Here is a 56,546-nt window from a genome sequence, read left to right as displayed (position 1 = left end):
TTGAGTGACTAGATGTAGCCTAACTAGCCATTCCTGAACTTGACTTTGGCTGAATGATGACGAAGCTGTGCTCTTCAGAGAAGTCAATTTTCTCTCTCCCTTGTAAAGTTTATTGCTCTGGTCCATTTCTCTGCCCTCATTCTTATGTTTCTTTCTCTCCCTCCATGCAGTCTCTTTAATTAAGATAAACTGGCTAATTAGAGACAATTAAGTTGTTTTATTGTTGTCTTTCTTTCTTTTCTTTTTTTTTCTCCTAATCTGCTGCTCTACACTCCAGTCCAGGAGGTGGCAGTAATGCACCTATACACTGGTTTGCCAACCACCAACGAAAACCAAAGAAGAAGATCTCCCTTCCTTTCATAAAAAATGGTCCAGCTGCCCGATTTATACTTTCTTTCCATTTTGCTGCCCTTCAAAATTTCATATTTTGGACACCTCAAAATCTTGTGTTTTTCTGTTACTTCTGGAAAAAATATATACTCCTAAATGTATCAACAGACTAAAATAAGACCATTTTGAGAGTTTCTGGGTTTTTAAAAAAAAATATTATGACTTTTCACTTTTTGCTATAGTATGACTTTTTTATTATTTCAAATTTTGGTAATCTCAAAATATGGTGTGTTTTTTTGTTATTTCTTGAAAAGCCACCCTACTACATGTATGAACAGACTATAATAAGACCATTTTGAGAGTATCAGGAAAAAATTGCGAAAATTGTTGTCATCTCGAAGGTCCAGTTGTTTTTAGATATTTTAATGCAAAAAAGGTTACATATTACACCTTGAACTGATTTTCATCATAATGAATTGTGGGACTTCTTGCAGTCTAATAAACACATTAAACACATTTCCAAAGACAATTTTTTGTTACTTTATCTGGTTCACTGTCCATGTTCCTATGTTTTCATTTCTTTATTCGCTACCTTTTAAAGCGCTGCCTTGTTAAGGCTTTGCTTTATAGCACTACTTGTGGTCAAAAACTATACAGAGTATGTTTAAGTTATGTGTGTTATATGTATGTACTTTGTGTGCTAGAAGAAAAGACTGGTGATTTTTCTTATAGTGCCTAAAGAGCAAACATTTGCCTCTTTTTTTAATTGCCAAAAGTTGCTTCAGTAAGCCGGAACACCCTGAATACCAGCTCAGCCTTTATTGTGGCTGAATAAAAATAACTACTGTACAGATTCACACACAGGATTGTTTTTAACAAAAATGTAAAGTGTATAAAACCCCTTTGTGACTAAGCTCTTCCAAAGACTGTGTTGATGTTTATGTACTCCACAGGAAGATGATAGGGCCTGGTGGTTGAGCAAACAAGAAAATTGGACTGCTGGACGGGTCACATGGCTCAAATCAACCTTCTGAAGGGGGGAAGGAAATGGAAGCAAATCCTTTTGTTTATCAGAGGGGAATGAGATAATTAAATGAACAAAGACAGGTCTTTTCAATTTAGCAATCTTGACTTTCGCATTAGATCAGATTATTTTCTTTTTTTAAATGCCCTAATTAAATACTCTGAGTTCTTTTCTGTCAGAATCGATGGGGTGTTTCCTTTATGATTAGCAGTCTTACTCATTCCAACTCTGCTTTCACATTACATTAGAGTAATTATAATGATCTCGACACATGAAAAACAATTGCAACTCTGTCTTCCAAGATGTATGTGTAGTGCCGTGTGTAAATGTTTGGCTTCATCTGTGGAACCTGATAACTCTCTGACCCACCCACTGTGCAAATAACACTATATTCTACCTCAAAGTACCCTTAAACCAACTTTGCATCAATTATTAACAGAGATAAAAAAAAATTTAAAAAAGTTATTTTTAATGACTTTGCATTCCTGTGCTGCTGCTGTAACTTATTAGAACACCTCTCTATGTTTTTCCCTTCAAGACATGAAATCAGGTACAGAAAGATGTGAGTTAATTGCTCTGATGTCATGCATCACCACTCTCTCCTGTAACATAGGATCCATGACATGTGACTGGAGACTTAAGCCCATCTGGCCTCTACATAACCTCATGATCACTGCACACTTGAATACTGTCCAAGCAGCGAAATGCCCAAAATAAATGTTTCCAAACGGTGAATTGATTTACCAATAATCAGCCATATCCCAACATAAATGCAAAGCAATAGCAGGTATGTGTTACTACTGTCCGTGAGGTCAAGGTTGAGCACAGAAAGCACATAGCTGGACTCTTTGAAGTCCAGTGGAGGAAGGCGGAGAGGAGGCTTGTCTCCCTGCCTTTCTTCCTCCTGGTTAACTCGACATGTGATTAGCTCTGCTGTCTGCTGCTTAGTTTGCCCTGCAGACTGCCTGCTCTGCCTCCAGAGGAAATACTGCCTGCAGCTACTCTGTCAACACCAAGGTAAGTCATATTTACATACCTTCACATCCTCATGGTGTTGAAAGAATAAAAATATGTTAATGCCCATGAATGTGTTTTTTAAATCTTCTTTACAGATGTAAATATTTGGATATTTGTGCTACTTAAACTGTCAGCATGTGTTTGCTGGCTTATTATATTGGACTAAACTACTGTGTCCGAACGTGTTCCAACTTGTAATCAAAAGCCTAATTCATGTATTTTGTTGTTTTTGAAGCAAATGCTAAATAGCCTATGTCAACGGACTGCCACATTTCAAACTTCATGTTAAATTGTTTGGCTTGGGGGGGAAAATATTTCCTTTATCTGTACCTGGTAAAACTATTCCATGATTGTGTGCCTTTACATCTGTTATCAAGCCAACTCCTACTTCTGCAAACACAAGGAGTCATTCAAATATGCACCTGTTGAGTTGTGTGCATCAACAGGTCATTTGATACAGACAACACACTATCACATAATTATACAATTGTGATTTTGACAGCAAAGGAATAAAGACTAAAATGGAATATTCCAATTAAATAGCACTAATTTAAAGTATTTTTTAATAATTTTCCCGTAATACAACAGAGTGAGATACCAAGCTGCTCACACCCGCTAAGCAAATACATTAAGAGCTTTGGTACACTGCTTGGCTATTCAAGTGGAAGAATTCAACTGTGGGAAAGTTTTGAGCATCATTTTATATAGCTCTGTGAGTACAATGTTCTACTCAGAGTCTACCATTTAGATGTGACTTGTTTCTCTGTTAAACTTGCTTGCTTTTTTTTACCATTAGTGCCCCAATCTCATAAGCAGAAAATTAGATTAGGCTGCCCAGTCGATTGAGGTCTTTTTACATGGTCTGTGGTAAACAAAACAATTATGTGATGTTCCTTAGCATTCCTTTACTGATCATATAAGAGTGTTTAAGTGTAATTTGGTGGTATTGATCGCATGTGAGGAAAGGTGTGTGAACACATGTGCATTTCTCTATCCAACACATCCTAATGCCTAAATGAAAAAAATAGATTGTCTGACACTGGGGCAGTGAGAAGCCTTGTTGGCCCTCACCAAGGTACAATCTACATATGCATACTTTTGGGGGGCCCAAAAAGGTCCATACAGTATATGTTCCCAAGCCACTTTCAATCATACAACAGCTGTACCACATGAGCACATTATATTTGACAGTAGGCACGTTTCCATTAGGTACTTTCCCCTCTAGTGAGCCACTGTGGGTGTGGCTTGGTAGAGAGGATCCGCCCAAGATCTGCACAACTTCACCGGTTAGCAGCTCAGGTAGCAGGTAACTAGTCGACACTGTGTCCAATCAGCATCACTAGAGGGGTCTAAATAGTTGCTAAATATAGCGACAAATCTGCTAAGTTGGCAACACTGCTTGCCGTGTCGGTCTACTGTGTTATGCCCCAGTCTAGGGGGCCTAGAGCACAACATGAAAAGGCCCCATCTTCCCCATCTCCCAAGTAGCCACAAACGAAGATAAGTTTGAAGAATGGGAAAATATTTATTTACAAAGAGAACTTAGGTAAATACAAATATTCTTCAACTTAAGGGTGGACTAAAGCCAAAATAACAAACAAAACAATCCTGTCTTAAAAATAAGAAATTTACCTGAAAAACCAAAAGATACAAAACCTTACCTCCCTACCTACTTAAACAAGAGAAAACGAGAAACAAAACCTGGCAACCCACCCTTACTGCTCAAAACGAGGGAATTAAGTCCAAAACCACAAGTTAACTCAAAAGGTGTGAACCAGTTGGAAGAAGAAGAGGATGAGGAAAAAGCCTGCTGCCACCGACGACCGCCATCTTGGCTCCATTTAAACCAGGTGGTTACGGCTGCAGCCAATCCCAGCCCAGGCATGGAACCTCTCCACCAATCGCACCGTGGCTACGGCACACTCCAATCTGCATATAAAAAAGGAAACCAAAACACAGGGCACACATACAAATGCATTTTATATGAATGCATATTTAATATTGCAAATGTCTTGTTTGAGAGAATTTCCAAAAGTGGGGGGCAACAAAACTGAAAGATAGGCCCTGTAGTAATCATGCAGGTAGACACGGTGTGGAGTGTTATCAAGAAAGGTGTTTTGGTTTCACACAGAACATGAAAGCCGTCTCTTGGGTGATAGTGTTTGTTAGCGTGACATGATCAGGTACTAATGTGGTTGGTTTCACATGGTCCACCAACAGCAGGCTCTTGTTTGTTTGGCCCATCCATCTGCCCAGACATCTCTATGTGAGCTTTGTTGCTCTTTATACCTGTCTCTGATCTCCTCCTTTGAGACCATCATAACTACTCCGGCCACTAGAGGTCATTGCTTAACAACAAATGTATATATGGGTCGTAATTAGCTGCTTGCTTACAATTTGTCTCATCTTCTGGAACGAAGACATTAGGTCATTTGGTCAGGCTCCATTTAACAGAGACGGCAATGTGATGGTTGAACTGTGCCAAAGCTGCCCAGATCACAGGACAGATGCATGTGGCAGAGAGGTCATAAGCAATCTAGGCCAATGCTCTAAATCAACGATGCGTGATCAATAAAATTATTCTGGTCTGTTTTGTTTGGAGAAAACAGCATCTTTAAAGACAGGCAGCTTTCTTGAAAAAGTAAGCATTGGTTCACGACTGACAGCTTTACTTGAAGGTAGTTAAACGTAAAGGAAAAAATAATGTCCTATAAAAATTTTAAAAAGATGTTCATTTAAATGCTTTGTGAGGGACCAAGAAGAAAAATGGGGAATGACACAGGTGGCTTCTTGCAAAAATATTATTTTTAATCTTCCTAAAAACAAAAGTAGTTACAAAATCATCAAATAAATAGTCTGGGCCCAAAACCAACAAAACTGAACTAAACTAAGGCAGGGGTTTAACAGAAATTTCTTATTTATTTATTTATTATTGCACAATGAAAAAAATAAAATAAAAAAAATAAAAACAAAATTCTAATTTACAAACAAAGAGCTACAAACAAACTACAATAACACATGCCAGCCTAAAGCAACGTAATCAAACTAAGAAATAAAAATAATAACTATAAAAAGGTGTGTGTAAATGTGTAAAAATAATGAAAAGAAATGTGTAAATATAATGATAAAGGGAACTTAAAGTGAAAGAAACACTGTGTGACTGCAGGTGTGGCCATCACATGCATAATATTAAATATAGGGAAAATTTTAATGTTTTTTTATTATAGTTTAGGTCTAGACCTATGCTATTTATATACTGGAAAAGTGTCTAAAAGCTCAATGGGTAAAAGCAGAACCTGAAGCTTTAAACAAGCCCTCTGGACTTCTGTATGGTTGCGATTTCACAGCTATACTAGATATGTATAGGTAGAAAGCGATGCAGGAAGCACAGATGTGGAATACTGACCTATCACAGCAGATTTGGCTTGGAGGGAGGAGGTCTTAAAGAGTCAGGCACTAAAATTGAGTGTTCGAGAGCAGTTATTCTCAACCTTGGGGTCCCGACCCCAATTGGGCTCGCGAGATGATTTCTGGGGGTCGCCAAATCATTTTGGAAGTCAGATCTGTGTTAAAATGTTCATGTGTTTTATTCCTTTGGTCATTTAATATCTTTCTTTTGGTCATTTTGTGTCTTTTTTTGGTCATTTTGTGTCTTTTCTGATCATTTTGTGGTCAATTTGTGTCTTTTTTGGTCATTTTGTGTCGTTTTTAGACATTTTGTGTCTTTTTTTGGTCATTTTGTTTCTTTTTTGGGTCATTTTGTGCTTCATTATTTGTCCATAATAGTGTTAATAGAGTTTGTATGATCTGAACTGTGCATGTGAGATTCTGTTTAGTGAGCGGGGGTCGCGGATAACATGCATGTTAAATTGGGGGTCGCGACGCAAGAAGGTTGAGAACTACTGTTCTAGAGGGTGATGTTTAGATATACAGTTGGAAGAAAAATAATAGTTCTTAACGTGAAGATTGTCTGAGAGATACCCAAAATACATGGATCAACCTGTTGCTAATGATGCTAACTTGGCTTTTGTCCCATATCGCATAATCACATTGAATTGATGTGATACAAGAGAGCAATCCTTTATTTATACAGGATAGTGGGAAAAAAGCAACTTTTTTTCTCCCAGATTCACCAATCTCTTTTTTTACACATACTGGCTGTATGTAATATCCTCCAATATTCTCTAGGGTTGAAATTTGGAATTTGCAAGTATTTCAATGAGTGCCCTATTAAGGGTTAGTTATTAAGTGGTGAATCTGGAAGAAAAAAGTTGCTTTTTTTCCACTTTTTTCTCTTAAATCTGTGACTTTTTTCGCGCAGATTTACCACATTAAATCTCTTATATCTGCAACTTTTTTTCTTGTAGATTTGCCACATTAATCTAGTAAATTTGCAACTTTTTTCTTGAAATATTACCTGAAGTTACCAAATATAGTTCTTTGCCTGATAAAGGGTTAATGCTGACTAATTGCTTCAATTTGTGTCATTTACTAAAACAACTTACTGTATTTTTTATTGCCCTGGCACAGGACAGCCTGCCAGCTCTCAGGCATCAACTTCACAATCATGCCTGGCACCACAACAGGCAAGAAGCTGGATCTGTCCAAGCTCACGGACGAGGAGGCCCAGCATGTTTGGGAAGTCGTCCAGCGAGATTTTGACCTGAGGAAGAAGGAGGAGGACAGACTGGGGTATGTAAAAATGATCAGCTGTGTCTGTTTTACTTCTATTTTATACACATCTGTCTCTCAAAGAACCCAGAGAAGACACTCTTTTCATGCGTATGGCTTCAGGATTAGCCTCACTGGTTTTCTTTTTCTTTTTGACCATAATCAAGTCAAACTGAATACATGAAGTACATGTGCAAAGAAAAATTCTAATGAATCACATATTGCATGGAATTGTCTATAAATTTAAGTCCAGATTTAGGATAGTCCTCCGTTAATTAGTTTTGGGTTGTTGTTTTTTACGTAATTTTCCATTAAAGACAAATCATTTAACAATATCATACACTCCGTGTTGTTCCGAAAAACACATTATTATCATATATTCTCACACTGCTTGTCTAAATTATATCATAGACTGTATAATAATAGTGAATGTGGTTTGTGGACTGTTTTGAAGCGTCAAGTTCGGCATTTGGACGGCAATCTTATCCGCAATTTTGTTCACAATTTTAAGGCTGTTAGTATATTGCTTTTTCAGGAGCACGGTGGATCAGGAGGCAAATTATGCTATGTCATCTACTAATGCAAGTTAGCTAGCTTGATTAGCAGTGGATACATTGTTATTGAAATGAACAATCCTCTCCTTAGAAGAGTCCTTAAAGTGTCTTCTAGTCTAATTCAATGAGACAATTTAAAGCAAAATGTTACAGATAATAAACTGAAAACTCACTGTAGAAGGGTCAAAGTTCTAAGAGAAAAACAGACTTCTTTTTGCAACAGGTGGTGTCGCCCCCTGCTGGCCATTACAAAGAATGCACACATAAGGCGCTTCCACAGAGACTTTCAACCAGACAGGGCAGTGTGCTTTTTACTTAATAAAGTGAGACTGTTGAAGAGCAGCCATAGGGGTTACCTATGGCTCCGACTAGTCATAGCAGATCGATAAATGGATGGCTGCATGGATGTATTTTAGAACTGGATACGACACCACTGCTCAGCCTTGCAGCCTGTTTTTTTTATTGGCCCAAAAAGCCTTTTTCCCCACAGACCACTTTAAAGTAAGTAAGTAAAAACTGTTTGACTGTTGACAGGATGACTTGACCTAAATTATGAGAGTCATTAATCATTCCAGCAATTACCTATTACACTACAAAAAAGCCGACTTCTATTTTTTGGCCTAAAACAGTGATTTAAGTTGGTAAAACTTGTCAATATAAATTATTGACATTTAGGGCAATAATGTAAGTTAGCACAACAAAGGAAGCCAGTTGTCTGCTCAAAAACAAGTTTGTGAGTTGTTGTTACTTATATCTTTAAGTTGGGGTTCAAAACAAGGAACAATAGTTCTGCTAACTCTTATTTCTTTGTTGTGAAATTTGGTCATTAGCGAAAGCTAGCGGCTAACTGATGCTAGCGGCGCTGCTTGTTACAGCTACAAGAGTAGCCATTAGCGTATCAATGCTAACTCAAAATTGTGGTCACAACATTAGCTGACATTCATAGCGGCATTACAATCGTGCCAGAGAAATTCAGAGTTGAGCAAACTCAAAAACAAAACTTAAAATATTTAGTTAACCTAAAATTTTATAGAAGTTTGTTGCCTTGAAATTTTGAGTTCACCCAATTTTTCTTTTTTTGCAGTGTACAATGTTTTATGCTTAAGTGTTCATTTATCTGATAAGGTTGTTTTTAATCTGTTATCTGATATTATAAAAAGGGGGTATGAAGGTGGCTTCATTGACAGTTGGGAATGACTCGCAACATGGATGACTCGAACTGGGTGTGTTTTAGGACCCCAAAACAGCGGCTCCACCATCTGATCAATGGTGCTCAAACTCTGGGAGGTACAGTGGGAGGAAGTAGAGATGTATCATACATCTTTATATAAAGTTCATTGAAGAGACAAAGCCCTGAGTGTATTGAATTGAGCAGTGGTATGTTAAATTGCTAACAGGTCAACTTTTCAATTTTAAAAGAGAGATTTTGTGATTTCTCCTTTCAAAAAGTATAGGTGAGTATATATGACACTATAGAAGAAAGCCCAGTTGAATGGAAACCCTGTGCAGAATGTGTTTCACATGGTGGATCCCTACGCAGTACATCATCATATTAACATGTCAGACTAAAAAAAACTGGCACCCACATTTCACGGTGAGCCTGTAATCACATGTCCTGTCTTCAAAGCCTGTAATGCTAGATAATTGGTTATCTGCTGGATTTTTTTTTATTGGGAGAAGATGGGCTGATCTTGTTTGATTTAAATGTAGTATAACTGAGAGGAAATTACATACTCTAGTTTATTCTTGAATGCTGGGCTAACTTCGTTGAGCTGTACGACTCCAACAGATGATTCAGTCATTTGCTTCTGACTCACTGAGCTGCTGCTCACATGTCTCCTTGGCAATAGTGACTGATGGATGGTTTAGATATCAGGCTGCGGGAGGAAGAGCTTGAGAGGGAATTTCCTCCCATGCCTGGATGTGGGATGACCTCTGCACAGCAGCAGAAGGAGTCCTGCAGGACTGTAAGGATTGACCGCAAAATGAAGAATAAGTTCAGTGACGCAATGTTAAGGCAAGATTCACATCTGCAAAGTGTTTCTCTAATCTGTCCTCTTTTGTACGCCTCTATACAAATCAAATAATTCACTGAAGCTTAAGATCAAGACCTGATAAACCAATTACAAGAACAGTTAACAAGTTATATTTCACTCCTCACGCACACGACTCCTCTTCCTCCTCCTCCTCTTCCTCCTCCTCTTCCTCCTCCTCTTCCTCCGCCTCCTCTATGTGAGAGTTTGAATCTGCAACCATCCGGTGGATCAAAAAGTTACAAAGCAGCACTGAACAGGTGTACATTAATTTGAAAACACTGGATGCAATAGTTCCTCTTCTCGATTCACTTCCTCTCAAACACACACACACACACACACACACACTCACACACACACACATACCCAATCTATGGGGCAACTACATGAAATAGCTATCACTTTCTAATTATGTCAAAATCAGAAGAATCAGAATAGTTTTTATTGTCATTGCACAGAAGTACAGCAAAATAAAAATAAAAATCGTTTTAGCGCAACAGATAACAATCATTTAAACATGATTATAAAATATATTAAAAAAACATTAAAAAAGAAAAAGAAAAAGCCACAGGTTTGGGATATTTACAGGCACGAAAGCGGGATATTCCACATAAAATAAATATATTGCACTGTTGTCCCACAGTATTGAAATGTTTTTTTTATTTCTTGGAGGCATTCAGGGCAATGCCAGCTCTCGGGTAGAAACTGTTCCTGATTCTGTTTGTTGCAAACAGAATGGATGTTTATATGTTATGGCCATCCACAGTGATATGACTCTTATGCACAGAGTCTACAGTCTACAATCATGGCTTTTATTTTTTGTATTCCCTATAGACACCGCATACACAAAATACAAAATGATATAACAAAGGTTTCAAATCTACATGTTGACATGGGCCTGCTCCTTTCACTTCATGCCTCGACCCATAGTCCACCCAGACAGGTGTTTTCACTTAAGGACTGTGTGTGAGGGTGTCTGCTTTGGTTTAACATCTCCATAGTGCTTATGGTTTGTCAAGATAACATAATTTCCAAACATGTCCACCCAACTTCCACCTGACTGGAAATCTAATCCACCAAAGTCATTGAAAACACCTGTTGGTGTGCAAATCATTCAATAAAACAGGTCAAACTAAAGTATATCTGCATTAATATTTTATTGTGAGTCAAACATGGATAATTTGTAATACTCGAAAGACAGTTTTCTATCTTAGACAAATTGATTTCCTCTCTGCATTATGATCTCCAGAAACATAATGCTTGAGGTCATACTTCTCAGAGTTTCATATCTCATCTGTTCCAGACTTTAGTCCCTTTTAAAATTCATTCAGAAGATTTCCTGTAGCTCTTTTTTTCCATAGTCTGTTAAAGTACTTTTGTGTGTCTGCATGTGCAATGATCAAGGGGACCTTCCAAGAACTTTCTTATCTCCAGCCTGCATTTGCCAAATAAGAAACATAGGATTAAAATGGTCAAACTTTGGTGATAAAGACCAGCTTTTTTGACAATGTGCATTTTCCTACATGCTGTTTATTCTTAAAGATTCACCACTCCACAGGCAGGCCGAGGAGTCCTACACAGGCCAACACTGTCCTTCTTTAATTTCAACCACTTAGGCTGCGGTCCCTGCCAAGGTTCTTCTTCAGCTATTTGTTTTCCGTTTAAACGAGCCGTTGTTTGCTGCTCGGGCAACAGTTGTTTTCAACCAGAGCCTCTGCAATCTATAAATAGGTGCAGATCTTCATGTGGTTCACATATAAAACTGTCACGCCTAAATCTTGTAAAAACCACATATGTTGGATTATAGAATGAAACAGCTTATTTTGACAGTGATATCGACTTTGTTTTGCTTTACCAAGTCCACCAAAAAAAACAGATGTTGCATAATAGAACTGTTGTATTTTTACTATTAGGTTTGTTAATAAAAATGAATAAAAATCTACCAATACTTCAACATTTGGGTTATCAAATTACTTACTTTTTAATTCTTGTTTGAATTGTTACCAAGGTTTCATGAATCCTCAAATGATTTGATGTGAATAACAGAGTAGTAATAGCAGCTGCTGCAGAAGTGTCAAACAGATCTATGATGTATTCAAGGTTATTATAGTTAATGAAATCTTACAAAATAATGAAAACTAGAATTGAAAAAACATTTTCATTAACTGAAATTAAAAAAAAAAGTTTTTTAAAACAAAAAAAGATAACTAACTGAAACTGTATTATGCGGTATTTTGACAACTTCCCAACACGATATCAATATCTATAGATTCTTTAGATCTTCTAGTTTCATGTGATACCAGTAAAAATGTATTCCTAAAAGTTGTCCCGCTACGGCCTCCGAGAAAAAAGGGACATGCAGGAAGTCGGAGCAAAAATTATCAATACTTGGCAGCCATGAATCGATATGTCGCGCAAAATATCCCAATACTGTGCTGAATCGATTTTTCTCCCAACCTCTACTGTTTGATTTCGCTCCACTGGTGTAGTGACCTTCTGTCACACTTTGGCAAACCCTGGTGAGCTGATGGACTGTCAAAATAATCCATGAAGTCTGTTTCTTTACTCTGTGTGCCTGTCTTTAGGGCTGCACATGAGAGTGAAGTCGTGTTTCTGCAGACTTTGGAGAGAGCCAACTAACTTTTATTTTTCCAATCAGAGCTGCATGTCCAGGACTGGGCTCACTAGGTTCCACAGTAGCTGAATCTGTCACTACTGTTGCAGCTGAAAAACCATCTGATAACATTTTTAAAGTCTACTAGAGCTGCACGTTGAATTATTTTATTCCAATTCAAGTTAAAATTGGGCTGAAGTGAAAGTTCGCTCGGCCGGAGGAAGTCTGAGATCATTGGTTCAGGAGAATCGTACGATTGCCCAAAAGGCCTTAGCTTCCTGTCCAGAGATGATGTTTTTAATTTTGAAATGGAAACCTAAATTAAGTTAAGCTGCAGCAAATTTATAACTGAGTCATATCTGCTAGTCAGGGCTAAATATGGATAGTCACTGTCACTGTCATGCAAGACTAGATTTTAGAGAGCGTAAAAGAAAAACGAATGAGAAAATATCTATCCAGTCTAACATGCATTTCCTCATTAAATTACATTGCAGTTTTATTTTAATAGGCTGTGAAAATTGTCTTAGGAGTTCAAAATGGATACAAATGTAGCTGCTGGATCTTTATCTGCAAAGCATAATGTTTTAGCTCTAATCCTTAGTAAGTGTGTGTGTGTGTGTGTGTGTGTGTGTGTGTGTGTGTCCCTCTTTTTATCTCATCCTCACTTTCACTAGCCCTATGGAGTATACTAGGAGAGCGGCAAAGAAGAGAACATGAGATTATAATGTTAGGATAAAAGACAGAGAGACAGCTTAGAAGGTCTGAAACAGGAAGTTAATTTAAACTAGAGAGGATTTGATTTGTGTGGAGCGACATGGCGAGATCACCATGTATGGGAACACTCAGCTGTCTGAGTCTAAGTGAACGTCTGGCCGCCGCACCCGGATTCCTGAGCTCTGCCAGTTAATCATAAACTCTGCAGTACCTGAAATACTGAAGAAAAGTGAGGATGTTTGGGACATAGTTAGGCTTGTGACATGGTCAAACAGCTTAGAAAACAGAAATAATCCCATATATTATTTATAATGTAGCGTTTTTTACCACCTCCACAAGAAAAAAGGAAAAAGAAGGCAAGAAAGGGAAAACAATCTCATTGAAGACAGACCGTAACATTGCAGTAACTTCTGATCTCTTTGAAATTTTGTTGTGCTGTTGCCATAGACTGTATAAATAATGGACGTAGTCACCGTGACGTCACCCGTAGGTTTGTGGCCCGTTTGAGGCATCGAGTTCAGCAATACACTAGTCACCATCTTGCGTCGCCATCTTGTTTCTGATACAGGAAGCAGACCATATTTGGACTGTGGAGGAGGAGAGGGATCTGATCACTGACTACAGCCTCTCTACACCTCAACCTGAGTGAGAGAAGCCACTGCTAATTCATGTTAGCATTAACTGGAGCATTAACTGGGATGTTCATTTTGGCTAGCAAAAAACAAAGCTAAATGTTTGTAACTTACCTCAGAAAAATGAACATCAGCAACAGCAGCTTAAGGCACTTCCTGGTTTGCCTCACTGCCCAGACTTGGAGGTTGCCGCCTGGCTGTTGCACAGTTTCTATATCACTTTAGTAGGTAAACATTAAAGGTGGCCTGTGGACTTTTTTTTTTAACCAAAACCATATGTACATTAAATGTGTGCATTTATTTATTCTCCAGGTCTAATAAATGTGTTGAATTCATCCCCTTCCTCTTAAAACATTTTTTCTGTAATGTTTGAATCCAACATTGATTTTATCTCTGCTAACCAGCTATCCATGTGTACATGTGCATGCATGTGTGTCCCTGTGTGTGCATGAGACACACAAAATAAGATCCACTCATAAAATACTGATCTCTAGTGCTTTAGTAGAGATGAACATCTCCACAGGAAACTTTTTACAATGGTACATAAAAGCATCTAACTATTGCCAAGAATAAATCATCTACAGCACATTATAGCACTCACATTGATGCGTGCATTAAAAGCAGTATTTTGGCATACATTTTACAGATCTTTTTATTAGGAATATGAAAATAAAAAATTCAGAAGTATAGTATAATAACTAGTTCCCATTTGTTGTGAGGTGAATTTCCCCAGGAGCCTCAAAGAGGAACAACAACCAGCAAAGCAACAACAATGACATAAAAGCTAAATACACAGTCTTTTTATTTATATATTTCAATTTTAGTCGTGGGGTGTCATGTCTTTTCGTGAACTAGTGCAGTGCCCATAGGAAGTATGTATTCAAATAGTGGGAGATTAAGTAGATTTTTCAATTATGGCCAAATGAGGTTGTGAGTGAAAGTGGGATGTACAATGAGGTGTAATACTCTTGTGTAGTGATAATATACAAAGTGTATATTGGGTAATACATGGATGTACATTGAGATATAAAGAGACACAGAAATAGTTATTTTAAGAAAAAGAAACTTAATCATTCAGCATGGTCAGACATATATACAAACACGGATATAGGAGGGAATAAGTTTACATGCAGCACAAACAGATGGATGTGATTAATATGAGTAAGGGTTATTATTTGGTGTGTTGTGGAATGTGTAGATTGATTGACAACTATTGTGTTTCATATATTGTGGCTATGCAGACCACTACAACGTCTGCAACTCCATAAAACACTTACTTTTCATAAGGTACCACACCATCCAGCACATACACATTGAACATTGAGATTTGCTGGAAACTATTCAAATTTTATTGGAAAACCAAACCTTGTAGCACACTTTAAAACTCCTAAAGATAGGTAGGCGAAATAGACTTACAGATGAGATGAGTCAGGGTATAAATCCAGAGTGAATTGTGTTACTGACCAGGTGTAGGCCTATCACACAATGGGGTGGAGCTCCCCTAAAAGGCGTCAGATCAGAAACAATGCCGCAACACATCCTATGTAAATAATGATATTTTGAAAAATGAACTCAAAAATCTTCAATATCGAGGATGCACACCTTCGTGCCATGCACAAGCCACAGAGGAAATCTGAGGTCAGTCTGACAGTCAGCGAGATATGCCCTAGACACACACACACAGACGCTCCTTGCTTTTATAGATAAATGTGTGAGTGTGTGTGTGTGTGTGTGTGTGTGTGTGTGTTGTTCTTACAGGCGCATATCTATGAGTTACCAAGCATAAACATGACAGCTGAAAACACAAACTGTGCCCTTGTAAATCTGTGAGAAAAAGATTATAAAATCACTAGCAATGTGGAAAGTTACATTTACTCGGCACAGCATTACAATTATCTAAATATAACATATGTAAATGTAGTGTTTACAGCTTGTTCCACTGCCCCCTGGTGGCCAAAAATGAACTAACGCAGCTTTAATATTGCAACGGTGTTACCGAACAATAACCCTTGCAGCTTATCACAACAACTATAAAGTGCTGACAACTACAAACTCACATATTCTCCCGTTGCACTTGGATTTGATATTTGACCATGCAAGACACGTATCGGTTCTTGGAAGACTTGGACGACATCTTATTGAGTCACAGAAGGCCGTCTTGTAGACCAGATCTGTGGGATTTGATGTTTCAGAGGCAAGCAGATTTAACAGATATTACTTTTGAATCACAGCGCTAATGGCCAGCAGCTGTATCTGCAAAAGGTTTATGGGATTTTTTGAGTATCCAATTTATCCAGATGATCTGGGCTGTAATTTAAAAAGCATGGCCTACAAACAGCTTTAATAAACAATAAGCATCCTCTCATCCTCGGTGGCTCCTTCTGCCAGACTCCGCCCACACAGTGTGACATTTGGGATTTGTTATCAGAATTATTCTCTCTCCACTACTGTCAGCATCTCGCAGCGCTGACTGAGACTGTTACTTTTACAACAATCAGCACAAACTTTGCTGGAGAGAACCATCTGATTGAAAGCAATCTTTCATAACACACATCCAAGGAGCCGCCAAGTCACACAGAGGAGACCAAATATGTGTTTGTTTGAATAGGATTTTTCTTTGCTGTTTCAAGTTTTTGAGTAGAATGGTAACCTGGTAATGTGAAACCGGGACTACAAAGGTCGTCATCATAGTGGTTGCGGCGACTCCACTTGATTATATATAAATCATATTTCAGAGGACCAAAGAAGGGAGAAAGAAATAATTCCTTTGCAAAGATCAGGTGTTGTAATACTCATTTTGGCCACATGAGGCTGAAGTGTATCACTGTTCTTAATAGAAATTGAATCAGAATCAGAATTTTGGGTTCTCAAATATCTAATCATCCAATCACATGGCAGCAACTCAATGCATTTAGGCCTGTAGACATGGTGAAGACGAGCTGCTGGAGTTCAAATCAAGCATCAGAATGAGGAAGAAAGGTGATTTAAGTGACTTTGAAAATGTGGCATGGTTGTTGGTTTGAGTGTTTCACAAACTGCTGATCTAAGAACCATGCCAGAGGTCAGAGGAGAATGGTCAGACTGGTTCAACAGTAACTCAGATAAACACTCGTTACATTCAAGGTCTGCAAAAGACTGTCTCTGAACACACAACACGTCCAACCTTGAAGCAGACGGGCTGCTGCAGCAGAAGAACACGCTGCCCCTTTATTAGGTACACCTTGCCACCTAATAAAGGTCGGTGAGTTTATATCTGAACAATATAAGGAAAAGAGGAAGAAGAGGAATTATAAGAAAATAGAAATAGTAACAGTGTAAATAACAAAAATGCTGGAAACAGCTTCTATGATTAGGTGTTAAAATGCAAGAATAGTGTAAATATTTGTATAGACCTAAGTTAAAATGTAGAGTATGAATGCAGTATTAATGCCAGAATAAACCAGAGTAATATTCAGTTGAATTTTTGCACAAAAGTATGGAGCGACGCCTGTTCAGGCAGGCAACTCAAGCTGTGCTGCCATACACATGACATGCCCCACTCCTCATACACCCTCCACCAAAACACACCCTCTATCCAATCTGGAAAATAATCCTCAGCTCTCCCTCAGCCTGCCAATGCTGCTGCTGCTGCTGCTGCTGCATCTGTCCTGCTGCTTGCTTTCTCAGCCTCACCACCACCCTAGCATCCACCTGTATGCTCCTATGGGGGATTTTACTACATCACTCCTCAGTACCTCATGTAACTGCCTTGAGGAGTGATGATGTGGGAGCCTAGACGCCAAATCTAACATGTTCTGCTGCTGCAATAAACATATATAATCATAAGTTGTCTCGCTGAAGTTATATTATAAATACATTTGTTCTAATTGCACATGTAACATATATTGTCACAGTCACCTGCAAGAAAACTGAATGCTTTTAGTCTTATTTGGTGCTACTTTTTTTTTTTGGAATTGGAAACACAAACTGAGAAAAATAATTATCAAAAAAATGAATAAATGCATAAAAAACTTCTTGACTCAGGAACACCAGAAATGAAACAGACATAAAATGGCTCACCAGATTTTTTTTTTTTTCACTTTCCAGTCAATCAAAAGGACATTAAACATGGTTGTCATTGCATTATTTTGTACATTCACAGTGTGCAATATTATAAATGCTTCAGGAATTAACATTTAAATCAAGTGACCATTAACAGCAATTAACACCATACTTCCTCTAAATTGATTCTAACTTGTTTTCTTATTTGTAAGAATATCCCTTAATTCCTGGAGAAGCCCTGAAGTTGTTTCTGTCTTTTTCCAACTTTTCCGTGTAACCAGGCTGACATCATGTTTACACAAAGTTGCCAAAATGAAGCCATCCATGTGCTGACAACCATATATTCACTGCTAACTGTCAGCCAGCATTCTGACTCATAAAATCTCTGTATAATGAAACGGTAAGAGGTTTGTTTTGATTTCTAGCTGTAAAAACATAATGTGAGTAATATGTCAGAAATTTACCTTCAGCTCAACAGTTTGGGGAAATGTTCTTATTGGCTTTGTTTCTGAGAGTGGGATGAGTAGTGTAGGATATGCTTAGCTTAGCTTAGCATAAATACTTGAGTCAAGGTAAAGGCTGGCGCTGTCCAAAGCTACCAGCAACTCTGGAGCTGTCTGATTTTATGTACCCATACATAAACGGAAATGTAATAAATGCCAATAAATATTTCCAACACATATGTATCTCACCCTAAATCACAAATGGACAAACAATAAGTCCTTCTGTGTGGCCTCTCCTGTTCTAGTGCTGGTTACCAGATAAAGTAAGCACAAGTTTTTGATTTTTAGGCATGATGTTACCAAATTAGAGTTTAATCCTTAAGAGTGTGTAAACCTAATTTTAAGCCAGTTTCAACTGGTCTGAACAAGGTTTTTCAAAATACTTTTCTGTTCCAAGATGTATATTCAAAGACACTATATCGTGTCCAGTGTCCTACTGTCATGTCCAGAAAATGTGTTAAATTAATCCATACAGTTCTGTCTTGTGTCTATGTTCTCTTGTGATTTCCTGTTTTATTTTGGTTCCACTTCCTGTCTGTGTCCATTGTTCCTTGATTTATGGGTTAGTCCGTGTCTCTCTTTGTCCTGTGCCAGTTTGTCTTGTCCCTGGTCAGAGAACCGGCACTTTGCCCATGTCATTGTCAGGTCTTGTTGCTTTGATACTTTGTTTTCTCGAGTGATTTTCTGTTTGTTTTTTAGTATAGCCTCATAAGAGTAATTTTCTGTTTTTGTTTTTTTTCTTAACCAAGCCTTAGTATTGTAAGTTTTAGTTTCTTAAATTAGTGTAGTGTTTTTTTCTTTGTGAAGAGTGATTTTTATTTTGTTTAATAAAAGTTTATTTTGAAACTTTGGTCTGAAGAGTTGTGCATTTGGGTTTGGGTCCGTAGTTCGGTTGTGACACCTGCAGCCAATTATCAGCATTGTTTCTCATTTTCTGATTCACAGTCCTATTTATTGCACTATCCAGCGACAGCTTCCAGGTCTGAAAAGTGAAGGCAATGAGGAAGTGCCATAAACCCGTGTTCTTTCTAATGGCCAGTAGGGGGCGACTCCATTGGTTGCAAATCAACATCCAATTCCTCACTTGATTTATTACCTTAATTGACATTCTCATAATGATTTCAAGGGGTCATTCACTAGTTTCAGGTCTTCTTCAACACAGCATGATGTTCATTTTGTAAATTTCTATCATAACATAAAATCAACGATAAGACAGGGTATGCTTTAGGGCGGGGCTACCTTGTGATTTATTGAACTCTGTTTTTGTCTTTGAACTTTGACTCTTTCACAGTTTATTTTCAGTTCATTAAAGTTGGTAAATTAAACGATTCTTTTTCAGTGTTTGGCTGGAACAAAAGACACTCTCAGGAGTCAGCTGCTCATTGTGAATAACCAAGCTAGATAGCACAAGGCTTGTTGCAAAACAACAATATGGTGACAGTCAACTACCAAGATGGCAACGACTAAAATTATTAACTTGAGGCTTCAAAACTGGAGTGCACAAACCAATGGGTGAAGTCATAGTGACTGTGGCCATTATTTTTATTCATTCTATGCTTAACACAAAATATTCGTTAGCACTAGAACTATAGTAGTCACCCCTTCCTCAATGTCAAATACAGACCTCAGTCAAAGGCCATTTGCAGCAGTAATCAGTGTTTGTTTTACCTGCTAAATAAATAAGATGGTGACATCGGCACAATAAAGCTATGTAAGTGCAACAAATCTGATAAGAAAGTAAATATTCTTTTCTGTGATTCTGTAGAGAGCCCTAAAGTAAAAAGTTATTTGGTAACGCTTTGTATTAAGGTCCTTGTAATAACCATTAATTAACAAGTAATAAGGCCCTTGTAAGTCCTTACAAGATGCTTATTAACATTATTGTGTGTTTATAAGCTTATATAAGTGTTAATAATGGCATTACAAACACCCATGTTGTCTTTGCCATGCCTTTATTAATCTTATTTTGTTTGCTTATTGATATTAAAATATACTTTATTGCTCATCTATTATAAGTTAACTATAAGTTAACTATGCTTTTGGCAACAACCAGATCTAAAGCGAGAACAATGCCTTATTACTTGTTAATTAATGGTTATTAAGGACCTTATTATAAAGCGTTACCAGTTATTTTCCTTTGCTAGCTCACTTCACTCCATATTAATTTCAGTACCGTACGTAAATGTAGTACATAATAGTTAACTGCTGGGTTTCTGTCTTTTTTAGGGACCTAAAGACCAAGATTGAAAAAGAAGACACCAAGAGAGAGTTGTTGGGGAATCAAAGCAGCCTAACTGAGTCTCACTGTATCCGATGTCTCCAGCCCTTCAAGTTCCTCGTCAACAGCAAGCGTCAGTGTCTGGACTGCCAGCTCTACGTCTGCAAATCCTGCAGTCTTTACAACAAGAAGGAGAAGGGCTGGGTGTGTGATCCCTGTCGCATGGCCAGGTAGCAATTCATTTTAATTGAAGCACTAGTAAGTAAAAGTGAGGCCAAAAGCTGAAAAATCTTACCCAAAAATATCTTTAGTTGATGTCCGTTCAAAAATGTAACTCTTCGGAAAAAAAAATGTTTTATAGTTTTATCGCCACTGAACATTGTGTGGTGGTCAAGAGGTAAGAGAGATATGCATTTTAGAGCGTATTCACTTCATTTTGGCCAGTTTACATGTTAAACTGCCATATGGATATCATCGCACATTCTACACACAGGACATATTTTTATACTAACACACCATTATTTTACTCTCCCTTCATTTTTAGTCTGATCGATTCTTTAAGCTAGAAACATCTTGCTAGCCAAGGTGCACAGCTCCTGAGTACAGTACTATAGGAACACCACCAAATCAGAAAAAGAAACATGAAAAAAGTCATGAAAGCTATTGTTTTGTTTGTTCGTTTCTTATCTTTTTGTAAGCAGTGTTTGTTGTTGTAATACTCTTTTTGGCCACAAGATGCTGAAGTAAATGTTCTAAATAGGACTAGAATGATTCATGTTTTCTTCCAGGTGAGTTTTTATTTCTCTCTGCACTCTAAACACCAAGTAAGTACATTTGGTGTTCACAAGTTATGAAACACCTACAACACGAGTTATATAGTTGATAAGTGGTGTAAGATAATTTATTCATTAATTTATCCATTAAGTTATGAAACACAAATGTATTTCAAGTGGTGCTCATTTGCCAACAAAGAAAGATGTGACAGTTATGTTACATCCAGGACTTATTTTTTGCTAATCACTTGCCTCTCAGGCTAGAAAAAGTAGTTTATTGCCTTGATTTCACTTACAAGGGATGCGTAGCATAGTAGTTAAGTAGTAGTTCCTGCAAACGATCAAGAAATATCAACCCTTTTTTAAAATGTACATTATATCTGCTGTATCTCTCATCTCATCTGTCACATCTAGCCTGGCATGTTTGCAGCGCCTCTATCTCTTGCAGAGCTCAAATCACAGTTAAAAGTCAGACTTTCTGCTGGTTGGTAGCTTACCAAACATTACAAAATCTGCTTACTTCAAGCCACATGTGGAGTTCTCATGCCTCAAATCATCTCTTCATAAATACACTTAATTTTCACTGTTTGTTGAAACATTCACAAAAGATGCAAAATACTTTTTGAATGTTTTTCCGCCTGACTCAGCTGAAAATGTTCTGTACTAATGGGACTGATGGTTTTACTGGCTTTACTACTCATTGTTGCTCCTCTGGGGGATTGGCGCAGTTATACAGCTTGGACTTTTTCCCCTGTAATTTTGCAACAAAGTCATGTGTTTTGGTATATCTGCATCCATTGCACCCTGGGGGTCTGACATTAAGCTGTTGATTGAAGTTTGATTATAGGCAGTTATATAAACGAATGACACCAAAGTACAATACAGGTCAAAAAGTCAGTGGAGCTGTGGTTTGAAGTTCCACTATGACATACTAGTTCCACAATGGTGGAACAAACTCAGTGAAGTGTTTGTGATCATGAAAGCACTTAATCGGTGCATTTGTTAGCTTTTCAGCAGCGAGTGGCCAAATCCTGTGGTTTCACTTGGCAGCTCAACTGAGGTCTGAATATTTGTCAGAATGCCCTATATATATATATATATATGTAGTGTTTCTGAAATACAGCCAGCTTGCTCCGGCTCCATATGTAACCATTATACTATTGTTTTGTCAGATGTGGCTGAGTACTTTGAGCCCTTTCACTGACCTCAGCCAATGTCTGGAAAATATCATGCTATCCATCTCCTGCTTAAACATGCAGTCACTAATGTCCTGCACTTGCTGTGTGAGACAAAAGAGGCATTGTTGTTAGACTGTTTGTGTTTTTTCTGTAAGTAATGGTGAGTCATTTGTAATCTTTTTCTTTGCTCCATGTCGTTTAAAGGGGACATATCATGATCAACTCATTTCATTAGGACTTGAGCACGTAGGTTTTAGTTTTCAGAGTTCATACCAATCCACAAATTATATGAATAACAATTTTTGTGGGCTGCTTAGATCTTAAAACATGGGAGTCAACAAACCCTTACCTACACTTCCCATATCACATGCAGGCTCATTATAATATCCCTCCCCCCATCTGAGTATCTCGCCCACGGCTTGAGAACTACATTTGCAAAGGTGCACCATATTTTTCTCCCAGTCAGAGCAGACTGGACTCCTTCAGGAGGAGACCCAAGCTAAAGCTGTGAGGTGACTTGAGTGTCTTTATTCTGCAGTCAAACGGAATGGGTTTAAAAGCAAAACTTTCCACACTGCAATCAAAAAAAATTGATTTGAGAGCCAAACTATCAATGCTGAATCCAAAAATGTAATAAATAAATAAAATGAATCCAAAAGTTTTTCTTCTTGGTGAGTTGAATCTGGTGGGCGGGATCAACACTCAAAGATGTAAGACATGTCTCCATCAGAGTGACAGAACACAAGATTTAGCTCAGTGAGCAAAATCATACATTTTTAATTATAGATTCATTTCAGTTGTAGTAAAACATTTTTTGATTGCAGGAGGATGTGCACTTGTGTCAATAAGTAATCCCATTGTTGTGACTTTGTGTAGATTAAATGTAAATATAAAAAGGATGCATCAAATTCAGAATAACAAGTGTATGTTTACAAGAACATTAGTTTAAACATAAGATATTGTACATTTTTAAATTGAATATATGTTTAAAAAACAGGATTAGAAAATTGTTGCATTCTGCTTTATTTATGTTTTAAACAATGCCATAACTTTTGCATTTTCAGACACAGTATGAGAAACATGTGTTTAATATTAAAACACATAATAACCATAATGACCATAATATATTTCCTTTAACAGGGTCTTCAAGATCGGTACTTTGGAGTGGTATCATGAAAACGTTCGTTCTCGCTTCAAGCGGTTCGGCAGCGCCAAGGTGATGCGATCGCTCTTCAAGAGGGTGAGCGGGAAACACAGCTGCTCTCAGAGTGACATCGAAGGTGAGTTTATTAATAAACATAAGGATTTATTAGTGGATTTGTTTCTGAAAGATCTCATGATTGTCCTGGCATGATGCTTGCTGTGAGAAGTGATTTAATACTTGTGTCTGGCATCCTTTAATCCTAGTTCCATTTCTAAAACTCAGCATCAGTTACTCCCCTTTCTTCCAAATACTGACTGTGCAGAGAGGTTAACCCAGCTGACTGGAGCAGTCAAAAACTGTCTTTCTGTTATCCTGGGAAGCTTCCAAGTAGGAATGCCTGTATGAATGTGAAGCATCAAAGGTTACAAATGTGGCAGTCTCAGGTCGTGGTCACTTTGAAGAGGCAACTGTAACAAATTCCCATCTGTTCCACTCATTTCTTTACAAGCCCTGTGGAGGTGCTGCAGGTCACAAGTTGATTCCCAGAGCATCAGCTGGAGCTTACCATATGAAATCCCCAATAAATGAAAAGCTTCAAGGAGATTCAACAGCTGCATACTGTACTGTGGCTGCATGGAGAATGTGTGTTAGCCCATCGTATCACACTCCAGCATTGGAAAATTGGTAAAACATCGCCATGACAGGGGTCAGTTTTCATGCATTTTTCCCCTGAGTGAGGCTCGTATTATCCCAGTGAACATCAAATGCAGATTCTTCAAGTTAAAGTAGCGAGGTTAGTTCAAAGTCATGAACGTTATCATGGAAAATTATTCATTTGAACAGTTATGCTAGGTTAGGAATATGCTTGAATTTGAAAATACAATGAAAAAAAATACAATTGAATAAATATAATTTTAAAAATTGTCCATTTTTGACAAAAATCGACTTATTATAGTATGACTTTTTTTGTCAAGTTTTTCGACATCCCATAATATGGTGTTTTTCTGTCATTATGGACAAACTATGGTCTAATATGCATCATTTTTAGCAAGTTCAGGCATTTTAAAATTTGACCATTTCTGACAAAAATCAACATATGACTTTTTTTTGTTTTTGGACATCCCATAATATGGTGTTTTTCTGCAATTTCTGGCCATATTATGCTCTAATATGTATCAACAGACTATAATTGACCCATTTTAAAATTTGACAATTTTTGCAAAGCTTGATTTTTAACATTATCTTATGTAAACCAAAATCTTTTTCCATTTGGAATAAAACAATCCATTAATCATATTTGTTTGTTGTGTCCTGGCGTCTCACACAAGATGTGGAGACATGGGCACCAAATTGAAAAGGGCATCATGAGGGCGACTTGTTTTTCACAATTGCATTGAGAGTAAAAAATGTATGTGATGATAGAGGCTTTGAGAGTTCGGACATTTTTGGTTTATGCAACCTGAAAGTGCTTAAAGCAGGCATGTCCAAACTATTCTACAAAGGGCCATGTGGCTGCAGATTTTTGCTCCAACCAATCAAGAGCACACCTGGTTCAAACAAACAGCTGTTTATATGAATCGTACCTGCTGTGCTTTTGCTTGGTTGGAAGGAAAACCTGCAGCCAAATGGCCCTTTGTAGAATAGTTTGAAAATGCCTGACTTAAAGTCCCCCTCCCCTCAGAAATGTTTTTGTTTTGTTTTTTTATGTCTGACCTTGACTATACTGACCTGTATCTGTGCAAAGTTTGTCACTAGAGAGGTGTTTTCACATTCCTCTGCTGAAGAGGGAGATGTCTGTGCACTTTCACATTCAAACGTACGCTGAGCAAGCTACTTTTGGTATGTCAAGACTTCAAAAAGCAAATCAAAAGCTGTAAAAGAAAGCTGAAACCTCTTGTGCAGTCAGTACGAAGAGCAGGAAAAACAAAAGATATTATTGTATGTTTCACAAACACTACCACAAATAATAAAGAAGCTAAATTGCTAAAATGCTAATTACGCTTAACATCTTAGAAGACTCCTGAATCACTAATGTTTTTCTCAGACCAGATGCTGACCCTAGCACCACAGTATTTAGACTGTGGGCCATGGAGCTCTGTGGCCAGGTCGCACTGCGCTTTACTGGTCAACCTAGCACACGAACGAAGGTGGTGGGCTGGTTGGAGGCCTCTTCTCCTCCTGTGTGACTGAATTGAAATATGACTTCAATGTTTCTTCTAGAAACATCTTAAGATAGACCAGATGCCACAACTGCAGATCAGAGCAGGCTGCAGAGCTCTGTGATGTCATATTTAGATGTGCAGCGCTGTGACGGTCAACCTATCTGGCTGCAGCACTGCTCTGTTCAGAGGTCAACCTGAACGCTGATGCAAGGCGGTAGCTCTCCATACACTGGGACGAGGAGCCTTAAAGCTGTTCTGGCTGCTGGTGATTCCAACACTTTCCCAACAAAATGTTAATGCATTTCTTTAATTTGTCACCCACCTGTCTATGAGACCCTTCATTTTTACGACACTGAGTCACAAGAATTAAGCTGCCTTTCTCTCTGATATTAAGCCGAGTCAACAGGCTGCCAGATCTGTCACAGGGATTTAATCTCTTCCATCTTTCCTGTTTTCCGGCTCTGGCTCTTCACAGCTGTGCCGAGTGCTGTCACAGACTAATGTCTCAGACCGGGCAGTCCAATGCTAAGTTCTTGTCCTTAACTGACCAGTGGAAGCTGAGCCTCGTGGGGCATTTACACTGCCTGCTGCACAGACATTATTAACAGAGATGCTAATGTGGTGAAAAGTCCTGTTTATGTTTGTCGTCCGTGTTTAAAGTCTGATGCAGTGACTCTATGTGGCTTCATCAGAAACTTTCCGGCACTTTTTTGTTTTTTGTCTGTTTGGAGTCACAAATCGTTGCCAATATCTGCTCGCCAAACCCTCAGCATATAAAACAAGTGACCTTGAAGCACACAGTATATCAGCATTATCACACACACCACGTCTCCAAGTGAGATCACAGCAGAAGGAGATCAATGAGTTATGAGGAGGCAGACGGGACTCCTGGTACTGCTTACGCTGAGTCACCCTCGAGGATTTTGGGACGGGATACATAACGAGTTGGTTTGCTGGCTTAGCCCAGCGGGCCTTGTGATCATCCAGTCACATGTCTCCCATTCTGTGCCTGGAATTGAAGGATTCAGTCCTGCAGAGCTCCAGAGAGAGACACACAGAGACAGAAAGAGGGAGGGAGAACAGAACTTTTGTTTGTCATGTATTAATGTGGAATCCGGCTCGTAGAGTGTACATAGACGCATGCTGCCGTTATGAAACAAGTGTTAACAGATGCATCATGTTTAAAATGCTCAGTAATTTATCACATGTAGATATTCATGTGACCACATGGATTAAATTCAACATGCATTCTTGCACACATTCTTTTTACTGTATGTATTCTGCTGTGGTCCGTTGGGCCCCCAAAGCTCGGAGGGTGTCATCCTGTGTACAGTATCTCTGTGTGCATGGCGAGATGTAACACTGATACTTACAACAGTGTCTTTGTTCATGCACGTTCTATAAAAAGTAGTTAACTCAATTAGTTGGCTGACCTCAACTTCTCAGTTTAATGGAGCTACTGCTGCTTCTGCTTCTGATTATCATTTTATGTGGAAAGTAAGGACAACCTGAATTATCCCAATTTGCTGAGCTATTTATTACAGTTAGTGAATGGCAAAATTGCAAATCTTACCCTGTTAATTTTCATTTCGAATTGTAATTAAACACAACTGAATAAGTAATGTCTTCTGTCATCTTTTCTGTTTTCCAGAGCCACATGGATATGATACACAGAGCATACCTGAGGTCCACAGTAAGTAGAATAAAATAAATGGCTGATCTAAATCATGAGTAAAGATGCTGTGACGGATAAATCTTTTGATTTATTATAGCCTACTTTGTCCTTCTCTCTCTGTAACGGAACAGTTTGATGCTTTTACTCGATTCTCACCCCAAGTAACCTTACATGTGTCATGCAGGCAAGGCGGGTCTTTACAGTGTGGTTGCTTCCTGTTGGTGTGTCGTTCATGAACGCTTCCTTCACTTTGAATCAATCTTTTAAATGACTTGGTACTTATGAGTAGTCTCAGTGAGTGATTTGTTCATTTTCATTCAGTACGTTCCCTTGCCACATGGCAGCTGCAGCAGCTCAGTCAGGACAGGAAACTGAAATGATTAGCTTGCGACTGAACTATGTGTCCTCAAGTTTGAGTTTCATTTGTCCTGTGACAGCTGTAGAGGCTCAGCTGCAGGGCTGAGCAGCAGAAATGAGTCGACTCGTTCGCGGCTCATAATCAGTGGTGGAAAAAGTATTCAGATCCCTTACTTAAGTAAAAGTACTAATACCACTAACCCTGCATTCAAAACTGAAGTAAAAGTACAAAAGTATCAGCATCAAAATGTACTTAAAGTATCAAAAGTAAAAGTACTCTTTATGCAGAATAAACCCACTCAGATTGTTTTATATAGTTTTAGTATATATATATATATATATATTGATTATATATATATTTATATAAATACTGTTATGAGGTTTAATAAAAAACAATGGCAAATTACTTTAAATGTTCAACCTGAAAAGTCACAATAAAAAAGTACAATATTTGCCTCAAAATGTAGTGAAGTAAAAGTATGAAGTTACATAAAATGGAAATACTCAAGTAAAGTACAGGTACCTTAACATTTTTACTTAAGTACAGTACTTGAGTAAATGTACTTAGTTACATTCCACCACTGGTCATAATAGATGGTTGGGTTTGTGTCTTTCACTCAGTACTGTAGAGGAGCTTAATGATTCGTTCATGATGCATGACATTGCTGCGCCGATCAGCATCCTAATGGTCCCAGTACTGTGGTGCGTCTTTGCACCTCCTTGGTTTTAACATGGTTCGAATTGGTCGTGACATTTGTGTATTATGCTTTGTCAACTGGGGCAAACCATGTTGCCTTCAGTGTTTGAGAACTGTGCTCAGTGCAACACTAGTTCAAATGAACAAAATGACCTAAAAAAGATTTGTTCAATTTATCATCTGAGAGTCAGTGATTCAGGTAATCGATTTGATTGATTTATTTTAATGTGAATACAAAAGCACCCACAACAATGTTCCGCTGCCTCCAAGCGGCAGTCATGCATTCTCTCTTATGGCCAGCAGGGGGAGACTCCACTGTTTGCAAAAATGAGTATATCTGTGTGTAAGTCAATAGGAATATGACCCTACTTTGCCCTTAATTTATTACCTCAGTAAATATATTTTTGTAAGTCACAGATTTTTCATTTTACTGTTATTAATTGTAGCGAAAAAGCACATTAGCTTATATTCATGTTACTGTCAATGTCTAGAAGCCAATGCAGGCATAATGACAGAGGAAAAAGATGAGGGGGTTCACAGTAATAACAAACTCATAATGACAATGCTAACCATGTTTAGCTCTACAGGTTTATCATTCTTACCATCTTACTTAAGAATGTAAGCAGTGAGGTTCAGAGTCAGGGCCTCACAGAAAGCATCATATACACTATATCATGTTTTTGTTTGTTGTAGTTTGGTTAATTACAAATTGGTTTGGAAACATGCATAAAAAACCTTTAGGTGGGTCTTCCATTCCTGCCTGTTTTGCTGTCATGGTAAGGGGTCGCTATAATTGCTAAATAAATGTTTATTCCATAATTTTACCACGGACATGGATCAATTTGAGCTGACACAAATTTCACCCCGGGGCCCCTAAGAGGCTTAATCCATCCATGTGTGTGGTCTTCCTCAGATCCATTCTGAAGTCACATGAACCTTCAATAACTAGTATGCTGCATAGTTAAGTAAATAGATATTTAATACATTTTGGTCAGAATAATTATGATGATAATCAATAAACAGAGTGATATTGTAATTTGAAATTTAGTCTCAGAATTGAATGTTTTCATTAGACTATTAAAACAAACATTTGAACCTTGCAGGTCTGTCTCTCTCATACAGTGGGCACAGTGGTTTGGGTTCTGGTTCGGCTGGCAGAGTCAGAGCTCGCCACGATTTGATTCACGTTGGCATATCCAGAGTAAAGGAGGAGAGCCAGGGAAGTGTTAGTCAGGGAGAGTCTACGCCGTTTAAAACAACAATTATGAGTGGAAAGTATTACTTTTATCTTTAGAGGTAGTAGATTACCAGTTGTAACAATGGTACTTTCAGTGTGCTTCCTTGCTGTGCATTTCTTTTTCTGCTGATTGTCTCTGACAAAAAGTCTATATTGTTAATGCATGTTGGAAAATATAAAGTATGAGTTCTGTAGCTGTTCAGCTATTTACTGTAATGTGTATGATATGAATCGGTTGTGTTGTTTGTGTATTTATCTGCTGATCTGGTAAACTCATTTGTGAACACTGGCTTCTCTCTGGAGCCTGAGCTGTTCCCAGTTCCTCCTTCCTCCTCCTCCTCCTCTCTCTGTATTCAAAAGGGAACTGTTACGTAGCAATCCAACTCGCTCATAAACACTCTCGTAAAGAGGGGCTGAAACACACAATGTTCCCTCCTTTTGCCTCCTTCTGTTGGACTTGTATGGATGGGAAAAAAAACATTTGCTGCACAATGTAGCGTTAACATCTCGCAGTGAAGACAAAGATCATTGGGTTAAATGTTGTATTGCTGGTTTGAAAGAATTGCTCACCTTCCTAAAGTAATTCTCTACTTGGGATAGTCTGCATAACGTGCATAGAGAAATGCTAGGTGATTTAATTTGTGCACTGCATTCCTGTTTAGAAATAATACACTTTGATGTATAGTGCAGTGGTTCTCGACCTTTTTGAGTCGCGACCCCTAATTTAACATGCATGTTGTCCGTGACCCCCGCTCACTGAACACAATCTCACACGCACAGTTCAGATCACCCAAAAAAGAAACAAAATGACCAAAAAAAGGAAACAAAATGACCAAAAAAGACACAAATTGACCACAAAATGATCAAAAAAAGACACAAAATGACCTAAAAAGACACAAAATGACCAAAAAAGACACAAAATGACCAACAAATACACAAAATGACCAACAAAGACACACAATGACCAAAAAAAGAAACAATATGATCAAAAAAGACACAAAATGACCTAAAAGACACAAAATGACCAAAAAAAGACACAAAATGACCTAAAAAGACACAAAATGACCAAAAAAGACACACAATGACCAAAAAAGACACACAATGACCAAAAAAAGAAACAATGTGATCAAAAAAAGACACAAAATGACCTAAAAGACACAAAATGACCAAAAAAAGACACAAAATGACCAATAAAAGACACAAAATGACCAATAAAAGACACATAATGACCAAAACAACTAAAACCCTTTAACACACGCTGACTTCCAAAATGATTTGGCGATCCCCAGAAATCATCTCGCGACCCCAATTGGGGTCCCGACCCCAAGGTTGAGAATAGCTGGTATAGTGTGTTGCATTTTCAGGAATTACTACATAACTTGCATGCTTGCATGCAGTTAAAAAGCATACCAGCCAGGAAATGGTAAATGGAGTGCACTTATATAGTGCTTTTATCCAAAGCGCTTTACACTACACATGCTCATTCACCCATTCATACTGGTGGCCGAGGCTACCACACTGGTCCCACCTGCCACCATTGGGAATTCATTCACACACCGATGAACGCAGAATCGGGAGCAATTTGGGGTTCAGTATCTTGCTCATGGATACTTCAACATTTAGGCTGCCATGGTCAGGGATCGAACCACCAACCATCCCATCAGTTGGCGACCACTCTACCCTCTGAGCCACAGCCGGCCGGAAATAAAAAGATAATCATAAAAAGACAAGTAAAAGGGATAAAAACATAAAAAGGAATAAAATAACTGATTATAATAACATTAATAACTAGTGATGTCCAGATGAAGCTTCATGAACCATTTTCTCTATTTTCTGAGCCTCATAGATGGCACTCTTGTTTTAAAGAAAGGGTGGAGGGAATGATAATTAAGAGTGCTTTTTAACCCTTTGTTGAACAGAGAGCGACATCATTTCTTAATCAACCTAAGCATCATGTTCTGTATATGTGCATTTGTTCCCAATCATCTAGCTATGTAATGCATGAAGTTTATTGACCTTGATGGTAATTTAGCTTGATTACTCTAACATTTCTGCTTTTCTATCAGCAGATGGCTATCAGGAGCACAGTGTGGATGCAACAGATTCACAACACTACAAGGGGGTATGAAAAGTATTTCTTTTAACTATTTAGAACACTGCTACATGTGGTTCTTTTCCATTTGCTTTTGTATATCCGGCTTAATCTCTGTTTATTTGTTGAGATCATTAAAACAAATAGGCATGTTGCAGCTATTTTGTAGGTACTTAAGTTTTAGTGAGTTTGTGGCCAGCAGAAAGCGTTCCAAAGATATGCATCATGAAACAAGAAGCAGATATTAATTTGTACTCAGACAGTAGAACGTGTCGCTCTGGTGTTCTTTTCTGCTAATTTATGTTGAGACGTCGCCATGTGCAAACATAAACAATCCCTGATTCACCTCAGCTCCACACACCTAACATGTAATGATTAAAAGATGTTTGAGTGAGGGAAACCAAAGTTAGTCTGCAAAACAGACAAGTTCAAACCAACATTGTGCATGCACACGTTTTTTTTGACACAACTCAGAGTCTGCAGGGCTCTGCTGTGTCAGCACTGACAGCTCGTTGCTCTGTTGTAAAGCAGAGGTGATTCCTACACTGCTTATCTGTGTGATCTCAGCCAGCACTCATGAACAACTGGAATGCCTTGACAGCTTGTGACGACTGAGGTTAGGCACGGTCCAGCCGGCGTTGGCAGCAGTGCATTGTGGGTAAATACCAGGCTGTCATACATAATCACAAACATAAAAGAGTCAGAGCAGGGTAGAAGGAGCCTCCTGACATTGTAAAAAAAAAAAAAAAAAAAAAAAAAAAGGCCAAACTGAGCCCACTGGAATTCGTCATAAAACCAAGACTACTATTGTTTATCCCACAGTCTCTGTGTAATGAGGGAGCTAAGCTTTGTTTATTTTCAATCACTGCAGCGGCTGCTGAGGAGAAAATAATGTTGACAGGAGCTCTGGGCTCTGCTGGGTCTCCGGATGCTTTGTCTTTGTTTCCAACGTGACTGCAGATGAAGGTTCTGTGTATATCTTCTATGATTGGGTTTGTGATGGATGCTTCCTGCACCTTGTTTGACTTTCACTTTGACAGAGTGCCCTCTACTGTTCACATGCAGTACTGCATTCATTCATTCCTGTAAGGAAACTTTTCTGACGTTTTCACCCACTCTGATGTTGTGAGTGGTGATTTGGAGCCTGCAGGGATACAGTTTTCTTGCTCAAGGATTCTTCAGTAGAGTGGATTCTCTGTCAACAATAGAAGAAGTTCTCCTGGCCCCAGTTTGTACCTCACATTTAATAATAATGCATTTAGTTTTATTAACAGTGCTAAGCACCTGGTTTCCTGGAGAGAAAAAACAGGTAACCCCAAACACTCTTCAAACCATCTGAAAAATGATCAAATCAAGTTTATAACCACATATACCATCATACACAGTGCAAAACATATATTTTCATAATTTTGCACTATTTTTTTCAGTGTGATTTTGAGTCGTGAGCAGTGACATTCACTAGCAGAGACCACCGAATCTACTATTTACTTGCTACTTACCTGCTCTGGAAGAACAACAAACCGATGTAGTCAAGTCACAACATCACTTCGGGCTTACTTTTCCTACCAGCACACTAGCATGAGTTTGTTACTTACAAAATGTTATATTTATAAGATGCAAAGCTTAGCAAAAATAAGATGTTTTACTCTATCCGTCCATCCATTTGCTTCTGCTTCTCCCAATGGATCGTAGATGGACTGGTAAATTAAGGAGTTCCGGCTCAGCTCCTTCTTCACCACAATGGTCCGGTACAACGCTTTACTGTAAACCCTAAAAAAAAATTTTTTTTTAAATGTTGTATTCCATGAATAGCATTAGAGTGGTCAGCTTACCTCTGAAGCTAAAAAGGCCTGTATGTGTCAAGAGAACGACTCGAGGAAGTCACTGTTACTTGGACAAACAAAACGTAACGTTCAACTTTGCTGCTGTTTTATTTTTTTTTATTGTTTTATTGTTTAAAGTTGCAGATTTAAGTTCACACAATCATCGGCTGTAGTGGGTTAATGGTGCATTCACATCCTCCTGGGTCCCATTAGCAGACCACACTGAAGAGTGTTCATGAGCTCAGAGTCATAATGTTTGAAACAACTACAAAGCAGATGTGTTGTATTTTATTGCTCAGAACATTTCAACAAAATGTTGACAGCTGATTCCAGTATTTGCATTAAAATCACAGCTGAATGCAGCATAAATGCCCTATAAAAAACGTTTTGTTTTTGTTTGTTTTTGTTGTTGTTTTTTTGAGTTTGCTATAGTTGTATTTTGCGACAAACAAACAAAGAGGCAAATGTTCTCTAACGTAAGTGATTGAATAATTGCACATACAGTAATGGTTCTAAAGTAGTTGTTTACAGTGTGCCACTGTGTGAAGTGTTGGTGAAGATTTCTGGATTCTTCCTCTCCTCTCCTCTCCTCTCCTCTCCTCTCCTCTCCTCTCCTCTCCTCTCCTCTCCTCTCCTCTCCTCTCCTCTCCTCTCTTTTTCATCGTATCCATCTTTCTTCCCTCTCATCTCTCCCCTCTCTGTTGGTGATGGTGTCTCTCTTTTTTGCTTTCCAAAGATGAAAAAGGCCAAAAGGCGGCTAACTGTTGATCCCATTGATTTCGATCTGGGCTGTAACTACTTCATCGAATCAAGAGGACAGTCGAATCAGGTAGAAGCTGGACCGCTCCAGAACCAGATCTCCCCCAAACCAAACCAGTCTGCATGTTTTCATACACGGGGCCCCATTGTCTGCTTCTTCTTTAGCTTGTTTCCTTTCTTTGACAAACATTGTCTGGTTTTACACCACAAAATCACATTAGTGCTGAGCACTGGTATTATTTATTTTTGTATCCGGCCACAATACACTCATTGTGTACATACACATGTGTGTGTGCACAGACACTAAGACAACTTGTCAGCTCATTAACATAATGCTGTGACAGGACAGGGTTTTACCAAATAGAGAGAGACTCAAGTGGCATGAAACCAAGTCACAACTGAATAATTTAGAGATTCAGATAGAGTTTTTGCATTATTGGCCTTTCTTAGCATCCAAAACAACTGTATATACTATATATACAGTACAGGCCAAAAGTTTGGACACATACCTTCTCATTCAATGCGTTTTCTTTATTTTAATGACTATTTACATTGTAGATTCTCACTGAAGGCATCAAAACTATGAATGAACACATATGGAATTATGTACTTAACAAAAAAAGTGTGAAATAACTGAAAACATGTCTTGTATTTTAGATTCCTCAAAGTAGCCACCCTTTGCTTACTAGAATAAAAGACATGTTTTCAGTTATTTCACACTTTTTTGTTAAGTACATAATTCCACATGTGTTCATTAATAGTTTTGATGAATCTACAATGTAAATAGTCATGAAAATAAAGGAAACGCATTGAATGAGAAGGTGTACTGTATATATTTATATATATATATATATGGTTTGTTTAGTATAATCAATACAAGTAAATGTATTTTATTTGCATGCAACATTGTATCCCTCCCACCATTAATAATTTTATTGGACCTGGATTTTTGGGGTAATTGTCTTATGTAGCTTGGAATAATGTGAAGTAACAGTACATTTAGGAGTTTTAAAATATGTAAGTAAGTTATCAATATTGTTTTACCCTCACTTTATTAAATTATGCATTTATGAAAACCCCAATGCCAACACACATCTTCTTTCTCTGACACAAAGTTTCCAGTAACACCTGAAACATCAGCATGATTATCTCCTGTGTACCAATAAACACTCACCACTCATCCTCGTTCTCAGGCCCCAGTCTCCCACGACATCATGGACATGGATGTAGGTGAGAGAGAGTCAATGCTTGCTGAGGCTGACATGGCCTCTGTTTTCCACCAGATTTTGGAGGACCAACGCAAAAGTCTGGACCTGGGAATGGCTCCACAGCAAGGTGAAGAAAGGACAAAACACAACTCAGCTCAGCTCAACACACTTCCACCAAAAAAAACGGCAAATTCACCTATAGCAAGCACACAAATGAAGACTTAGTGGAGTCACAAAACCAGTCACATGTTAAGGAAAGTTAGTTACAAAGTACAGAGAAGAGGCCAACTAGCCAACGCAACCAAAGCTCTACAACTCTTGAAAAACTATAGAATTCAGCCACATTTCCTCATTGTGTGTATTTTACATCTTTTTCAAAAAATTTTGTCCACTTATAGTAGGTCATTTCACATAGAAGTGTTTTGTAAAGAACTTGGTTTACAAAATAATTCTATTGGCCAGTTAAATAGCTGACGTCACATAGCTAACGTTAGCTAACAGCTTCAAAAATCTATTGTTTTAAGTTAACAGACACTACTATTCTGAGCTACAAGACAATTTTCTGTGCTACATCAGCATTAGTATGGAAACACAAGATATAAACAAGCTATTCATAAACAATATTTTTGTTATTATTAATGTGTTCATGGAGGTATTTCCATGGCATAAACAGATATGGTCAGACAAAACTTACACACTCAAAATGCTCCACGAACATTTATTACGTCAGATAACATCAATAACAACTTGAGTCGATCGATTTTAACTGTGTTTTTCGGGCTAGCTGTTGCTAAGATGTTGGATAAAAAGTATTCATATGACTTGCCTATTGCAATTAATTACAGTAACTGGATGAAATAATACTCCATAGCCTGCATTGATGACGTATTTGTCTGTTACGTTCTCGTTGTAAGAAATAAGTTAAATTCATACAAACTTGTCAAAAATTATAATCCAGAACACGTCAAATTACATAGACATCTATAGACATCTGTAGGAGCTTTGGTTTTAGGTGTTGTAGCAATTATCAGTTGTATAAGATACAGCCTGGAGGACTGACAGAGCTGGAAGATAATTAGAGATAATTATTTATTACTAGAAATCTTATTTTCAAAAACATTTAAAAATGTTCTGCTATGAGATTGGCTTTTGTCTTAACTTTTGCAGAGAGAAAAAAGTGAAAACAGTGATGCTTATTTCATTTCCTGATTTAATCTTATATTTTTTATGTGACCTTGCACACCCAGACAACCAGACCATTCCCTCACGCTCCATCTCCCGCCTCAGCTACTCCTCCTGTGGCAGCGGTAGTGCTTGGGGCCCCCGGGACAGCAGCAGCTACCTGCCGGGCCCCGAGGACTCGGAGGAGGACGACCACAGCCAGCTCTTCCCTCTCTACCAGTCTCACCTGGACACCTGCAGCCACATCTCCCAGGAGAGCCTGAACTCACCCAACCCTCCACTGCAGGTCTTTAATATGATTCATATTGATATATTTCAGTCATCATAAGAAATCCTCATTACATTACACTGATTCTGGCTTTGGGGCATTCATAAATTCAGTATTGATGTTTCCTGGAGCAGCCTTTTAATGATGCACTCAGCTCCTAAATCATGACACATTTCCTCCCCCACATAACAGTATATTAAACAATAAAAAGTACCAGTATGAGTGATTCTGGCCTTGTAATCCTTGGTATTGGATGCAAAACAATTTTGTGGTATGGCTGACTCCTATTCTGCATGTATTAACACATATGCACATTAAATAATGAGAAATATGACATTCATAGTCCACAGTGTTGAACCTCCCGCCATAATCAGTGCACAGATATTCTGTTAATTTACTTTACTGATGTATATTCAACCCATATGGCTTTTACTGATTTATCGTAAAAGTTTAATGTGCAAGACTTTTTATTCCTCGGCACAGTTTGAAAGATTTTAGACCAAGAGGCATTAAAACCAAGGAAACTTTTTTTTATTTCACATGGGCATTGTTAATCTCTGATGCTGTATCATATTGGTCTGATTCATCCAAACTCCACTCAGAAAACATTTTAACATTTTATTTTAAATGTTGCTTGCATGTCTTCTTGCTGACAGACCTGATAAGCATCGATTAAGACTTTTACACATCTTCATCATGATTTAGTTATTCTGCCATCCTTTTGATCTGTTTATTGCAAAAAATCTCAGCAAATTACTTTTATTTTGGGTTAATTTTGTAACTGAGGACTGTGCCAGCAGTCATCCAGATGCAGTTCTTGGAGAATGCGATGAAACCCACTGAGCTGTGTGCGTGTCAGGCTCATGTTATAAATCCAGACATGACTCTTGTTTAGTTTCCTGATGTATCGAGCCATGGTTGATCACGGAAAGCTTCTCGCACAAGAATAAACATGAATGTGATCATGCAGTCAAACTAGTGCAGCGGCATAAAAAAGTTTGAGGTTCTGCAATGCACACGTGCAGAATGTGTTCTGCAACGACGAGGTGAAGGTCGTTATCAGCTCAGCTGACTGCCAGCGATGCCGTTGCTATTTCACTGAAGCGGTTGTTGATGATTTGCGCCCCCTACTGGCTGGAGGAGTCAGTAGTTAGCGATGATATGAGACAAGCAATAAGTATGAATCGCTGTAACTTTGAGAGGTCCTGCAGCAGTTAGAGGTGTGAATCAGCGTATCGGCCCCATGATATGATTTTATCCCGATACTTGTAAAGGTAGAAAACATGACAGCACCCCAAAAGTGAAGCAGAAAAATCCTGATCACCCCTTAGTGCAGGGGTGGGCAACCCTTACTAACTAAAGAGCCAGTGTTGGCCAAAAAAAAGACAAAATCGCGGAATGGAGCCGCAAACCTTATATTGAGCCTAAAATGAAAATTAAACAGCCTAATAAGCCTAAATTAGCCTACCAACAGTATTAATAGTCATATTGAGCATTTATTAATATAATTTTGAAAACTAGTCGATCCGGGGGAACTCATAACTAAACTCAAAGTTGACAAAACTTAAAGTTTAAGGCGCCGGGCCGGAGACTTACGTAAGCTATGAAGCACATTTTAGTTGACTTAAATGTCAAAACTTTTTTAATATGCTGTAAAAAGGCTATACAAATTTACAATTAAGTAATACAAATAGTTTTTGGTCTACACCATTGATTAAATGAACATTTTAATGTAAAAATATGTATATCATTTTTTTTGTCTCAGCCACGGGGAGCCCCTGCAGGCAGCCTAAAGAGCCACATGAGGCTCTGGAGCCACAGGTTGGCTACCCCTGCCTTAGTGGCTGGCTTCAGTAAAGGTCATAAACCCCGTCAAAGGTTTATAGGTGCTTATGGTATCTTATAGTAGACGTGTGAATCCGTAGAGCCCCCACGATACGATTTTATCCTGATACATGAGTCGATACGATATTATTGAGATTTTAATCATTTTGTGATATGGTGATAATTGCGATACAATACATTGCAATTTAACTGTTTAACTGCATTTGTGTCCACAGAATTAAATTCAATCAAGAATTGTTTTGTCAAATAAGAGAAAATTCTCAGTGTCTTCATCTCACTTCAGTCTTTTTATTTCTCCACAATGAGAGTCAAACCCACAGACTGACCAACAAAGTATTCAGTCAAACTGAACTAAACTGATATCAAACATGTATGGACGACAACAGCTGCAGCATTTTATCAAACTTTCAAAAACAACAAGCTTCACTGCTCTGAAGTGTTTGAATAAAACATAAAAAAGCCAAACTTTGTAGCATTATTTTGACAACTTCCAGACACAGTATATATATATATAGATTAGATCTGCTCGTTTCATATGATACCAGTATCTCCAGTATATTCCTAAAAGTGAGACCGCTACGGCCTCCGGAAAAAAAACCCCAGCAAAAATACGCTAAATATCAATACTTGGAGGCCATGAATCAATAATAATATTGCGATACTATGCTGTATCGATTTTTTCCCCACTTCTATGCAGCAGACAGTCATAAATGTGCAAAACAAGTATTAGTCTGATCAGTCCAGTATTATGAGAGGTTAGCTGCGGACAGACAGATGGACAGAGTCAAAGCAGGCATTTTTAAATAATAAAAAGTAGTAAAAATGCATGTTGGCCTCATTAAAATAAGTAATAAAGAGCAAGGTGGGGTACGTAAACAAAACTATAAACTTACTTTTGCAATGTTTGGGTTGTAAGAAAGGGGGACATGTCACAAATCTCAATTCATGCAATAATTAGACAACAGACGACAGTCAACAAATCACTTTTCTTTTTAAAACTCCATATCTTTCTAGCAGCACATGTTGAAACACAGACTGACATGTTGAGTGATGAGCGGCAGACAGCTGCTAGATCAGAGGGAGGTTACATACATTACATCAGTGTCTATTTATGTCATAGCATACACGTCAGTCCCTGGACAAGTTCTCAACAACTGCTGCTGTTGTGTTCATGGGGAGCAGATAGAAAACAGACTTTGTTTACCATTAGTTTTGCTGACTTTGAGCGGCCTGTTGCCATAAATCACTGAGCCTATGTGTCCTCATGTACCCTACAGTTGTGTGCATGTGTCTTTAAGTTGATTCAGACACAATGTGGAACTAATGTGGAATTATTGAGGGAAAAGTCGGACTATCCGGATCAAGATATGTTCTTTGTAGTTATTATAGATAAGGGATATAGGAACAAAGGAAGTGACTGAGCCCTGTGTTATCAGTCCCACCTGGCCCTGGACTGACTTCCGCCTTTTATTTTCAGTGTCATGGCAAATTTGTCTCACAGCTGGGAGACACAAACAGGATCCTTTAGAAAACATACAGCCCAAACATGTGCCTGTCAGACATCAAAAACAGTCACAATATTTCTCATTGGCTCCAAGGGCCAAGCTGACGCACAGCAGTAACTCATCGTGCATACAAGTGCCGCTTCCCATTAGTTTGATTCTGATTTGGAACACATTCAAGCCGCCGAGCGAGGCTGAAAGTCAAGTGACGTGTCCAATTTGATTATGTTTGAGGAAAAAGAGGAATGAGGATGAGTCAGGAAGAGCAGACTCTGCACAAACATGGGGCACATATGGGATTAAAAAAAAGACTGTTTACATGTTTAATATACAGACGAATGACAAATTAATGGAAAAGCCTGAATGAATGAATGAATGGAGAAACATAACAAATGTGAATGCTTTAGGCATGAGGACTCACTGAATGGTTTGATGTCCACATCTGAAGACCTACAGGAGATTTAGACTGATGTGTTATGTCGTGTCAACACAGGAGGTCAAGGTCACGTTTATTTCTAGAGCACCTTATATACAACCAAGGTTGACCAAAGTGCTTTACATAACTGAATAACAACAACAACAAAATCCAATCCAATACAAGATACATAATTGAATAACAATAAACTCACAAATAAAAATAAAAGACAATTTGATCTAATAATATATTACATGAGATGTGCAATACAACATACAGAAACAACTTTCTTCTCACACAGGTTCGAAAGCCTGGGAGAAAAAATGAGTCTTAAAAGAAGATTTAAAATTGTCCAAAATTTTTTGATGACCGGATGTGCAGCAGTAAACTGTTCCACAGCTTCGGGGCAGCCACTGCAAAAGATCGATCGCCTTTCTGCTGTCGTTTTCACTCAATTTCACTGATGGAGCGGATAAAGACCATCAACTGTATATACATCCCCAATTCCAAAAGAGTAACTAAAAACAGATTGCATCACATTCAGAATCCTGAGTGTGTAATAACTAAAACAAAATATTTGTCTCAAAGGATTAGCAAATTCACAACTTTTTTGGAATCAGGGTTGTAAAGATAGACAACATGACAGCACCCCAAAAGTGAAGCAGAAACATATTGATTGCCCCCTGGTGGCTGGCTGCAGTATAGCTCATAAACCTCGTTAAAGGTTTATAGGTGGTTATGGTACCTTATTGTAGAGGTGTGAATGCCCAGAGGCTCCACGGTACGATTTTATCCTGATACTTGAGTCACGATATGAAATTATTACGATGTTAAGCATTTTGCAATATGGTGAGTATTGTGATACAATATATTACGATTTAACTCTTTAACTGCATTTGTGTCCACAAAATTAAATGCAATCCAGAATTGTTTTGTCCAGTAACAGAAAATTCTCAGTCTATTTATCTCACTTCAGTCCTTTTATTTCTCCACAATGAGAGTCAGCTTGTGGGAACCCAGCCTGTTTTCATTGAGATCGCATGACGTCAGAGGTCACATGACCCGTTGAAAATCACCATGAAACACTTTTAGTACACTTTAAAGTCTAATTTTGCAGCGTTATTTCATCCTGACACGATATCCTGACACACATGGGGGCAATAGATTCCTTAGATCTTCTAGTTATTAGTTTCATATTTTCATATGATACCAGTATGTTCATAAAAATGAGCCCCCTACGGCCTCCGGAAAAAGAAAAAAAACGGTGAAAATACTGACAGTCAGAATGCTAGATATCGATACTTGGCGGACATGAATCAATAAAATATCGTCATGCAAAATATTATATCTATTGTACAGGGTCATGGTTCAGTGTGTTAGTAATAGAGGGCTATAGAGGCAGGACATCATAATTAAAAAAAGGAATTGTTGTTTTAGAGGCAAAACTCAGAGCAAGAAAGTCTCTATCACATCAGAGAAACATGTGTCTGATGACTGTCTGCTTGACTTCCTTGACTTCTGGATATGACTCTTCTCCGTACCATGGGAAACAGTATAATTGCATTTTGACCCATCATCAAAGGGAACATTTATTTTGTTTCACTATAAATACAGTATCATTTTTAGCCAAGTGTAGTCAAGCTCTCTCTCTTCATCTGTTTGTTGTGGCGTCATCCAAGTCATCAAGTCATCAAGCGGACCTTCTCAGTTACAGTGAAATCACATGTGGGAATGAGGTGATTTGGCTTAGAGCTCAGACTCTGAAGATGTTGTTTGATTTGTTCAGTATGAGTGAAATTGGTATCATATGGCATGCTATTACTGACAGCGTCACTGCACCAGCATCATGTAACCTATAAACTGTTCTGTTCAGCTTGTTAATACATGTGTGGTAACCTTTCGTGAGTGCACCAATTTATGTTTCTTAATAAAAACCAATTTTGCTTCGGAAATCCTATTATCTTCATATGCTTCTTTCTTTATTATATCTTCTCTTCATCATATGACTGTAGTCTCCCTGTCTTTTCCAGATCACTGACCTCAACAGACGGATGTCAGCCATTGAGAGCCTCTTGAACCACTTAGAGCACAAGGTCACCTCAACATATGATGAGGTAAAGTTCCCAGGCAATAGACTGTATCAAAATAATGGGTATAGGAACCATGAGGTCAATCATTCAGCCGACTCTTTAAGGTGTCTTTTAGTCCCAATACTGAACAAGACAAAATGTTGTGTGTTTTTGTATCAACAGACTATAATTGACCCATTTTAAAAAATGGATATTATATAGTATGACTTTTTTTAAGGTAATTTTTGGACATCCTAAAATATGGTGTTTTGGGGTATTTTTGGACCAAATATATTACCACATGTATCAACAGAGTATAATCGGGCCATTTTGAGCATTTTCAGGCAAAAATCTACTTTTTTTTGAGGGGGGCAATTTTGGATATCCCATAATATGGTGTTTTTCTGTCATTTCTGGCCATATTATTCTCTAATACGCATCAACAGACTATAATTGATCCATTTGAAGTAGTTTTAGGCATTTTAAAATTTGACAGTATTTGACAAAAATCAACATGCTCTAGTATGACTACTATGAGTATAATTAGGCCATTTTAAGCATTTTTAGGAATTTTAAAATTTGACCTTTTTTGACAAAAATCGACATACTATAGTACGACTCTTTCCAGCTTTTGAACAACCCATAATATGGAGTTTTTCCTGTAATTTCTGACCATATTATACTCTAATATGTATCGACATCTTATAATTGACCCATTTTAAGCATTTTTAGGTATTCTAAAATTTGTCAGTTAACTTTGATGAAGTGAAACACACTGTGAGAGTGTCAATGTTCAAAGCTGAAAACACACAGCGCAATGTTACAGCAACTTGTAAATTATAAGGTAACCGCGCCCTAAAGCTTACCCTGCTTTATCATTGATTTTACTCCATAATTTACAAAATTAACATCATGCTGTATTAAAGAAGACTTGAAACTAGTGAAAGAGACCATAAACTCATCCGTAAAATATTCACTGCGGTAATAAATCAAGTGAGAAGTAGACTTTTTTTCTCACAGACTTGTGTACAATTGGGCTTCTTTCTGCAACCAATAGAGTCTCCCCCTGCTGGCCATTAGACAGAATGCAGGTTTAAGGCATATTGCATTGGCTTCTCTTTTCATGCACCAATGCTTCATAGTGACACTTTGAATACAATGCAGGTGTTTGGATTTAAATACATAAGGAACACTACTGGGAAACTACAGAATGATGTGAAAACCACACTTATTTTCAAACAAACTACGATCTTCCTAAACCTATCCAAGTAGTTTTGTTTGAATACACAACCTTAGCAACCTGTTAAACTGCAAACATTTTGGACCATCATAGTTTAATGTGCACGGCTACCCAGCGGGTTAAAAAGTGATGCTAAGGGGTGTCTGTATGTAATGTATTGGAAATGAGAATGGGTTGAAACATAACACCACAGCTGCCAAATAATACTAATCATCATCATCATCATCATCATAAAAACCTCAGCCCAGCTGTTGCAGAAAGGGGCTTTGGGAATTACATGAGAATGAAAGTTTAAACCAAAGATTTTTTTTAAAGCTGGCAAGAGCATGTTTACATCAGCATATCATCAGGGACTGTGATAGTCCTTTGTTTCCAGCTGGCCTCATTGCATATGTCATAAAGTAGAAACTAACATACTAACAACAAACATTCAGTTGCAATGAACTACACATGAAATATAAAACTTAATTTACTGGCCACAGAAATGCATGTTCCTGAGCAGCAGCTGATGTCACAGTCCTGTCCTGTTCCTGAGACGTTCACATGTCTGTGCAGCTGACACAGCTGGACTTAATTAAAGTTATAAAAGCATTATGACTGACAAGAATATATACTGGAAATTGGCCTTATCTTCACAGACGATACTGGAATGGATACTGGAATGACCTCTGAGTGACTGCCACATTTCCATACATATATAGAGGCTTTGGCTCAAGCTTACATTCGCAGTTCCTGTTAGAAAATGTGCGATGGAACCATATGTGCGATGGTCTGCTCACTACTTTTCTTTCTTTCCTCCTGTTTGTCTTTAACTGTCTAAAAATTACAATTTTTCATCCTGATTTGTTGTATTTGCAGCTCATTGTTCACACATTGTGATAATGAAGAGGGGAATACAGTTACTCATATTCATTCTCCTCCTCATCAACGGCCATGTGTCATGTGGGTTTGGAGTCTGTTTTTAATTGGCGACGTGGGCTCCGAAATCCACACCAGTTTCATCAGAGGATAAACCAACCCAAAAAACAGCAAACCATAAACGAACACAGAACTGAAGCTCGTCTGGTAATTAGTGGTTATTCTGCTTCAGATGAGAGCAATATTTGATAGACTCATGCCTCTCATTTCCTCTCTCTTGTGGCGAAGCACATCTTAAATCAATTTGCATATAGCACATGTCTCGCTGGTTCTGTCAGAGCAGAGTCTACACGCAATCAGACTGTGTTAATGTCCGTTTGATTAGTCTAGTTAGAGTTTGCACTGTACGATGAGGCCTGATAGTGGTACAGTGTGGGCAATATGAACTGTGCAGAAACAGGGCAGCACAACAGGACAAGTCAACAGTTCATTATATTCAATCAAATGCAGTTAACAGTGATGACAGAGGCACATTTACCAGTTTGAAAATGGGCGGAATTGTTGGAGCAATGATCCTTAAAGTAAAGAAAAGCAACTGCTGCTAGCAGATTTTTTTCAGCCGTGGCTACAGAGCTGATTGACGCTACCTCTGTGGTTATAAAGAGTTGAAAAGTCTGTCTAGAGCTGACATTTAAATGATTTCTGCTGACTTTTTAAAAGAAATAGAACTCTATAAAAGAGTCTTAAATGTGCACAAACTGGTGGACTCAGGGGAGGGGCAGTTGAGCACTCTCCTTCCTTGGAGCCCCAATGTTTAAAAAAAAAAAAAAAAAAAAAAACTCTTGAATGTCCCCAGTGTAGACTTAACATGATGAAATGTCCTCTGGTGTGCCTTTGCAGTGGAGGACACATAATAAAATCCCACTAGGATGCCCTTAAACAGAGGAAACATGATAAAATGCATTTTACGATGCCGTTCCAATTGAGAAAAGTGCCCCCGTAGGTGCCATTGAATGGAGAAAACACAATGAAGTGCCCTCTTAGCTTCTCTTCCAATGCCAATGGAGAAAATATGAGGAAGTGCCCTCTAGAGTTCCCTTAAATGGATAAAACATGAAATTAAGTGCCCCTTAGGATGTGCCTCCAGTGGAGAAATGTGATAAAGTGCCCCAGGGAACCCTTAAATGGAGAAAACATGATTAACTATCCTCTAGAGATGGCACTCCTCCAATGAAGGAAACATGATGACGTGTCTTCTTGGGTGCCCACATATAAAGAAAACACAATGAAGTGCTCTCTGGGGTGTGCATAAATGGAGAATACATGATAAGCTGCCCTCTAGGATGGTCTCAAAATTAAGAAAACGTGATGCCATATAGGCTAATACATGCTGGAAAACTTGTGCCAGCTGGTGCCCATGGTGCCTATTTTTTTTTTTTCCTCATACAGTCTGAGTCTGCCATTGAATTAACATGATATCACACTAAAAGACTGTATCAGGCAGTATCCTCTTCATGATGATCCTTATAAAAGACATGCAGGGTTAATATATATTGCAGGGTGGAGCCTGATAGCCCTGGAACTATTATAAGTAGAAAATGCATTACCGTATTATTTATAGTGCTAAACAATCGAGGCGCCACACCGACTGCTTTCACTCCAGCAATGCATATTAAATCAAACAGAGACACAAACTATAAACATTCAGTAAAGACGTTGATGATTCTGTGCTCTGTTCCCACAGAGCAGCCAGGCTCCTCCGACTCCAAGCAGCACCTCTCCTCTTCCTCAGTGTGAGGAGGTGGACTTAGAGGAGCAGCAGCTGAGACAGAGGCTGCACGAGATGACGGACAACATCAGCGACCACGGCCTGACCTCTGATGAGGACGAGCCCAGCAGGCCACACTCCTCCCAGGAGATCCCAGCCTGGAGGAGCCCAGAGGCAACCAGAATACCCACCAGACCCACATCAAGGAGCAGCATTATTCTCTGCAGGCTGGAGGAGCAGCCTCAGCTGACTGACTCTCAGAAGGTAGAGATGTCTGTGGCACAATCAAATCAGCAGCAGAGGAAAATACAATTCTGTAGTCACACACGGTCATTTGATGCCAGAAAGTTCATCAGAAACACACATACAGTTCTGCACATCTGGATTGTTGCACATTCAGTGCTTTGTGAAAACAGCCTGGCTCATGAAATTCCATACCACCTCTGCTGGAATCCACTTCAAGCACATACAGTCATAAATCAAGTTAGTCAGACTTAGCATTTATTTTTCCTTTGCAACCATTGCTCACAGATTCTCTGAAACACAGAATTACTTAGAAAAGGATCTCCTTTTTAGCTAACTGAACTGTTTTCACTGGCATTTCTTTCCCTTATAAAAGTCACAAAGCTACAGTGCTCTGGTGAGGACTGATGTTGCAGGTTTTTTTGCATTACGTTACTGTACAGCAGTGGCGGACTCAGAGGGGGGGCAGGAGGGGCGACCGCCCCACCTCGTGCCTCCATGGTTGAAAAAGCTAAAGTGCCCTCTAGAGTGGTGAAAACGAGAGGAAGTGCCTTATTGGCTGCCCTTTACACATGCAGAAAAATGTCTGGGTGCCCTCTAGGGTGACCCTTCATACAAAACATGATTATGTGCCCTCTAGTGCAAAAAAAAACTTGATAATGTGCCTTAATAAGTGCCCTTTTAGTGCCCTTCTGGTGCCATGGTGCCTCTCTTTGGTAGCCGACAAACGGGGAATGCAAAAGAGGCGTGGCTTTCATGTGGCGTCGCAATGACCGACAGCTACATCGAGTTGTACTAAAATCCGCAATGGATAATGAAGCAAAAAGCAGATTAATAGTATTAATAGTCTGCCTGTACCCGTAATAGAAAAGCGCAATTAGATGCCAAGTTAAAAAAAAACATGATAAAGTGCCCTTGCAATAGAGAGAGAGAAAAAGAATCCCAATGAAGAAAATGATTGCAGTGATTTAAAAAAAAATGTCACAGTAGGATATCAATAAAGATTCTATAATACAATATCACCCAACTGTGAAAAATGTTATGCGAGGTGTTTGCTCTCATTTAGCCCCCAAAGTGGATTAGATTGATGCATTTTACTTAAAAATTTACAAATTTTCTCCCGGGCAGGGCATGCCCCCGGACCCCCTGCATGGTTTGGTTCAATGGTTTTAATTGTCAGTACCATATCATTTATTACTTTGATCTGGGTCTCCTTTAACTTAATGCTAATCGTAATAAAGGATGAGGTCTATTTCATCATACATGATGCATCATAGCTTTTTGTGTGTTGGTGGGGCCCCATGTTGTGCAGAATGTGCACATTTTTATTTTTTCGGCCCTGCCCTTCAAACAGTCTGAGTCCACCACTGCTGTACAGAGATGTTTAAACTGTATCTAAAGCAAAACACTACCTTGTACTCTCCTCTGAAGTTAAAACTTGACAAGGTGCAAACTTTCTTTTGAAGATGACTGTCTTGTTTCCAGAATGACTAAAAGGTGAACGGTCAACTGCTGTGGACCTCTGATCTGCCAGCAGCCCCTTTGTTCTGCTTATTATCAACAAAAAAAGCTCTTTCTGCTTTATCGACTATATCAAGCTATGCATGAGAACTTCAGGATATGCTGTTTATGAATGCTGTTCATATACTAAATGCTGAGACCTTATTTCATTGTATTAATTCAAGTTTTGCCACTGCTTAGGCTGCTGTAGTTAATATGATACTCATCCTCTTAGAAACACTCCTTACGACTATAGTATAATATACAAAAAAACTATTATATTCCATAATGATCCATTACATTTTGTTCCCCAAAGAATTGTATCAAAGACATGGACTGAGTGAGATATTTTCCAGTCGGATAATACACTTTCTCTAGGGTATATACTAGGTAACAGTGACTTCTCACACATTTTTTTGCTGCTGTTCTTCTAAGTCGTTGCAGTTTTCCCTGTGTGAACCATTTAATTGGTTGATAACACTAGAAACGTGAGGCTAAATGAAGATTATATTAAATTGTGAGATGCTTAAAAAACAGTTTATCAGTCCTTTTTATACTTCATCAATGGATCAATGGTTTGAATACAGTAACTTTTTTTGTTTTATCTTCAAACAAAACTTAAGTCTGGTTCACTGGTGGCATTCATTAAAGAATCATCCGTGGAGAGATTATTTTTTATGCCTTTATTAAAGTTTAATGAAAGCAATAAAAGCCTCACTATGGACACAAAAAGTGCTTGATTTTTTTCTCTGAAAAACAAATTCACATTTGTTTTTAATTCCTCACTTTTCCCTTGTAGACAAACCACTCCACAGAGAGCCTGGAGAGGAAGGTGCACCCTCTAGAGGAGGCATCCAAAGCAAGCTTCAAGGGCTCAACAGCCTTACTGGTGGAGCTGGAGGACCAGGTAGCTCAAGCTGCCGCCAACGTCCAGAGCGCCCAAAGTGAGGTAAGAAAAGAAAAACACAATCTGAGTTGAGCTTTAAGCAGTTGTGTTTCTAGACGAATTTTACTGTGGGGGCCAAGGAGGGGCCAGTGTTCAATCAGAGGGACTCATTAAAAAACGGAAAAGTTGACATTTAAGCATTCAAAACTTGGTAACACTTTACGATAACCAACTTAGTGATGTTTCTAGATGGTTTATTAACCAATTATTAACCATTTACAAAGTGTTTTACATATTTAATCATTTTTAACCAATTTCTTAAAGTTATTTGAATCATTTCAAAATCATTAACATACTTAATATGGTGTTAAAAATGTGCAGCTAAAGCTATTTATACACTATTAATCATAATTTAATTGTTTGTCAATGGTAAAGTAACTATAAACTTACATTAATATACCATATATTTGCCATTTATAAATGTTGTAGTTAGTCAAACATTAATAAATTATGTATTTACCATTCTAAATGGTTTATATATGGTTTATAAATTATGATGAAACATTAATAAACGATCTGTTTAACATTTATAAATGATGGTTATTGTAAAGTGTTACCCAAAACTTTTATTTTAGCTTATTCTAAAATCTCATTTAAGTATATTTTGAAGCTATAAATACATTGAAACAATGAAACTTACCAACAATAACAATTATTTTGTACGACAATGACATTTTCATGCACAATTACTTTTTTTTATTTTGAAAATGCAGGACAGTGAGAATGATTTTTTTTTTTAATATACACATGCTTTTATTGCACAGTTAAACTATTATACAATGTACACATTCTGGGTTCCTTTTGTGAAAAATGAGATATTGTTTGAACAAAAAACAGGTAAATTGATCATTTTATTATTAATTTGACACAGGGGCCACAGCAAGGGCCAAGGGCTTCTTCACAGGGGCAGTGGCCCCTGTAGGCCCCTGTGAAGAACCGCCACTGGCTTTAAGATTTCTTTTGAAGAGACAGAAAAGTGTGCAGAGCCTCTGTTTCTTTTTTTATCCCAAGGTCTCGTACATAGAGAACAGGATCGCTGCCCTGAACGCTGCTGGCATGCCTGTGGATAAAAGGAGAAAGGTAAAAATACTGATTTCATTTCTAAGCCAGAATTGTGAAAATATGTTAAATACTTGATTGACGTGATTTTGGGGAGCAGAGCTGTTCTGAAGGCAGCTTTAATCCTACTGGTTGGTTTAATGACTCGACTTGCTGGTTTGAATATGACTCCACCCACTTAGATTAAAATCAGCCAATAAGATCATTTCTATCTCCTCAGCAGGTCTGACAAACGTTTCTACCCTCCAAGGTGCCAAAATGACTGATAGGCCATATATTTCTCACATTCTCACTTCTCTCTGTTCTGTTTGTTTCTTTTTGCTTTGGTGTCTTCTAGTCTGCGATCCCGATCCAAGCAAGAAGACTTTCCCACAACTTTCCCACAAGTAAGAACTGACACTGCTGCCCCTGAGCGTGATCCCAAGGGCCTTCCGCCTGACTCAAAACATCTTAACCTAGTTAAACTCAGAGAACATGATGATCTGTTTTGTGAGCCGGTGAACACTGTGTCCTATTGTACTACAGCTTTCTTTTCCCCAGCTGTATGTCAGATGTTCAGAGTCTTTACATGCTTAAATATTATAATGCACATTTCCTAAAACCTTTTTAGGAAGGGGGTTTAAGGAATGAAAGAGGGGAGCCCAACCTGTCACAAGGTAGCAATATATCACAAGGGATAGGGTTAGGATTAGGGTTAGGGTTTAGGGTTGGGTTTAAAATTTGGTATGGGGTTATAGGGTTAGGGTTTATGGAGTAGGTTTAGGTTTGGGTTTAGGGATTAGGTTTAGGTTTGGGTTTAGGGGTTAGGGTTTAGGGATTAGGTTTAGGTTTGGGTTTGGGTTTAGGGGTTAGGGTTTAGGGATTAGGTTTAGGTTTGGGTTTAGGGTTTAGGGTTGGGTTTAGAGTTTGGTTTGGGGTTATAGGGTTAGGGTTTAGGGAGTAGGTTTAGGTTTGGGTTTAGGGATTAGGTTTAGGTTTAGGTTTGGGTTTAGGGGTTAGGGTTTAGGGATTAGGTTTGGGTTTGGGTTTAGGGGTTAGGTGTTAGGGTTTAAGGAATAGGTTTAGGTTTGGGTTTAGGGGTTAGGGTTTAGGGATTAGGTTTAGGTTTGGGTTTAGGGGTTAGGGTTGGGGTTTAGGGCTTAGATTTGGGTTTGAGTTAGGGGTTTAGGGTTAGGCGGTTAGGGTTGGGGTTTAGGGTTAGTTTAGTTGAGTTAATTTAGGTTTTTTCTGTGTGTCAGTATGTCGAGATGATGAACAACTTGTTACGTTGCATGTAAACCGGAATGAGCAATTTAGTGCTCTCGCTTAGTGGGGACATTTAAAAAAAAATACATTTTAAACTCAAGTACTGCTGTTCGGAGAGGACCAAATGCCATTAATTCACTTTCCGGCCGATACTTTTGCAATTCTGTTATTGTTAGTGTTCTTGTTAAAATTTTAAGTTTGGAACAAAAGTACAAAAGGCTTCATAAATGTACTGTGTTCATTAAAAACAAAAAGTGAGTCAGTAGAATATAGATGTACAATGCAGTTGCTGTATGTTTCCAGGCCAGGCTGACAGGTTTGTGAGGAACTCCCTCTACAGGGGCTCCCTGACACAGAGGAACCCAGTGGCCAAGCCCAAGACCAGGGCTCCCAGTGCGGTATGAGCCGTCTGTACGGTGCTGGGTGCAGTGAAGAGTTCACTTCCAACATTACATAGCTACCATTTGGAAAATGCTTCATCTAAACTACTACTAAACTAGAAAAGTCTTGATTATACGTTTTGATATTGGACTTTCAACCTAACCCTTGTGTTGTCTTAGGGGTCAAAAATGCCCCCCACGTTGTTTAACAGCAGAGGAAACCCCCTTAATGACCTGAGAAACATGAGAAAAAGTAAAACTTTGCCTTTGTTCATATTCTCATTAAAGCTAGCAGTACCTTTAGCAGTAAAAAATATTAAAAATCAAACCCCTACTTTAGTAAAATAATAAACAATTTGCCATAGGTCTGCTGTAATTAAAATCAAGTGGATTCCACTCATTAAATCCAGTTTTTCTGCACTGTAAGAGGATTGATATTCACAAAGTTTGTGATGAGTGACAGATTGTTTCTTGCAAAAGTTAATCAAGCTTCTTTATTTAAGAAGTTTAGTGAAGGTGGGTCATTTTTTACCCTGAGGACAAGTGGTGTATGCACAAAAGTTAAGACAACACAAGGGTTAAACAAACAGTTGGACATTTTGGGAAACACACTTACTCACATTCCTGCCAAGAAAAATCAATAGCACTCTGATGTTTGCCCGTTAGCTAGAGCAATGAGTCCATTATCTTAGCTTAGCTTAGCTAAGTATAAAAACTTGACACAGGGGGAAACAGCTAGACTATTTTTTTGTAAAGTGCTATCAGGAACTCCACAGCTCATTAATTAGTGAGCTCAGCTTATGCTAAGATAAGCTAACTGGCTGCTAGCTGTATCCTTAAATTTGATTAGGTGGACATTAGAGTGTTACAGTGCATTTTTCCAAATGGATCTATAGTTGGAAACAAACTCACTGGGCTTTGACTTCTTCTGCTGCTGGACCGTCCGGTGGTTGGCTTCCAATCAAGCTTTGTGCTGGTTTTAAATAATTGTATTTTCCTTTATGTTTTTCTTCTTCTGTTTCAATCAAATGCATTCTTAATGTGTGATCAATGTGCCAACTCTGTTTAATTATTCAAGCTAATGCTAAGTTGTTTCAAGGGCCAATACTTTTATTAATTATAAAGTTCTCTACTTTTGCACACATCTTTTGCTTTGCTTGGATTTAAATGAAGCCGAGCTGACAACTGAGAACCATTACAGGTTGAACTAGATAAGGGAGAAAACAATATGAACAGTATATGCCTGTTTTATGTTATATATATAAATACCATAATGTGTTTTCCACTAGAGAAAGAGAATTTAAAACACATGTGGTTGCAGATCTGTCTGAAGAAGTGTCAGTGTATAGATTGCCAAGAGTTCTGAAATATACTTAAAGTTAATGATAAAGACTTGGAAGACAACCATCTATGCCTAATATTCTATATTAGTTACAGATGTGTCTTGTAAAAAATATAAACAAATCCTCCTAACGATAATAAAAAAAACCCTTTCACTGGATGAATGTAAGCTGTGCTTCGTCCTCACCTTACATAAACTCTTCAGTGCTCCATACAGCAGCAATGGCCCTAGTGTACACCAGGAAAACAGCATGTATGTGACCCATAGGGCGAACATGAGAAACTGGCTCAATCTGGAAAATAGTAAAAACTACAATTTTGAAACTATGGCTCTACACTGAATGTCTATTATTATAATTATTATTATTTTCAGTGTGAACTTTTTGTCCTTAAGGGTCTGTGAGTTTGTATTTTAGATACACAAAAAAAATCTGTTTTCAGTTTCCTTTTAGTTTCTGCTCTTCAGCCTGTGTAATTGTTCTCAGCCTCCACATCAGACACAGTGATTCAGAAGTGATCTGCAGGTTTGCACAGACATTAGAGCAGTAGTTCTCAACCTTTTTGAGTCGCGACCCCCAATTTCACATGCATGTTGTCCGCGACCCCGGCTCACTTTATCTTTTATTGTTACTTTTAATCTAAGCCCTTTGCTAGTTTAAAGTTTAAAGGTCCATTCTGACCTCCTGAGTGTGTAACAGTCAGCTTCAAGCCAGAGACTCCTTAGAAAGTAATAACTTGATACTTTGGGAAGAATCAAATTGACCACAAAATGATCAAAAAAGACACAAAATGACCAAAAAATTACATAGAATTAAGCAAAAATGGACTCAAATTGACCCCCAAATGACAAAAAATGACCTAAAAAAGACACAAAATGAATAAAAAAATACACAAAATGACCAAAAAAAGGAAACAAAATGACCAAAAGACACAAATTGACCACAAAATGATAAAAAAAAGACACAAAATTACCAGATAAGACACAAAATGACGAAAAATACACAAAATGACCCCAAAAAAATACACAAAATGAACAATAAAAGACATTAAACGAACAAAAAGACTCAAACACATTAACACATGAACACTTTAACACAGTGGAGACAGAGCTGACTTCCAAAATTATTTGACGACCCCCAGAAATCATCTCGCGACCCCAATTGGGGTCCCGACCCCAAGGTTGAGAATAGCTGCATTAGAGAACTTGTAGTTCCTGTTGTATTTTTTTGTTTGTGCCTCAGTTGCTATAAATGACTTCAAAGCTAACATGATCTCATTAACTCAAATCAAAGCATGAACTGATCGCTGATCTAATCATTACACTGAAAATCATCATCTCTGTCTGTCTGTCTGTCTGTCTGTCTGTCTGTGTTTGTGTCTCTGTTTGCAGAAGCCGGTAATGACGCAGGGCTCCTGAGGAGGAGGCTGAGCATCATCTGACCACAGTTATATAATTATTACAGCTTGTGATCAACTGAACTTAAGCTGGAATCAAAGAGGTTGACAGACTGACATTGGGAGAACTTTCATTTATATTTAAATCTATTTCCTGTAATGTTGTTATTTTATTAGGATGGATCCATACCATGTTGATAGTATATATGCTGGAGTTACACATGACCTGCACTAACTTTGCTCCACCTGCATCTTGTCTCCTGACATTAACATGCAAGTTTGTGCATTCACCTTAATGTGCCGAAACATTCACATTTGCTGTTTTATTCTGAAATGTACTTATTTATTCCATTATTCTCATGATAATGAAAGCATTAACATATTAAAGTGACCTAAATTAACCTTACCTTTACTTTAAACTCTGCAGTCCAAATTATGTGCAATAAATATAAATCATATATTACAATTTTATACAATTTTATTTTAAATACATTTTTTAGGATGTTTTGTTTGTATCTGAAACACTTGCGAGGCTACTATAGGTAAAAATGATTTTAAAAATGTCATGATATCATAGAGAGTAGAGCAAGTTTGATATGGATCATTTAAGTTGTTGTGATGTTTATGAATCAAATAAATGCAGACATTGATGCAAATTCCTTGTGTGTGTTTTGCAAAATCCAACAGACATTTATAATGAATGTTCTAATCTTTCCCCCCCTATATATTTATACTGATAGATATAAATAATAATAATAATAATAATAATAATAATAATAATAATAAATACAATAATTCTACATAAACAGTGGTTTTATATTAACTTGTATCTTATTTATTACTCAAATTGCATTTGGAAATTATCCTTAAATTGGGACTTGGTTCTTTTTTTAAACTGGCAGTATACATGATTTATTTTAGTCATTCTGATATTTTGCGATAATAAAATGCAAACAACACAAAATTGCTTCTCTCATCAAGTCAGTATTAAACACATTAATAAATGTTCTTCTTGCATTTCGTTGCAGTCAGTGATAAAGGGATTGCATTATTTCCTATCTGAAGACTTTCATGAAGTGTCACAAACTAAAATATACATTGAAATGAAAGATCGAAGAAAAACACAAATGCAGGTGTTGACAATGATAGAAACCCTTTGGCCTTTGCAGTCACTGATTTTCCTTAAATTAATCAACTTTCTGTAGATTTTTAAAATGGTATTCTGTTTACCGTATGTTCAGTCAAAACTTCACTTTAACTATATGTTTAAGTGTAATTATGTATTAACATTGTTTGTCTCATAAGTCATATTCAATTATTTATCACCTAAAATGATAAAGTCATTTTTTTCTGCTTAGACACTTTGTGTCATTTGTGTCTCATGTGACTGAAATGTGACATCAATTAGCCTTTACATTTTTTTGTGTCTTCCTGAAGCAGATATCAGTTCTGACTCAGATCAGGCTTTTATTGTTGTCACAGTGGATACTGCATCCATACTTACCTGTTATGGTTCATTACACAGTCCTCTTCTTATTTATATATTTCAGTTTTAGTTGTGGGGTGTCATGTCTTTACGTGAACTAGTGCAGTGCTCATAGGAAGTATGTATTCAAATAGTGGGAGATTAAGTAGATTTTTCAATTATGGCCAAATGAGGTTGTGCGTCAAAGTGGGATGTACAATGAGGTGTGATACTCTTGTGTAGTGATAATATACAAAGTGTATATTGGGTAATACATGGATGTACATTGAGATATAAAGAGACACCGAAATAGTGATTTTAAGAAAAAGAAACTTAATCATTCAACATGGTTAGACATATATACAGACA

General features: G+C 38.0%; 1 protein-coding gene across 1 annotated transcript; it reads left to right on the top strand.

The window, feature by feature from the left end:
• The first annotated feature begins 6,905 nt into the window (after nt 1-6,905).
• On the top strand, nt 6,906-56,006 carry mlphb (melanophilin b). The gene is made up of 15 exons (XM_059343127.1): nt 6,906-7,063; nt 20,360-20,581; nt 23,443-23,582; nt 27,260-27,301; nt 31,641-31,696; nt 34,226-34,318; nt 35,442-35,583; nt 36,686-36,924; nt 42,699-42,782; nt 46,580-46,867; nt 49,146-49,295; nt 50,304-50,372; nt 50,689-50,737; nt 51,900-51,994; nt 54,708-56,006. The coding sequence occupies exons 1-15, from the start codon at nt 6,939-6,941 to the stop codon at nt 54,732-54,734; spliced, it is 1,821 nt and encodes a 606-aa protein (XP_059199110.1). The 5' UTR covers nt 6,906-6,938; the 3' UTR covers nt 54,735-56,006.
• Nucleotides 56,007-56,546: the final 540 nt, after the last annotated feature.

This window comes from Centropristis striata, chromosome 10 (assembly GCF_030273125.1).
Source record: "Centropristis striata isolate RG_2023a ecotype Rhode Island chromosome 10, C.striata_1.0, whole genome shotgun sequence".
NCBI lineage: Eukaryota > Metazoa > Chordata > Actinopteri > Perciformes > Serranidae > Centropristis > Centropristis striata.
The sequence above is the reverse complement of the archived record's forward strand: the minus strand, read 5'-3'. Positions and strand labels throughout refer to the sequence as shown.

Bases quoted from the DNA above. Each gene is read 5' to 3' on its own strand.
- mlphb (XM_059343127.1), top strand. From the start codon at position 6,939: ATGCCTGGCACCACAACAGGCAAGAAGCTGGATCTGTCCAAGCTCACG. The intron at 34,319-35,441 runs GTAGAAGCTGGA...CCTCGTTCTCAG, and splicing joins CAAGAGGACAGTCGAATCAG to GCCCCAGTCTCCCACGACAT. The intron at 42,783-46,579 runs GTAAAGTTCCCA...CTGTTCCCACAG, and splicing joins TCACCTCAACATATGATGAG to AGCAGCCAGGCTCCTCCGAC.